The sequence below is a fragment of the Podarcis muralis genome, chromosome 13 (assembly GCF_964188315.1).
Source record: "Podarcis muralis chromosome 13, rPodMur119.hap1.1, whole genome shotgun sequence".
NCBI lineage: Eukaryota > Metazoa > Chordata > Lepidosauria > Squamata > Lacertidae > Podarcis > Podarcis muralis.
In genome coordinates this window covers 24,861,394-24,927,055 of record NC_135667.1, presented here as the reverse complement: position 1 = coordinate 24,927,055, position 65,662 = coordinate 24,861,394, and the positions used below count along the sequence as shown (strand labels likewise).

The 65,662-nt window shown below is 42.1% G+C and overlaps 7 protein-coding genes and 1 pseudogene across 7 annotated transcripts; all 8 read left to right on the top strand.

Moving 5' to 3' along the window:
* Window positions 1-6,556: 6,556 nt before the first annotated feature.
* On the top strand, window positions 6,557-7,594 carry LOC114583032 (olfactory receptor 14A16-like). The gene has a single exon (XM_028704378.2). The coding sequence runs from the start codon at window positions 6,608-6,610 to the stop codon at window positions 7,592-7,594; it is 987 nt and encodes a 328-aa protein (XP_028560211.2). The 5' UTR covers window positions 6,557-6,607.
* An 8,263-nt stretch (window positions 7,595-15,857) lies between these two features.
* LOC114583033 (olfactory receptor 14A16-like) lies at window positions 15,858-16,835 on the top strand (annotated as a pseudogene).
* Window positions 16,836-25,646: 8,811 nt separating this feature from the next.
* LOC114583030 (olfactory receptor 14A16-like) lies at window positions 25,647-26,633 on the top strand. Its single transcript, XM_028704376.2, has one exon. It carries the CDS (start codon window positions 25,647-25,649, stop codon window positions 26,631-26,633), a length of 987 nt encoding a protein of 328 aa, XP_028560209.2.
* A 2,779-nt stretch (window positions 26,634-29,412) lies between these two features.
* On the top strand, window positions 29,413-38,916 carry LOC144325331 (olfactory receptor 14A16-like). Its single transcript, XM_077918223.1, has 4 exons — window positions 29,413-29,752; window positions 32,320-33,253; window positions 35,934-36,006; window positions 38,845-38,916. The coding sequence occupies exons 1-4, from the start codon at window positions 29,413-29,415 to the stop codon at window positions 38,914-38,916; spliced, it is 1,419 nt and encodes a 472-aa protein (XP_077774349.1).
* A 178-nt stretch (window positions 38,917-39,094) lies between these two features.
* Window positions 39,095-40,072, top strand: LOC144325330 (olfactory receptor 14A16-like). The gene has a single exon (XM_077918222.1). It carries the CDS (start codon window positions 39,095-39,097, stop codon window positions 40,070-40,072), a length of 978 nt encoding a protein of 325 aa, XP_077774348.1.
* Window positions 40,073-42,846: 2,774 nt separating this feature from the next.
* Window positions 42,847-46,728, top strand: LOC114583029 (olfactory receptor 14A16-like). Its single transcript, XM_077918221.1, has 2 exons — window positions 42,847-43,171; window positions 45,731-46,728. Exons 1-2 carry the CDS (start codon window positions 42,847-42,849, stop codon window positions 46,726-46,728), a joined length of 1,323 nt encoding a protein of 440 aa, XP_077774347.1.
* Window positions 46,729-57,968: 11,240 nt separating this feature from the next.
* LOC114583034 (olfactory receptor 14A16-like) lies at window positions 57,969-58,955 on the top strand. Its single transcript, XM_028704381.2, has one exon. It carries the CDS (start codon window positions 57,969-57,971, stop codon window positions 58,953-58,955), a length of 987 nt encoding a protein of 328 aa, XP_028560214.2.
* Window positions 58,956-63,947: 4,992 nt separating this feature from the next.
* On the top strand, window positions 63,948-64,949 carry LOC114583035 (olfactory receptor 14A16-like). The gene has a single exon (XM_028704382.2). It carries the CDS (start codon window positions 63,978-63,980, stop codon window positions 64,947-64,949), a length of 972 nt encoding a protein of 323 aa, XP_028560215.2. The 5' UTR covers window positions 63,948-63,977.
* The last annotated feature ends 713 nt before the right edge of the window (window positions 64,950-65,662 follow it).

Here is a 65,662-nt window from a genome sequence, read left to right as displayed (position 1 = left end):
CCCCACATCATGCAAAGAGCCATTTTAACAGAGTATTCAGGTTTTCAAAGGAGTGACAGCACCTAGATGAAATGACAACACTGGTCTTGAAAGACCAACATTGCCTCCCAGTACGTTTCTGAGCACAGTTCATAGTGTTGGCCCACCTGCTGCAGATCGGACGTGCTGAAAACTATCAGATTTCAGTCCACTGCAATTTCTGTTATAATAAAGCTTTCTTTTCCAGAGACCTTTGTGAAAAGTTTGTCATGCACAGGGCCTTGGAAGGTGGGAATAGGCTCCAACATCACAGGACAGCGGGCAGGAAACCGGTCAATTTTGACCTTCTATGCAGTATCCGCAACAAGTTAAGACTTGTCTCTGGTTAAAGATCGAGGCGAGACTTCTTTCAGTATTCCATTGCAGTTTTGGTGTACTGAGAGTTGGGGAAATTGTGTTGGAGCCAGCACGGGGTGGAGAGTCTGGAGGCTTATTGCTTCAGGACTTTTCATTATCTGCTTTGGAGCTTGTTGTTGGAGTCAGGAGCTCTAAGACAGACCTAGTGGGCAGGGGTGCCACCATCAGGCTTCCGGTCACTGGTGAGGCAGGCCCTTGCCTAGGGCTCTTCACCTCCCTGGGGGCTGGCCCACTCCTAGAGCACTAAAACGGGTCCCTGTTAGCCAGGCATCAATTTGCTCATGTCGTGTGCCAGTTATTGCAGCCTGTGACTTGCCTACTGCCTAATTCCTTCCCAATAGGTGCTGCTACAAAGGCTGCACACTGGGGCCTGTCAGTGGACAGGATTATGAATAAGGCTTGTTGGAAGTCTGACGCTGACAAGGGTTACATCAGGAAGCGTCGCCAATGATGCCATTTGGATTGTTGTCCACAGCATCATGCACTGGGCTGGCAAGCGCGCTGACGAGTCTGGACTGGGGTGCCATCATGGCCTTCCTGCCCATGTGAACGTATCCTGGATGTCCAGATAGGGAATGCTTTGGGAGGAGTTCCTCCCTTTGGTGAGGTCAAGTGTGACCTGTGAAGGTCTTCCCCCAGTGTTGGTGGTGCAGCTGCGCAAAAAGGTTTGCCGTCTTCCCTCAGCATAAGTTTGCGTTCCAGCGTGCAAGAGGACTTGGATGAGTTGATGGCAGCTCTCCCTGAACTCAAAATATTTTGGTTGCAATTGCTTCAGCGACATGTGTGACACGGCAGCCACTGCCCAGCTGCCACCGAGAAGGCAAGAAAGTGCATGGATGGTGCAGCGGCCAAGAAGGTCCTAGCCTTGGGAGGTGCGGTTATCCACCATGCAGGCATTTCCTTCAAAGATGGGGTTTTGTACAGGTCAGATGGAGTACATCTTTCTGATTCTGGAAATGACCACTCACCTCATTAAATGGGAGGCACCCTTTGCGTGGTCGTGCACAACCCCCTGGACCCTATGCGGCACCATTAGCACAGGCTTGGCTTCGCCTTTTCCAGGTGGGATACCTGGAGGTCTCCACCTACCTCAGCCAGTTGCCCAATCCTGCCTGGGGAGGCGTTGCCAAGGTGATCAGACCAGGTAGGGAGAGGGACTACCTGCCCACACAATAGGGGGAGGATCTTACCTGGGAATCGTCAGTTGGCTCCAGAGCTTCTCCCACCCTACCCATCCTCAGTTAAGACTTCTTCTGCAGGTTAACCTTTTCTCCACAGGTACGCGGGCACTGCAACGTCAAGGTTGCTGTTGAGGGCTGGAAAGAATTCTCCTGCATTGGCATGTTTGCCTTTCCTGTAGCAAAACATCACAACCTTGGCGGTATCAGGCCTTGGGCGGAATCCTTTAATCTATCTTCCCTAAATGGGGGGGTGCAGCGGTGACCCACGCCCCCTCCTCTTTGCGGCGGCGATCCCAGGGTTCCCCGTTAAAGTGGTTGTTTGGGGGGAGGCTTTGGCCGTATGCCTAGAGGTTGCCATTGCTCTCCCCTGCGATGGCAGCTTAACAGGGGCGGGCTCTCTCTGATTGAACCTATGTTCTCCAGAGCCAGCCCATCTCTCCCCCCCCCCCAACCCTGATGTTTCCCATATCCCCGGCAGGGGACTGGGAGGGATAAATGCCCAATGCCTAAGCCAAGGTCTACCCATAACTGAAACATAATTAAGTTGTGGCCAATTTTAATCCCATAGCACGTTGTCTTGAGTCGTTATTCCACAAGGGGGCCACCCAGGGTTTGGGGGACTCCGCCTGTCCATGCAATGATGTTTGGCTGACTAAAGTGTCAGCGGGGTTAAAGGTTTGGTTGCAGGTGTGAGTAATTTTTGGCGGTGAGCGCAGGTGCTTTTGTGGCGGTTAGGCATTGGTTCAAGGTGGTCTGGAGGGGAGGTCAGATAACCTGGCCCCTCCAATGCGCAACAGGTATTCCGTTAAAGGAATCCATGGACTCCTAATGCTTTTGTCGACACCTTTGGGGGGGGGTAGGACCACGCAAGAGTCCCTGGGAGCATTTTGGGGAACTTGAGTCACATGACCATAACAATGCTCCCCCATGGTGTTTACCTGTACTGACGATATGGTGGGGCCAAGTCGTCAGTCTTGTCCTGCTGAGGTCAGGTGCAGCTAGTCAGGAACCAACGCCTAAACAAACCACTCACTATCTGTAATCAATAAAATTGTGGCCAAAAATTTGCCAATAACCTAAAGCTAAATTCCTTGTCAATTGTGTCTTTATTATTGGGAAGCTCCTGGGGATCTTAACATGCAACCAAAAGATTGCATGTTCCTTTTTGCAAGAAAATGAAGCTCTTTTCTTTTCGAGTCACTTTTTGAGATCACATTTACTTCTTTAATTTTTGTACTGCCAATGGATAGAGACTTGCTTGCTGTAAGGTTTGAAATTCTATGAGTAAATATCTTCACATATTTTCCAAGCTAAGTGTCTATGATTTGTTCTAGCTGAAGTATTTTTACAGGGAATCCAGTTAAGTTTTAATGTGCTTGGAGAAATAACCATTGTGCTAACTCAATCAAAAGAATCCTGAAATAGTCACACTTGAGAGCTATTTCTCCCCCAGGCATGGGCCGTAATTTTGCATCACAGGTACTTAAGAAATTTTTTCATGTTACTTCTAGTCTCAAAAAGTCCCACTCTAGTGGACAGGCAGAAAGTGAAGTAAAGATTATACAGTATTGGGGGGGGGGGGCAGACGGATGGACAGACCTTGGACTCAAAACAGATCCTTATTTGGCATCACAAAATTAATGTTTGGTTGGCCGATATTATCAAAGGCATAAGAGATGGGCTGCAGTTGTGAGGGTATTGGTGGTGAGCTTTGGGCTCGTGTGGTGCTTAGGCACTGGAATAGTATTGTGTGGGGGAGTGAAGGTGCAGCCATCACCTGCCCCTCCATGCTTAAGGGTATTCCGTTAAAGGAATTTGGGGATATGCATCTCATCCAAAGCCTGTGGAGGGGCTAGGGCCATGCCAAGATCCCTTCAGGAATCCAGGGGATGCTCAAGTTGATCCGCATCAGCAGGGCTCCCCCTGCTGGTGGTTTACTCTTACAGACTTCCTGCAAGGCAGGCAGGAGTGTAGTCTGTTCTTGCCAATGCCTAAGCCAATACCGCTCACATTCTGTAACAAATAAAGTTGTGGCCTAAACTAACATTAACCTAAAATGCTGTGTCCTTGTGTCTTTATTTCTCTTGGGGATGCCTTAGGGGCCTTGACACACAATTACAGGGCCACATCCTTAGAGCAGGGAAGCTCCCTTGATGAGCTCTTGTTTCATAGAAAACTCAGGACCAGAATACCATGTGTGTTAACACCTTAACTGTGATTTAACACAAGGTGTCCAGTCCCAGATACATAAGATACTGAGACAAAGGTGATATTATGAAACAGGGTTATGAGCACAGACTCCTCTGCAACCAAAGGTGAGAGTTGAATGTGTGATGGTATCTCAGGGACACATAGGGATGTTGCTAATGAAGAAGTAGCTCTCAGACAGTATAAAATACAGACCTCAGATGAACATATAGTAAAATGCAATAAACAGCATCTCCTTCAGATATCCTAAATGGGAGAACACAATGGGTAAGGGGAAATTATTGTACATGGGGAACACTGAGTTAGTTAGACCTCTCACAACTATCAGAAATGAGTCTGAGAAGGTCCAGTTGAAACAAGAAGGTTCCAGAAAGACTTATATGGCATTAACATCATCACTATTATTAGTATTAAATAATATGGTGGTTTTTTTTAGAAACAGGAACATAAATAAATCTAAGTGTCTGTGGTTTATTCTTGCTTTAAAATTTTCATGAGCAATGTTTAAGATGGAAGTTTATATACTCTGATGGATTTGTGTTGGACTCCTGGGACCAAGGCTTAACAAACACTGCTGCTGCTTTTTGTGGGGCTCCTGAGTCCAACCAACAAGGAACACAATTGCTGATTTGATTGAGGCTCTTGAGACCAAACTCCTAGGAACATAACTGTAACAATAGTAATAAATTCCCATGGTAAACTCTTCATTCTGCAAGAGTATAGAAACATTTTCACTGCCTCAGAAAAAAAGGAGGAAGAGATTAAAAGAAGAAGAAAAATCCATGGGTGGCTAGAAGAATACAAAACATCTTAAAGTGATAAAGAAATTTCATCTGGAAAATTTATTTAAAGGAAAAGAGTGAGATGTTTCTATTTTCATAACTTTAGTGGTACCTGTGTAGTTTTTGGAGGGTTAAACCAACTATTGTGTATTGCGTAGAATGTGAAATCCTGCTTGTTATGTGGTCTCTCCTGAAACCTATATAGACTGCACATAGAAAACCCAGTGACCTGGTTTCCATGATAACCTAAGCCAAATCTTAACTTAGTGAGACTTCACAAATGTGCAATGTCCTGGAAAGAAGATTACAGGAGCTTTGCTCCTCCGTGCTCCTTTTTGCTGTCATCTTAGGCTACTCCATATTTTGACTTGCACACCATCCAAAGCAGGACTAGTGGTTAGCCTCTCTCCTCACCAACCATGAGCTGCAACCAAGAACAAACCTTCACTGCAGCTCCTAGTGAGTTAGGAGAGAGTTTTAGCACTTTGCTTGTCTTGTCTTGTCTTGTCATTTTGTGGCAACAAAAAGATCTGGGGAGCAGCAAAGCAGCTGGAAGCTTCTCTCCAAGAGTCTATACATTTGTACATTTATAAGACTGTGGTCTGTCCACAGTGCACATCAAGATTAAAAACATACAACAAACATTACAACACTTGAAACCTCTGTGGTCTCAACTAGGAAGGAGTTGCAAAGCATTGAGCCCAGAATACTGAATACATGCCTCCTGGGAAGTATGTGCTCTGTGTCTGAGCCATGTGGAACCACTACCAGTGATTCAGTCAAAGACCTCACTGATCAAACAGGGATGTTAGGAAACAAGCTGTTAAGGTATTGTACACTCAAGTTGTGATGGGCATTGCACTGGAAATTAACACAAAACCCACAAATTTTAGTCTCCATTATATGGGCACCTAATCATCCTCCTATATTTAAGTATTACTGTAATTCTAAGTAATTATCAAAATGTGTGTTGTAAATATGGAGATGATGGCAAGAGGCATCTCCCCTCTCCACGTTGTTTCTGCAGACTTCCACATAGACAGAAAATATGCCAAAGATGGACATAGAACTACAGAAGTGGCAGCATCCACCCCACTCAATCGCAATTGGCCAAAAGAGGCCTGGGGTGATCGTGATGCCACTCTGGCGTAAAGGGCATCACTCCCCCCATACCAGGGGTGGGGGAACTGTGTTGTGGGACTCCCTGCAACCAGGACCATCCTTTAAGATGATCCAGTTTGTGAGCAGCACCATCTACTAGTTTTGAAACAGCTCCAGTTTATTTATTTTTATTTATGGTTGTCAGTTATATACATTTCAATAGTTTTACAATTATTTTATCATTTCAAAACTCGACACATTCCGTGGTTCCTTATTTTTTATTTTTATTTTCATTTCCAGCATATTCTAAATTATCTTAATGGATTCTTTCATTCATCTACTTTAATTATATACTCTTATGAAACTGCAGCTTAGTACAACAATTTGTTCATAAATATTCAATAATGACCGCTCCCCACATTAAATGGGGGGCGCCCTTTGCGTAGTCATGTGCAGCCCCCTGGACCCTATGTGGCACCATTACCACAGGCTTGGCTTCGCCTCCCCCCAGGTGGGATACCTGGAGGTCTCCGCCTACCTCAGTCCATTCTTTAAGAAAATGTTTGTTAGCTTGATTTCTTGTTTTTCCAGTACATTTTGCCACTTCTGTATAGTGCATAAGTTTTTGTATCCATTCTTCTTTTTTCGATTCTTCTTTTTCTTTCAATTTTTGGGCAAATAACTTTCTTGCCGTTTTAGTAGCATACATAAAGACTACTTAGGAGTAATTTATTTTAACATATATGGAGTTGAAAGCTAACATCTCCTTTAGATGAAGATTTATTATTACACTATTTTGTTCACTACTTTTTAAAAAATCTATATCCCACAAAAATCATATCTGAAGCAATATTGGATAACAAATATTGATTATTAGAAGAGGACTTAAACCTGTGCTTATCTTCCTGATTTCTTCTAGAAGAACCAGTCACTTTAGTAATGAATGCAAAGATAGGCAATGAATCCTCTATCTCTGAATTTCTACTCCTGGAGTTTTCAGCTGTACGGGAACTGCAGATTCTACACTTCTCTCTGTTCCTGGTATTGTACATGGTAATTGTATCTGGGAATCTTCTCATCATCTCTGCCATAGCTTTTGACCACCATCTTCACACTCCCATGTACTTCTTTCTGGTGAACTTGGCCATACAGGACCTAGGGGCTGTTTCTGTCACTATCCCTAAATCGATGGCCAATTCTCTCATGAATACCAGACACATTTCTTACACTGGATGCATTGCTCAAGTTCTTTTCTTTGTTTTCTTTGTAACATCTGATGTTTCCCTTCTTACAGTCATGGCATACGATCGCTATGTTGCCATTTGCCATCCATTACAATATGAAATGGTGATGAACAGGGCAGCCTGCAAACAAATGGTTGCTGGTGTGTGGGTCTCTGGCTTTCTCAATGCAGCCATGCACACTAGTGCAACTTTTGTGACTCCTTTCTGCTCAAACATTGTCAATCAGTTCTTCTGTGAGGTCCCAGAGTTACTTACACTTGCCTGCTCTAACATATACCTAATGGAAATTGGAGCTACAGTAGTGAGTGTAATACTTACGTCTGGATGTTTTGTCTTCATTGTTGTCACTTATGTACACATATTTACTGTGGTTCTGAAAGTTCCTTCTGTTGAGGGAAGGAAAAAGGCCTTCTCCACTTGCATACCACACCTGGTTGTCTTCTCCTTATTTTGTTTCACAGGATGTTTTGCTTACCTTAGGCCTCCCTCAAAAATTCCATCTAATGGCGACTTTGCAATAACTGTGATGTATACCATTGTACCACCCATGTTCAATCCAATAATTTACAGCATGAGAAATAAGGAGATTAAAAATGTTGTATCAAAGCTCTTGGGTGTGAAGCACTCTTCTATTAATATCTTTTCCAGACTTATACTGAAACGGTTACACTTCTCTCTGTAGGTATAAGCATTGGGATCTGTGGAGATATCATGACCAGTTACAGCCTCTAGAAACATGTTGATATGCAGACTCAAAATCTGCCAGGTGTCACAAGGACATCTTGTGTTCCTCCAGCATAGATGTACCATTAACAATGTTGCATCTCTGTTCACATAGCCTGTTAATCGTACATTTAGAGAGGGAATGTCTGTCATATAGTGCATGTGTACTCTTTCTGACCCAGTGCATTCATCTGGCAATCAGATTTTCTGTGGATTGTCATTTCTTTTTATTTAAAGCTAAAGTGGGTTTTCCTACAGAAAGGAGAAAAAATACCCCACTCACATCCTTGGTTTCTAGCCATGGGAAAAGGAAAAATGCGGATAAACCCTTGTTTAGGAACTTCAGATGAGAAGGACCTGTTCTGAATGGATTTTGGGATTAGTTTTAGAGGGCTACCCAATTTGCTTCCTTGAGGCTAAGGAAAAAACCCTAGAAGGGTCTGTGAGATTCTTGGTAGGCAGTGACACAAATATCCATTTTAGTTGGGAAAAGTCTATCCTGAGACTAGTTTTAAACTAGTGTTTTGACTGGGGTTTAAAAGTTCTGTGTAAAGAGTTTTTGCCTGAAACTTGCGCCCCCTCAAGTAACATTTCTAAAATGAAGTGTTGTGCCTTAAGAGAGTGCCTATTAAGTTTGAATCCTCAATGAATGTAAATCTATAAAATTCTATCTTTGTTCCAGAAGTGCCTCCTCATTACTTTGCACCTTTGGTGGCAGATAAGTGGACACAGGGAATCCTTCCCGTAAGAAGAACACCTGGATTTTTTTTTTACCGACAAAGAGTTAAAATGTCTCCAGTGTTGTTACTAGGGAGAGTTGTATCTTTTAGAAACCCAGGAAATTGGTCATGCTTCCCACCTCCCATCTTTAGTGAGGGAATCTGACACAGTGGCCACTGACACAATTTCTCAAAATCTTAAAAAACAAAACCACATCCTTTTGGAAAATGTAAGAGATGAGATCCACACAGGGAAAGTAATTCTACACAGGAAATTGGGCGTCAGCTTCACAGAACAGATAGTGTTCATCCTATTTGTGATAGTGCATGGGAATACAGAACCATTGCTTGGAGAAAAAACTAGTCATGCTCTGGGATTCACTGAAAGATGACACACAATTTGCCAAACAAAAGACATTCACATTGAACAGAGGTACCCTTATATTTTTTGAGGAATGGGCAAAGTGAACGATGTATATAAAATCTAAATACTATAGCCAAAAAGACAAGTGACACATGTTCCTTGCAAAGTTCCTTTGGACCTCACAAGGCTGGAAGTACTCAAATGTGTGGAATCTTTATGAATAAATGAAAAGAACTTCATGTTCTGCAGATATGGCATTCTAACATAGTCTAAAGATTTGAACACAATATTCTGATTATGAATTGTCCATAGTTACCTCCAGAGTAGGCATAGGAACTGCTTTTATAATGGATTTTTTTAAAAAAAACCAACAACAACCAAATGTTAACTTGTTAATTTATGTATTCGTATGTCAGTCACTATATTTTGCCCAGGGCAACCAAAATCAACAGTGATACACATTAAATCTCACATAGATATGGAAACTCTGGAGACAAGTAGTATGTGCTACACGCCCTCTCATCAACCCCAAAAAGCAACCACACAGAAATAGAATTAGAGGTGCTGGCCCTTGTATTTGAATGTAAAAAATCCACAAATTTATATTTGGAGACCAATATTAGCAGAAGCAGATGAGAAACCCCATGTCTGCATTGCAAATGGTAGTTTCAAGGATACCCTTCCAACTATCCCCCCCCCCCGGTGAAATATATAGTATTTCCTTAGAGTTATTATTATTATTTTACTACTTACTAGATTTTAAAACCAACCTTCATCACAAGCTCTCATGGCAGTTCACAAGATAAACACCTGGGTGAAATTTAGAGCATTGACCAAAACACGGGGGGGGGGGGGAGGGGAGAGAGAAGGTGCGGGGAACACTGAGCCAGTCATACGTCATACAACTCAGTACCATGAAAATAAATAAAAACATTTTTTAAATAAAAACATTTTTTTAAAAGAAAGAAAGAAATGAGTCTGAGAAAGTCCAGGTGAAACCAGAAGCTTCCAGACAGACTTATGTAGCAGTATTATTATTTTAAATATTAGAAAGTGTGCTGTCTAGAAACTGGAAGTTTTTAGAATAGAATCATAGAATCATAGAATCATAGAATCATAGAGTTGGAAGAGACCACAAGGGCCATCGAGTCCAACCCCCTGCCAAGCAGGAAACACCATCAGAGCACTCCTGACATATGGTTGTCAAGCCTCTGCTTAAAGACCTCCAAAGAAGGAGACTCCACCACACTCCTTGGCAGCAAATTCCACTGTCGAACAGCTCTTACTGTCAGGAAGTTCTTCCTAATGTTTAGGTGGAATCTTCTTTCTTGTAGTTTGGATCCATTGCTCCGTGTCCGCTTCTCTGGAGCAGCAGAAAACAGCCTTTCTCCCTCCTCTATGTGACATCCTTTTATATATTTGAACATGGCTATCATATCACCCCTTAACCTCCTCTTCTCCAGGCTAAACATGCCCAGCTCCCTTAGCCGTTCCTCATAAGGCATCATTTCCAGGCCTTTGACCATTTTGGTTGCCCTCCTCTGGACACGTTCCAGTTTGTCAGTGTCCTTCTTGAACTGTGGTGCCCAGAACTGGACACAGTACTCCAGGTGAGGTCTGACCAGAGCAGAATACAGTGGCACTATTACTTCCCTTGATCTAGATGCTATACTCCTATTGATGAGGCCCAGAATTGCATTGGCTTTTTTAGCTGCCGCGTCACACTGTTGGCTCATGTCAAGTTTGTGGTCAACCAAGACTCCTAGATCCTTTTCACATGTACTGCTCTCAAGCCAGGTGTCACCCATCTTGTATTTGTGCCTCTCATTTTTTTTGCCCAAGTGCAATACTTTACATTTCTCCCTGTTAAAATTCATCTTGTTTGTTTTGGCCCAGTTCTCTAATCTGTCAAGGTCGTTTTGAAGTGTGATCCTGTCCTCTGTGGTGTTAGCCACCCCTCCCAGTTTGGTGTCATCTGCAAATTTGATCAGGATGCCCTTAAGTCCATCATCCAAGTCGTTGATAAAGATGTTGAATAAGACCGGGCCCAAGACAGAACCCTGTGGCACCCCACTAGTCACTCTTCTCCAGGATGAAGAGGAACCATTGATGAGCACCCTTTGGGTTCGCTCAGTCAGCCAGTTACAAATCCACTGAGTGGTAGCATAGTCAAGACCACATTTTACCAGCTTCTTTACAAGAATATCATGGGGCACCTTGTCAAATGCCTTGCTGAAATCAAGGTAGACTACATCCACTGCGTTCCCTTCATCTACCAGGCTTGTAATTCTGTCAAAAAACGAGATCAGGTTAGTCTGACATGACTTATTTTTCAGAAATCCATGCTGACTATTGGTGATCACAGCATTCCTTTCTAGGTGCTCACAGACTGTTTGCTTAATGATCTGCTCCAGAATCTTCCCTGGTATTGATGTCAGACTGACTGGGCGGTAATTATTTGGGTCCTCTCTTTTCCCCTTTTTGAAAATAGGGACAACATTTGCCCTCCTCCAGTCTGCCGGGACTTCACCTGTTCTCCAGGAATTCTCAAAGATGACTGCCAGTGGTTCTGAAATCACATCTGCCAGTTCTTTTAATACTCTTGGATGCAGTTCATCTGGCCCTGGAGACTTGAATACATCTAGACTAGCCAAGTATTCTTGTACTATCTCCTTAGTTATTCTGGGCTGTGTTTCCTCTGCTGAATCATTTGCTCCAAATTCTTCAGGTCGGGCATTGTTTTCTTTATCGGAGAAGACTGAGGCAAAGAAGGCATTGAGGAGTTCAGCCCTTTCTGTGTCCCCTGTTTGCATTTCACCATCTTCTCTGAGTGACCCCACGGTTTCTTTGTTCTTCCTTTTGCTACGAACATACCCATAAAAGCCTTTTTTGTTGCTTTTAACCTCTCTAGCAAGCCTGAGTTCATTTTGTGCTTTAGCTTTTCTGACTTTGTGTCTACACGTGCTGGCTATTTGTTTGAATTCCTCTTTGGTGGTTTCCCCCCTTTTCCATTTTTTGTACACATCCTTTTTTAATCTTAACTCAGTTAAAAGTTCTTTAGATAGCCACCCTGGCTTCTTTAGGCACCTTCCATGTTTCCGTCTCATTGGTATTGCCTGAAGTTGTGCTTTTACTATCTCCCTCTTAACAAACTCCCAGCCATCATGAACTCCCTTTCCTTTTAGTATTACTGTCCATGGGATCTCACCCAGCACTTCCCTAAGCTTTATGAAGTCGGCTTTCTTAAAGTCAAGAAATTGAGTCCTAGTATGCTTGGCTGCTCCTTTCCGCTGTATAGTAAACTTCAGAAGAGCATGATCACTCGCGCCTAATGATCCTTCCACTTCTACCCCACTAACCAGGTCATCAACATTGGTTAGGACCAGATCTAAAATGGCTGTTCCTCTTGTTGCTTCTCCCACTTTCTGGACAATGAAGTTGTCTGCAAGGGCAGTGAGGAATCTGTTTGACCTTATGCTCTTGGCTGAGTTTGACATCCAACAAATATCCGGGTAATTGAAGTCCCCCATTACTACTATCTCCCTTCCTTTTGCATGCTTGGCCATCTGTTCCAGGAAGGCATCATCTATGTCCTCCGTTTGGCTTGGGGATCTATAGTAAACTCCCACAATGAGGTCTCTGTTATTCTTCTCTCCCTTAATTTTGACCCAAATGCTTTCACTTTGAGGTTCTAAATCTTGGATCTCTTCACAGGTATACACATCCCTGACATATAACGCCACTCCTCCTCCTTTCTTGTCTGGTCTGTTTCTTTGAAATAGATTGCATCCCTCCATTATTACATTCCAATCGTGGGATTTATCCCACCAGGTTTCAGTGATTCCTATTATGTCATATTTAGTTTGCTGTACCAGGAGCTCAAGCTCATCTTGTTTATTTCCCATGCTTTGCGCATTAGTGTACAGACATTGAAGTCCATTAATCATTCCCCCGTGTCTCTTATTTAAGGATTTTCTCCTCCCACCACTAGGTCTGCATGCTCTTTGCTCCATTCGGTCTATGACATTTGGATGATCATCTTCATCAATTGATAGACTCCTACCTTCAGGAGCACTGTCTCCCTCCCCCACATTAGTCAGTTTAAAGCCCTCCTGATGAGGTTTCTGAGATTTTTTGCAAAAACATTCCTCCCAACCGTTGTGAGGTGCAGCCCATCGCTTGCCAGAAGTCCATCTTCAAGAAACTGCAGTCCGTGATCTAAGAATCCAAACCGTTCCTGTTTGCACCATTTGCGAAGCCAGTTGTTCACTTCCACTATTTTTCCCTCTCTCCCTGGGCCACGTCGTTCAACTGGGAGGACAGATGAGATGACAATTTGTGCATTTAATTGCTTCAATTTCCTGCCCAGAGCCTTGTAATCTCTTTTGATCTTCTGGAGGCTATTGCTTGCAGTGTCATTGGTTCCCACATGAACCAAGAGGAAGGGGTATTTGTCAGTGGGTTTTATGATTCCTTGCAGTCATCCAGTTACATCTTGGATCTTAGCCCCGGGGAGACAGCACACTTCCCAAGACATCTTGTCAGGCCCACAGATCACTGCTTCTGTTCCCCTCAGTAGGGAATCCCCTATCACCACTACACGCCTCCTCTTAGGTCTGGTCGGGGTTCTTCTGTGAGCTGTCGGTTCCAAGGTCGCCTGGACATTCCCAGAGGACTGCCTTTGCTCCTTGTCTTCATATACCTGATCGACTGTAATGAGGGAGAGATCCTCAAATGGAGTCTGCTCTTCGTCTTCCATGCTAGGGGAAAGGACCTCAAAGCGATTGTGTATTTCTAAACAATCAGAGCGAACCCTGGGCCTCCTACTTCTTTGAGTCACGTTTCTCCATATATCTGGCTCCTGTGTTGGTGAACTAGCCACCTTCTCAGGGGAGTCCCCTGTCTCTTCCTTGGTGGAGACGGTGTGCTCTGTTGCTTCCAAGAAGAGTTCCAGCTCTCTAATTCTTTGGAGCGTAGCTACACGTTCCTCCAGTTGCTGGACTTTGTCTTTTAAGAGGGCAATCAACATGCAATTGCTGCAGGTAAAGCTGCCTGCAACCTTTGGCAAGATGGCAAACATTGCGCAGGAACCACAGGCGACTGCAGCTGTTCCCTCACCCTCCATCTTGGGAACGTGTCGTTGGGGGTGACTACAGTGGTCCTCTATCATAAAAAGTGTGGAGACAGGACAAATAAATCCCTCCCAAAAAACCTAGGTCTCCCCCAACAAATGTTTGAGACTAGCTCCCCTAAATCTAAAATATGGATCAAACTGTGCGCGCCGCTAGGCGCGCGCCGCTGCCCTAAAGCTCTGATAAGCTCCTCCCACAGCTAATCACCTACCTCAACAGAAGCCCTGCCCCCTCTGACCTTTGCCCAGAGAGAGCAGCTAAACAGCTTTTTTAAAACAGTTTTTAAAACAGTTTTTAAAACAGTTTAAAAACTTTTTTAAAACAGTTTTAAAACTTTTTTAAAACAGTTTTTACATACATTGATTATTTGTGTTAGACTCCTGGGGCTAAGTCTTTAGAAACACTGCTTTTATTCTGGTGGAACTCCTGAGTCCAAGTTTCCAGAGACACAATAGCTACAATAGCTAATTTGTTTTGGGCTCTTGAGACCAAACTCTGAGGAGTGCATTATATATATGTGTGTGTGTGTTTGTGTGTGTGTGTGTGTGTATACACATACACACAGTCACACACACACACACAGAGAGAGAGAGAGAGGTAGGTTATAATTTTCCACTCCATGTTAAAAGCTTCATTCTGCAAGAGTATAATATGTTCAATGTTAGAGAACAAAAGGATGGGGTGATTTTCTAAAATACAGATGAAAATGAAGTGATGAAGAACTTGCATCTGGAAATCTACTTTCTATTAAGGAAAAGAGTAAGATATTTACCAGTATATGTTTATAACTTTTGTGACACCTGGGTAGTTTTCAGAGGACTAAAGCAGACAATACTTCTATACTGTATTGTGTAGAATGGGAAAACGTGCTTGTTGTGGTTCCTGGAACTTGTTTAGACTCACGTAGAATACCCAATGATCTGACTTCCATGACATGCTAAACCAAATCTTATCTTAGGAAGACTTCACTGAATCTCATGGAGAGAAGAGTACAGTAGCTTTGCTCCTCCATGATGCTTTTTACGGTCAGCTCAAGCTACACCAAGTTTTGTTTTAGCCTATCATCCAAGCCAAGACTAGTGGTTAGACTCTCTCCTCACCAACCATGAATATTAACCAAGAAAAAAACTTCATTACCGCTCCAAGTGAGCGAGGAGGGAGCTGAAGAACCTTGTCTTGGCTTAGCATAATGTGGCAGCCAAAATATCTGGGAAATGCAAAGCAGCTGTGAGCCTAGACATTTTACATGCAAAACAATGTGGTTTGTGTGCAGCATGCATTAAGGTTGAAAGCATATAACAAAGATAAAAAATAGTTGAAACCTGTGTGATCTTAACTAAGAAGGAGTACTAAACATTAGGCCTAGAATACAAAATACAGGTGAGTATGAGCCAAGTGTGTGAGTCTTATGGAACTATTATCCGTTACTCTTGCAAAAGACTCACTGAGTGAATGGGGATATCAGGAATCAAGCTTTTAACATGTCCATGACCCAAATCTTATGGACATTGGAATTTAATAGAAGAAACTTGACTTTGAATTTGCATTATATAGGCAGCAAGTTATTGCCCTATATTTAAGAGTTACATCAGTTTTGACCATGAATTACAATATCAAAATATGTTTTGTAAACATGGGGATTCTCTCAAGGTGCATCTGCCCTCAGCATATTTCCACATACAAAGCAAGTAAAGAAATGATGGCAGTAGGACTCCTGTGTTCCTCCTCTAGAATTCAATCAACTTCAAGAACTTGTGAACACCACAATCTACGAGTTTTGAAACAGTAGTAGGTTTTTTTAAAAAAAATAATGATATCTATATGGAATTGAAAGCTAAATTCTCATTTGGATAAAAAATAATTGTTTCTCCTTTTTTGTTCACTTCTTTCTTTTACCTTCAACATCCAAAAATCCTCTTCCAAAGTAGTAAATATTTGTTATCACAAGAGGACTTAAACCAATGTTTATCTTTCTGTTTTCTTCCAGTGACAGGAAGATTTTTATTAATGAAGGAGAAAATAAGTAATGAATCCTCTGTCTCTGAATTTCTGCTCCTGGAGTTCTCAGCAATACGAGAACTGCAGATTCTACACTTATCTCTGTTCCTGGCATTGTATCTGGCAACTGTATTTGGGAATCTTCTCATCATCTCTGCTGTAGCTTTTGACCACCACCTTCACACTCCCATGTACTTCTTTCTGATGAACTTGGCCATCCAGGACCTAGGGGCTGTTTCAGTCACCATCCCCAAATCCATCGTGAATTCTCTCATGAATACCAGACACATTTCTTACACTGGATGCATTGCTCAAGTTCTTTTCTTTGTTTTCTTTGTAACATCTGATTTTTCCCTTCTTACAGTCATGGCATACGATCGCTATGTTGCCATTTGCAATCCATTACAATATGAAATGTTGATGAACAAGGCAGCCTGCAAACAAATGGTTGCTGGCGTGTGGGTTGCTGGCCTTCTGTATGCAGTCATGCACACGAGTGCAACTTTTGCAACTCCTTTCTGCTCAAACATTGTCAATCAGTTCTTTTGTGAGATCCCACAGATACTTACACTTGCCTGCTCAAACTTCTACCTAATGGAAATTGGAGCTATAGTGGTGAGTGTAATATTTCTGTCTGGATGTTTTGTCTTCATTGTTGTCACTTATGTGCACATCTTTACTGCAGTTCTAAAAATCCCTTCTGTTGAGGGAAGGAAAAAGGCCTTCTCCACTTGCATACCTCACCTTGTTGTCTTCTCCGTATTTTGTTTCACTTCATGTTTTGCTTACCTTAGGCCTCCTTCTAAGACTCCATCTGATGGGGACTTTGTATGAACTGTGATGTATAGTCTTGTTCCACCCATGTTCAATCCAATAATCTACAGCATGAGGAATAAGGAGATAAAAAATGCATTATCAAAACTGTTGGGTTTGAGGAAATCTCCTCTGGATATATTTTCCAGGCTTGTTCTGAAAAGGTGTAATTAAAGGGAGTTCCTGGAATATAGCATCATTTTAAGTTAAATCTTCCTGATAAATTTATATATGCAGACTCTACATCTGCCCTGTGTCACATGGTCATCTTGCATTATTTCACTTGTCAGATTACATGGCATGTTGATAATCCATTTATGTATGTATGTTGAAGTTTATACCCCATTGTTCACTTGCATAGTTTTCAAAGTGGCCTACAACAGGCTGAACACATCTCAGTAGCGCTTAATCCTCTGGTTTATAGATAGTAACAGGTCATGTTTCCTGTCTACTCTGTCACCCCACATCATGCAAAGAGCCATTTTAACAGACAATTCAGGTTTTCAAAGGAGTGACAGCACCTAGATGAAATGATTTTTGGCGTTGCCTGGATTTCATAGATTTACTGGAATGTCACATGCGCACATATCTGAATTAACATCTCAGCAAAAAGTACATGCATGTTGGAGGCAGTCAGAAATACAAAAACTGCCCTGTGATAGGGAAGTGTCAGTATGCATGGGAAATAATACAACCTCTTTGCAAAAATATGTTGCCATCTAAAGGAAGCTCAGGAGAAAACACAAAAGAGTCACACCTCCTCACCCGCCAGTCTAGATTTTTATATCACTCCTGAAACAAGAACAGAACAGGGACCAGAGGAATTCACCATTCCCTTAGAAAGAAATGGAAGTGTGATGGAATAGCAGCATAGATAAATATGACTGCAATGGACAGATCTTGAGTCAGCAGCAGTCAGAGTTTGTTAGAACACCAACCAGTCTGGAAGAACTGGTGAGTAAAAAATACAGAACTTTGCTGTCAAACAGATTGGGATTGTATGTCAGTTTGATAGGCACTGTTTGTCATTTAGACAGCAACCTGGAGAGAGTAGGACCTATTCTGATTGGGATTAGGAACTACTGTAGCTAAACATGGATAACCAATTTGATTCCTTGAAGGGGAATTAAAAGTCTTAGAAGGGGTTGTAATATAGTTTCTAGGGCAGTGAAACAAATGCCCTTTGTAAGTGGAAATAGTCTATCCTGAGAAGAAGTTTGAAGAAAAGTGCTGACTGGGGTTTTAAAGTTCAGTGTAAAGAGTGTCTGCCTGAAACGACATGCTGTGCCTTACATGAATATGCATGTATTAAATGAAGTGTTGTGCCTTTGAAGAATAACCATAAAGCTGGAACCTACATTAAGTGTAAGGAAACCAAAGTCTCCAGTGTTGTTAATAAGGAGAGTTGTCTCTTTTAAACAGAAAATTGGTCATGCTATCCAGTTCCCATTTTCAGTTTAGAGAGTCTGACACCATGATCACTGACACAAAGTATCAGAATCTTAAACAACAAAACAAAACAAAAACCTAGTCCTTTTAGAAACAAAATATTAGACCATCATTTTACACTGGAGAAGTAATTCCACACAGAGAATGTTGGCATAATTCCGTTCCACCTTAAGAACAGACGTGTGGAATTGTTGTATGTCACATGCCTGTTTACACTTCAGCACAGCTTGCTGGGAACTTTCGTTTTGTGTATAGCTATTGCTTATGCTGCTTGCTTTGGACATGAAGGGGATCAGACATGTTTTCCTTTTGTCCTGATGTATGCTGAATAAACTGCTTGTAAATATGCTCACACATACTTCTGTTGCGTAGCGTTATCTCTGCTGATTAGAGCATGCCCTAGCTTTTGAAGTTTGGGCCGCTGATTCATGTGGCACCAAGGACTGGAGTTTGTCCGGTACACCAGCTGGTGGGATGGAGCCAGCTGGGGGCCTCCCAATTGCCCCCGCTTCCTTGGTTGTATGCCAACAGAGAATTGAGGGTCAGCTTCCAAGATCAGATGGAGGCTATCCCATTTACAATATTATGTGAATACAGAACTTTTGCCAGGACTAAAACCTTTTCATGCTCTGGGACTTATTGAAAGATGACACACAATAAGCCACACAAAAGACTTCATATTGAACAGAGGTATCCTTATTTCTTTTCCAAGTTTTATTGCGGCAAAAGCCAGTGACACTAAACACCACAAGATCAAACAAAAAGAAATCAACAACAACATCAGAAGAAGAAAAAAAAGGACTACACAAGGGAACTTCAGAGTGTGCCATTCAACAGAGGAGATTTACACTTCCTGATTACTAAAGTGCAGAATTTGGCCACCTCATATGATATTGAGCTTGAGGAATCTTCCAGAAGGTATTTTCGTAGAATTTCGGGGGAGGATTCCAAATAATGTTGTAGGGGTATAAAATAGAAGGATGTGTGTGACAGATTCTACCTTATTAGACATACAGGGGCAAAGACGCGCATGCATTGGTACCCGCGTGAATTTGCCGTACAGCACTGCTGAGGGCATTGTCTCAAAGCGGGCTCTAGAGAAAGCCCATCTATAAGCTTCGTTAGTGATGTTAGTTAAATAAGGGGCAGCTGCAAAATTAGGCCAAGCTTTTAAACATCTATACGTCTCCGGGAGTAGGGCGTCTTCTTCTTGTTGTAATTCGACATTGTAAAGTCTCTGAGTGATAATTGCTTTTGCCTTGTTCAGAGTTCCAATAAAAAGATTTTCTGGGTTTAGGCCAATTTGTTTGATCTTATTAGTTATTTCAATAAGCCAAGGAGGATAGGGAACTGCGGCCAGGAAGCAAGGTAACAGTCCCTTAGGATTGTAATGGATTTTCAGCCAGAGGGATATTGCTTGCTCCCAGACTTTTAATTCCACTCTGGGCAGTCCTGCCTCTTGCCTTAGGACTGCATTAGGTGTACACTTTGGGGTAGCAAATAATGACCAAGCAATTTTTCAAGAAATTGGAGGGGATTTCTTTGTCATTGAATAAACTTTCACGGGCCCTTCTGGCTCATTTACCTTCTTCAACTGAGCTATCTAATTTGCATCAATCTCCTGTGCAGCTTGTAAGTGCCTTAAAGAGACAACTTGACCAGATATCTCACCCTAAGGGCTCAAGATGCAGGTTGCCACTGCCCCAAAGGAATAAGCAATCCTTGATTTTTCAACCTAATAAAATATGTCTATCCATTTTTTCCTGTGACGCCCCCAGACTTAGGTGGAATAACCTGAGGATGGCTAAAGGGTACCTACGTGATTTGCTAAATATTCCTTTTTTCCAGATAGATCTTATATCTGTAGTACCCCTAAATGCCACGCCCTGGCCAAGGAAATTTATGCTCTCCTTCCAGTCTGCAAGGATCCCACTTCTTCTTGCAAGACAAAAAGATCGGCTGGCACCCTGGGAGATTGTAACAACAAGCGTCTTTAAGGACACAAATGTTAAACCTCTTTTTGCCAACATCTTAACCGGCAATGAACGCTCGTTTCCTCCTTCTGTTCCCATAATAAAGGGAAAAACACCTAGCCGGGTACCCCCTGTTCCACCTGCGATCCCAAGTGCCCATCTAGTTACGCAGAGGAATGATCCAATTGCAAGCGGAGATTGGACCAAGCAAACCAAAATCAGTGAATTCTTTTATGGAAAAACAAAGGATACTTTTAATATTCCGACCTCGAATAGCTTCTCTCCATTAGCAGAGATAATAGATAAGGAAACTACACCAAAGGAACTATCCACTAAACAACCCACTAACCCCTTAAACAACACCACCACAAAACCAAAAGGTCCCAAAAAAGTTCCAACTATGCCCCTTCAGGCGGAAGACTGCATCAGAGAACAAGAAAACCATCTTTCTGAATTACTACTTGAACACTCTACCACGTTAGACCTAGTGGCTAAAACCGTGGACTATATCTTTAAATACATAAGAGACATCAAAGGCTCCCTAGAGAAGATTATATCCTTTGTATCCCCAAAAGTCAATGTCAGCCCCGTAGATGCTTCACCGGAGGATAGGGCCAAACCAACACCTAGAGTACCTGTCCTACTGCGCTCAACTTCGCAGACTGGCTGCAAATTTGAAAATGAACAAACTATGGAAGATCTACACACCATATCTTCCTACAATCTTTCACTACAAGCCACTAGACTTTGTTTAATTATCCTCCCCTTCAAAGGTCAGGTTGTTAACTGGTCGTCTATACATGTCGCAAGAAGGCATCTAGCTGAGCTTTTGGGCGTAAATCCCCTTTCCATCGATCTGAAATCCACTGTCCACATTTACAGCAAGCCACCCATGCAGAGGATACTGCTCACCTTCGAATCTAAAAAGTTTCCAACTTATATGATGTCCCTACGAAGCTACTTGACCAATTATGGAATTTTTATTACAAGAGTTTTTATCAACACTAAGATTTGCCCTCTTATACCCTACTCTCCAGCTAAAAGGAAAGCAATTAAAAATGAGGGCACCCTACCTACTACGAGCTCTACCTCTCCACCCTCAGACTTAATTAGTTGGACAGAGACCCCCATGCCCCTCCTATCAAAGGCTACTCATCTAGAGAATTCGATGGAGCAGGAGTTACTTGTTTCCTTCTCCCATCTGCCAAAAGCCGAACAAACAGAGATAACGGACAGACTAGATGAGTTATTACTCTATCTCCGCAACTCTGAAGACCTAGCGCCCACAAAAGAGGCAAATACTCCACCTAACTTGGAGCGAAAAATGGGATATGAATCTCCTCAGGTCATGTCAGAACACACACCCCTACTCTGCCCAACTGAAATCCACGCCGAAATCTCTGTGGCGCCCCTAGTCACATTATCGGAGACTTCACCATCCAATGGATGCATCTTCCACGACCCCGGGAAAGCCCTGGATGCTATTGAAGAGACAAAATGACTCTCACCTCTACTACTATCCTGGAACGTTGCTGGATGGCAATCGAAAACAATGGACAAAGACGTTCTAACCTACGTATCACAATTCAAGATCATCCTGCTCCAAGAAACCTGGATGCAAAATCCTTTTGAACCTTATTTCTTTTAAGGAATAGGCAAGGTGAACATTGTATTTAAATGGAAAATACCAATACGCATAAAGAGTTTGTGTTTAGGCACATTTGTTGTTTAGTCGTTTAGTCGTGTCCAACTCTTCGTGACTCCATGGACCAGAGCAGGCCAGGCACTCCTGTCTTCCACTGCCTCCCGCAGTTTGGTCAGACTCATGTTTGTAGCTTCGAAAACACTGTCCAACCATCTCGTCCTCTGTCGTCCCCTTCTCCTTGTGCCCTCAATCTTTTCCAACATCAGGGTCTTTTCCAGGGAGACTTCTCTTCTCATGAGGTGGCCAAAGTATTGGAGCCTCAGCTTCACGATCTGTCCTTCCAATGAGCACTCAGGGCTAATTTCCTTAAGAATGGATGCGTTTGATCTTCTTGCAGTCCATGGGACTCTCAAGAGTCTCCTCCAGCACCATAATTCAAAAGCATCAATTCTTCGGCGATCAGCCTTCTTTATGGTCCAGCTTTCACTTCCATACATCACTACTGGGAAAACCATGGCTTTCACTATACGGACCTTTGTTGGCAAGGTGATGTCTCTACTTTTTAAGATGCTGTCTAGGTTTGCCATCGCCTTTCTCCCAAGGAGCAGGCGTCTTTTAATTTCGTGGCTGCTGTCACCATCTGCAGTGATCATGGAGCCCAAGAAGGTAAAATCTCTCACTGCCTCCATTTCTTCCCCTTCTATTTGCCAGGAGGTGATGGGCCCAGTGGCCATGATCTTCGTTTTTTTGATGTTGAGCTTCAGACCATATTTTGCGCTCTCCTCTTTCACCCTCATTAAAAGGTTCTTTAATTCCTCCTCACTTTTTGCCATCATGGTTGTGTCATCTGCATATCTGAGGTTGTTGATATTTCTTCCTGAAGGAATGGGTTTCCAAAACCCAAAAACTGACTGTGCAGGCAGTTTTTAAACTGCACCAAAATCCCTATTTTTCCTTAGCTTAAATGCATAAACTCAAGCCGTTGAGTAAATCCATAACAAGAACAGAGCCCTCTCCTTTATCAGTTGTGACGGCAACTATGGCCTTCACTGTACCAGTAGGAGAACAGAACAGAGAGAAGACACGTCAGAACTTTATCTTATGTGCTGACCACAAAGACGCGCAGACCCAATCTGGGAACAGCGCCAGAGCATGTTCCTGCAGATGATGACCTATTCTCCCAGATAAGAGTAGGAAGAGGAAGATGCTTTTATGGTCAGGAGTGCAGGAAGGAAGATCCTTTTATGGTTGAGAGTACCAGAGCCGGAACATATTTGATGTCAACCTGTGTACGTAGGCCAACGTGGTTGGGCTCCTAGGGGAGGAGTGAGAGGGTGCCTGGAGGATATATAAACTGCATGAAACCTGTCATTTCTTTGGACTTGCTGTGGACTTGATCACGCAAGTGCCTTCTGCTATCCGGACAGCAGAATAAACTATTTCTTTGAATCAACCTCAGGTGTCGTTTGACTTCCTTCCTCCTGTCCCGGAGCAACGCTGACCCAATTGGTGAATTCCAATAAGGCTACATTCCGGAGATTCCGGTGTACAGTTCTTCTGTACATTGAAGTAAAGATATATATGTATAGAGATCTGCTAACACTATCACCATGCTAGCTAATACTGCTTTGTAAAACCTACAACCTCTTCCCCTTTCTCTCACAGATTCAGGCCCTGACACGCAAGCAGGACAGCAACAGGAAGTGCACAACAAAACCATAATGAATGCAAAGCCCTGGAGATTATTATACCTTTGGCTATGTGTAGACATAATTCCTGAAGCAATGGCTCAGTAAGTCATATACTCAACCTCGTTGGTGTTGCCATGGTAACAAAGTGCACCTGACAACCTTATCTCAGAACATTCAGACATGGTGGATATGCACCTTAAGACGACATGAGCCCAAGCACTCTGTAATTTAACCTATTGTTCATATTACACCAACAAGACAATGTATCACATTTTTAAAGGAATTGATAGCAGTAAGATATACATGAAATCCTTGCTTGTGGTAGTATTATCACAGAACCTGATGAATGACTACAGCAAGTTTTTGAATATGTTCAGGACACAAATAGAAAAAAGAGGTGCTGAATGTAAAACAATTCACACCTTTCTATGTGGGAGACCAATATAAGCAGGACAAACCACAAACTGTTAGTCACCTTTGCAAGCAAGGGCCTCAAGAACACTCCAAGTATTATTTTTCTCCAGGTGAAATCTATGGTATTTCCTTTGAGTTTACACCTGGTTGAAATTTAGTGGTGGTTCTTGCATTACCCAGAGCTTTTATCACAGTGAGATAAGCAGTGAGACTGACTGTGAGGTGGTATGTGTGAACCGATAGTTTAAAAATTGCCAGTCCCTACAAGTGCATGCACTGAACTGAGATAGGGCAAAATAATACTCTTCAGATGGTTATATATGCTCCTTGCAAGCTAGTGCCTCTAGCCCCAACTGTTCCTCCATGAGAAATTTCACTGCATGCCACTGAACTAGTGGGGTGGCAGAAAGCAAAGTAAAAATTATAAAGCATTTATGGAAAAACCCTTAGACTCAAAACAGATCTTTATTTCGCATTACAAAATGACTGGGCCACATAACTAGATAAACGAAGATCCCCTGCTGAGCTCTAGTTTAATAGAAAACTCAGGTCCAGACTACAACATGCAGAACACATTAACTCTGACTTAACACAAGGTGTTCAGTCTCAGATACAAAAGAGACAGAGACAAAAATGTATGATGGCACAGGGTTATGAACATACATCCCACTACAACCAAAGGTGACGGTCAAAAGGTATGATGGTATCATATAGACATGTAGGGCTCTTAACAGAAAGTAACTCCCAGATCATATCAAATACAGACCTCGGATTGTCAAATATTCAAATGCAACAGAAAGTATCTAGTTCAGATATCATAAAAGGGAGGAAAGAATAGTAGAAGTAGGAAGAACACAGCGGCGAGGGGGGGGGATACTGAGCTGGTCATATCTCACACAAGTATTTTAAATATTATATAGTAAGTTGTTTTGAAACAGGATGGTTTAGTTGCATATCTTCAGTATTTGTGTTAGACCCATGGGGCAAAGTCTTAAAAAAACACCATGGTTGTTTCGTGTGGGACTCTTGAGTCCAAGCATCCAGGAAAACAATTGCTATTTTGTTTGGGGCTCTTGAGACCAAGCTCCCAAGAACATAAATATAATAATGGTATTAATTTTTCACCCCATGGTAAAATCATCGTTCTGCAAGTATATACAAACATTTTCACTGTCTCAGAAGAAAAGGACGGAGAGATTTTTAAAAAAGAAAAAAAGATCCACGAGCGGCTAGAAGAATACAGAACATCTTAAAGTGATGAAGAAATTGCATCTGGAAATCTATTTTTTATAAAGAAAAATAGTAAGATGTTTAACTTTATAACATTAGTTATACCTGGATAGCTTTCGGAGAACAAAATGCAGACAATGCTACTATAGTCTATTGTGTAGAATGGGAAATAGTGCTCATTTTATATTTTTCCTGAAACCTGACATAGACTGCACATAGAAAAACCAGTGACCTGGTTTCATGACAAGCTAAGCCAAATTTCTTGCTGCTGTAGTCACATGCATGAATAAATTTCTATACTGTTTGGGTAGTTCTGCCCCTATAATTCCCAGAAGAAAAAGCACTACTTAGCAGTAGTTTATCTTAGGATGATGGTGCAGTATCAATATGGAGCAGAAAGCTAAGTTCTCCTTCAGATGAAGATTTATTATTACACTATTTTGTTCACTTCTTTCTTTTAAATCTATTTCCCACAAAAACCACATCCAAAGCAGTATTGGTTACCAAATATAAGTTATCAGAAGAGGACTTAAACCTATACTTATCTTCCTGTTTTCTTCTAGAAGCACCAGTCATTTTAGTAATGAATGCAAAGATAGCCAATGAATCCTCTGTCTCTGAATTTCTACTCCTGGAGTTTTCAGCTGTACGGGAACTGCAGATTCTACACTTCTCTCTGTTCCTGGTATTGTACATGGTAATTGTATTTGGGAATCTTCTCATCATCTCTGCTATAGCTTTTGACCACCACCTTCACACTCCCATGTACTTCTTTCTGATGAACTTAGCCATCCAGGACCTAGGGGCTGTTTCTGTCACCATCCCTAAATCGATGACCAATTCCCTCATGAATATCAGACACATATCTTACACTGGATGTATTGCTCAAGTTCTTTCATTTTTCTTTTTCTCATCATCTGATGTTTCCCTTCTTACAGTCATGGCATACGATCGCTATGTTGCCATTTGCCATCCATTACAATATGAAATGGTGATGAACAGGTCAGCCTGCAAACAAATGGTTGCTGGTGTGTGGGTCTCTGGCTTTCTCAATGCAGCCATGCACACTAGTGCAACTTTTGTGACTCCTTTCTGCTCAAACATTGTCAATCAGTTCTTTTGTGAGATTCCACAGTTACTTACACTTGCCTGCTCTAACATATACCTAATGGAAATTGGAGCTATAGTAGTGAGTGTAATACTTATGTCTGGATGTTTTGTCTTCATTGTTGTCACTTATGTACACATCTTTACTGTGGTTCTGAAAGTTCCTTCTGTTGAGGGAAGGAAAAAGGCCTTCTCCACTTGCATACCTCACCTTGTTGTCTTCTCCGTATTTTGTTTCACAGCAGCATTTGCTTATCTTAGGCCTCCCTCAAAAATTCCATCTAATGGGGACTTTGCAATAACTGTGATGTATACCATTGTACCACCCATGTTCAATCCAATGATTTACAGCATGAGAAATAAGGAGATTAAAAATGCTGTATCAAAGCTCTTGGGTGTGAAGCACTCTTCTATTAATATTTTTTCCAGACTTATACTGAAACGATTACACTTCTCTCTGTAGGTATAAGCATTGGGATCTGTGGAGATATGACCAGTTACAGCTTCTAGAAACATTTTGATATGCAGACTCAAAATCTGCCAGGTGTCACAATGACATCTTGTGTTCCTCCATCTTAGATGTACCATTAACAATGTTGCATCTCTGTTCACATAGCCTGTTAATCATACATTTAAAGAGGGAATGTCTGTCATATAGTGCATGTGTACCCTTTCTTACCCAGTGCATTCATCTGGCAATCAGCTTTTCTGGGATTGTCATTTCTTTTTATATAAAGCTAAAGTGGGTTTTCCCACAGAAAGGAGAGGAAAAAACCTACTCACATCCTTGGTTTCTAGCCATGGGAAAAGGAAAAATGTGGATGAGCCCTTGTTTAGGAACTTCAGATGAGAAGGACCTGTTCTGAATGGATTTTGGGATTAGTTTTAGAGGGCTACCCAATTTGCTTCCTTGAGGCTAAGGAAAAAACCCTAGAAGGGGCTGTGAGATTCTTGGTAGGCAGTGACACAAATATCCATTTTAGTTGGGAAAAGTCTATCCTGAGACTAGTTTTAAACTAGTGTTTTGACTGGGGTTTAAAAGTTCTGTGTAAAGAGTTTTTGCCTGAAACTTGCGCCCCCTCAAGTAGCATTTCTAAAATGAAGTGTTGTGCCTTAAGAGAGTGACTATTAAGTTTGAATCCTCAATGAATGTAAATCTATAAAATTTTATCTTTGTTCCAGAAGTGCCTCCTCATTACTTTGCACCTTTGGTGGCAGATAAGTGGACACAGGGCATCCTTCCCATAAGAACACCTGGCTGTTTTTTACCGACAAAGAGTTAAAATGTCTCCAGTGTTGTTACTAGGGAGAGTTGTATCTTTTAGAAACCAGGGAATTGGTCATGCTTCCCACCTCCCATCTTTAGTGAGGGAATCTGACACAGTGGCTACTGACACAATTTCTCAAAATCTTAAAAAACAAAACCACATCCTTTTGGAAAATGTAAGAGATGAGATCCACACAGGGAAAGTAATTCTACACAGGAAATTGGGCATCAGCTTCCCAGAACAGATAGTGTTCATCCTATTTGTGATAGTGTATGGGAATACAGAACCATTGCTTGGAGAAAAAACTAGTCATGCTCTGGGATTCACTGAAAGATGACACACAATTTGCCAAACAAAAGACATTCACATTGAACAGAGGTACCCTTATATTTTTGGAGGAATGGGCAAAGTGAACGATGTATATAAAATCTAAATACTATAGCCAAAAAGACAAGTGACACATGTTCCTTGCAAAGTTCCTTTGGACCTCACAAGGCTGGAAGTACTCAAATGTGTGGAATCTTTATGCATAAATGAAAAGAACTTCATGTTCTGCAGATATGGCATTCTAACATAGTCTAAAGATTTGAACACAATATTCTGATTATGAATTGTCCATAGTTACCTCCAGAGTAGGCATAGGAACTGCTTTTATAATGGATTTTTTTAAAAAAAAACAAAACAACAACCAAATGTTAACTTGTTAATTTATGTATTCGTATGTCAGTCACTATATTTTGCCCAGGGCAACCAAAATCAACAGTGATACACATTAAATCTCACATAGATATGGAAACTCTGGAGACAAGTAGTATGTGCTACACGCCCTCTCATCAACCCCAAAAAGCAACCACACAGAAATAGAATTAGAGGTGTTGGCCCTTGTATTTGAATGTAAAAAAAATCCACAAATTTATCTTTGGAGACCAATATTAGCAGAAGCAGATGAAAAACCCCATGTCTGCATTGCAAATGGTAGTTTCAAGGATACCCTTCCAACTATTTTCCCCCCTAGTGGAATACTATAGTATTTCCTTAAAGTTATTATTATTATTTTACTACTTATTAGATTTAAAAACCAACCTTCATCACAAGCTCTCATGGCAGTTCACAAGATAAACACCTGGGTGAAATTTTGAGCATTGACCAAAACACAGTGGGGGGGGGGGAGAGAAGGTGTGGGGAACACTGAGCCAGTCATACATCATATAACTCTCAGTAGCATGAAAATAAATAAAAACATTATTTAAAAAGAAAGAATGAAATGAGTCTGAGAACGTCCAGTTGAAACCAGAAGGTTCCTGTGGACAATTGGATTTAAAACAAGTACCCGTGAGTAGAAACGGAAAATTGGATCAAGAAATATCTTAATTTGGCATCGAAGCAGGAAGGTTCAAAACAGGAAGTCCGCCTTCCGCTTTTTGTATATAGACTAAAGCAAAAACCGCGTAAGCTAAAGCCAGGAAAGTCATTTAAAAAGTCTTAATTTCCTTCATTTATAATTACCGAAACCCCCTTGGAAGCAAGAGAAAGGGGGGGGGGACTTTGTTTAACCCCTGCAGGAGAGGGAGTGAAGAAGTTTCCACCGTCTCTAACCTGGGAACGGGGTGTCAGAGACAGAAATAGTCGGAGAGGTTCATTGACTGTGAATGGAATACTTTGACAGATAACTAAAGAAGAGAAATAAACTGATTCCAATGTTGCCTTTTGCATTCTAATGAAACAAAATATCTGAAAAATGAAAGTAATTTTCCTTTGCTGGACTTGCCTTAAAGAAATGGATACAAATAGAAATTGTCTCCTCTAGAGGGAGCCTGTTAAATTGTTGCTACAGTCTACTTGAGGACTCAACAGCTGTCAGATTAAGATCGTGGGACCAGACGTGTTTGACCTTGACTAAGTATGAGCTGGAAGGAAGTTTGGGTGCTTGCTTTATGCAAGACAAGTGCCTTGCTGGAACAGATGCACGAAAAGATGGATTTGATGAATGAGAAAAAGGACTTGATGACTGTTGTGGTTAATAACTGTGGACAAACAGGGAATATTGAGACAGAAACCATTCAAGGACCGACCTATGAACCTGTATCGACTGGGCAAGTGCAGAAGATAATGGAGGAGGATGCGGTCGCACCTCAAACAATACAAATGGAGAGACCCGAGGCCCTACAGGAGCATAAGCCGCTGTCATTGAAGATTGAAGTTGGAGTGGGCCAGGGGGAGTCAGGAGCTGAGGAGGTTCTTAACTTTGGAGAGACTTTGAAATATGCTTTTAATTACCTTTTGGATTACACCGATGACTGTGGGGAGTGGGACTGTGGGGAATGGGCAGCTTTGATGAAGGGAGATGGAGACAATTTTGGATTGGAATTCCCCAGAAATCTGCTCCCCAACGAGAAAGGGAAGAAATTAAGAAAGAGACCAACAAAAGACAAGGAAAAGGGCAAGTATAAACAAAAAGAAGAAGATTTGCAGAAGGGGCATGGAAGAGACTTAAGGGCCTCGGACATAAGACTTCCAGGTTGATGGACTAGATGGAATGGACAGTAAGGACTGACACAACCCGAGACCAGGAAGAAGAGACGCTGGATGAAGATTGGAAGAAAATTTATAAAGAATTTTTTTTATTTGGGGAATTAGCCTAAAATGAATGAATATTAGGGAAAATGTTGGAATGAAACTATATGACTCTAGCAGAAATGATATCAGGAGTTATGGATAACTGAGTATTAAGTCTTAAGCCTTAGGGCATTTTATGGTAAGACAAGGTTAAATAAATTAAGGTAATTTGAATAACAGAATATGGGGAAAGATGGAAAGGACCTGTTGAGTCAATTAATAGGTTAAATTGATGAGATAAATTATTTAACAAAAATTGAGAAAGATGGAAAGAATTTGCTGAAATAACTAACTAAACTAGAATACAAAAAGGGAGGTGTGAGGAGGTCAACGAAACAAGCAAATGGAAGTTGGAGATATGTAATTCAGGATTTGTGTTTTTTTTATTTCCTTTTTTGTCATATTGTTGTATTGGTTTTTATGTTTTTGCATTTTTTTATTTTTTTATTTTTATGTATTGCAGTTGTTCTTTATCCTTTTTTTCCCTGTAATTCTGAAATTATTAATAAATATTATTTAAAAAAGAAAAAAGAAACCAGAAGGTTCCAGACAGACTTATGTAGCAATATTATTATTTTAAATATTGGAAAGTGTGCTGTTTAGAAACTGGAAGTTTTGTTTTGTTTTTTACATACCTTGATTATTTGTGTTAGACTCCTGTGGCTAAGTCTTTAGAAACACTGCTTTTATTTTAGTGGAACTCCTGAGTCCAAGTTTCCAGAGACACAATGGCTAATTTGTGTTGGGCTCTTGAGACCAAACTCTGAGGAGTGCATTAAATATATATATATATATATATATATATATATAGAGAGAGAGAGAGAGAGAGAGAGAGAGAGAGAGAGAGAGAGAGAGAGAGAGAGGTGTTATAATTTTCCACTCCATGTTAAAAGCTTCATTCTGCAAGAGTATACCCATATGTTCAATGTTACAGAACAAAAGGATGGGGTGATTTTCTAAAATACAGATGAAAATAAAGTGATGAAGAAATTGCATCTGGAAATCTACTTTCTATTAAGGAAAAGAGTAAGATATTTACCGGTATATGTTTATAACTTTTGTGACACCTGGGTAGTTTTCAGAGGACTAAAGCAGACAATACTTCTATACTGTATTGTGTAGAATGGGAAAACGTGCTTGTTGTGGTTCCTGAAACTTATTTAGACTCATGTAGAATACCCAATGATCTGGCTTCCGTGACATGCTAAACCAAATTTTATCTTAGGAAGACTGCACAAATGTTGAACCTCATGGAGAGAAGAGTATAGTAGCATTGCTCCTCCATAATGCTATTTACAGTCAACTCAAGCTACAGCAAGTTTTGTTTTAGCCTATGATCCAAGCCAAGACTAGTGGTTAGGCTCTCTACTCACCAACCATGAATATTAACCAAGAAAAAAACTTCATTACCGCTCCAAGTGAGTGAGGAGGCAGCTGAAGAACCTTGTCTTGGCTTAGCATAATGTGGCAGCCAAAATATCTGGGTAAGCGCAAAGCAGTTGTAAGCCTATACATTTTACATGCAAAACAATGTGGTTTGTGTGCAGCATGCATTAAGGTTGAAAACATATAACAAAGATAAAAATAGTTGAAACTTGTGTGATCTTAACTAAGAAGGAGTACTAAACATTAGGCCTAGAATACAGAATACAGGTGAGTATGAGCCAAGTGTGTGAGTCTTATGGAACTATTATCCGTTACTCTTGCAAAAGACTCACTGAGTGAATGGGGATATCAGGAATCAAGCTTTTAACATGTTCATGACCCAGATTGTTATGGACATTGGAATTTAATAGAAGAAACTTGATTTTGAAGTTGCATCATATAGGCAGCAAGTTATCCCCCTATATTTAAGAGTTACATCAGTTTTGACCATGGATTAAAATATCAAAATATGTTTTGTAAATATGGAGATTCTCTCAAGGTGCATCTCCCCTCAGCATATTTCCACATACAAAGCAAGTAAGGAAATGATGGCAGTAGGACTCCTGTCTTCCTCCTCTAGAATTCAATCAACTTCAAGAACTTGTGAACACCACAATTTACTCGTTTTGAAACAGTAGTAGTTTTTTTAAAAAAATAATAATAATGATATCTATATGGAATTGATAGCTAAATTCTCATTTGAATAAAAAATAATTGTTTCTCCTTTTTTGTTCACTTCTTTCTTTTACCTTCAACATCTAAAAACCCTCTTCCAAAGTAGTAAATATTTGTTATCACTAGAGGACTTAAACCAATGTTTATCTTCCTGTTTTCTTCCAGTGACAGGAGGATTTATATTAATGAAGGAGAAAATAAGTAATGAATCCTCTGTCTCTGAATTTCTGCTCCTGGAGTTCTCAGCAATACGAGAACTGCAGATTCTACACTTCTCTCTGTTCCTGGCATTGTATCTGGCAACTGTATTTGGGAATCTTCTCATCATCTCTGCTATAGCTTTTGACCACCACCTTCACACTCCTATGTACTTCTTTCTGATGCATTTAGCCATCCAGGACCTAGGGGCTGTTTCAGTCACCATCCCCAAATCCATTGTGAATTCTCTCATGAATACCAGACACATTTCTTACACTGGATGCATTGCTCAAGTTCTTTTCTTTGTTTTCTTTGTAACATCTGATTTTTCCCTTCTTACAGTCATGGCATACGATCGCTATGTTGCCATTTGCAATCCATTACAATATGAAATGTTGATGAACAGGGCAGCCTGCAAACAAATGGTTGCTGGTGTGTGGGTCGCTGGGCTTCTGTATGCAGTCATGCACACTAGTGCAACTTTTGCAACTCCTTTCTGCTCCAACATTGTCAATCAGTTCTTTTGTGAGATCCCACAGATACTTACACTTGCCTGCTCAAACTTCTACCTAATGGAAATTGGAGCTATAGTGGTGAGTGTAATACTTCTGTCTGGATGTTTTGTCTTCATTGTTGTCACTTATGTGCACATCTTTACTGCAGTTCTAAAAATCCCTTCTGTTGAGGGAAGGAAAAAGGCCTTCTCCACTTGCATACCTCACCTTGTTGTCTTCTCCGTATTTTGTTTCACTTCATGTTTTGCTTACCTTAGGCCTCCCTCTAAGACTCCATCTGATGGGGACTTTGCATTAACTGTGATGTATAGTCTTGTTCCACCCATGTTCAATCCAATAATCTACAGCATGAGAAATAAGGAGATAAAAAATGCATTATCAAAACTGTTGGGTTTGAGGAAATCTCCTCTGGATATATTTTCCAGGCATGTTCTGAAAAGGTGTAATTAAAGGGAGTTCCTGGAATATAGCATCATTTCAAGTTAAATCTTCCTTGTTCACTTGCATGGTTTTCAAAGTGGCCTACAACAGGCTGAACACATCTCAGTAGCACTTAATCCTCTGGTTTATGGATAGTAACAGGTCATGTTTCCTGTCTACTCTGTCACCCCACATCATGCAAAGAGCCATTTTAACAGAGTATTCAGGTTTTCAAAGGAGTGACAGCAGCTAGATGAAATGATTTTTGGCGTTGCCTAGATTTCATAGATTTACTGGAATGCCACACGCACACATATCTGAATTAACATCTCAGCAAAAAGTACATGCATGTTGGAGGCAGTCAGAAATACAAAAACTGCCCTGTGATAGGGAAGTGTCAGTATGCATGGGAAATAATACAACCTCTTTGCAAAAATATGTTGCCATCTAAAGGAAGCTCAGGAGAAAACACAAAAGAGACACACCTCATCACCCGCCAGTGCAGATTTTTATATCACTCCTGAAACAAGAACAGAACAGGGACCAGAGGAATTCACCATTCCCTTAGAAAGAAATGGAAGTGTGATGGAATAGCAGCATAGATAAATGTGACTGCAATGGACAGATCTTGAGTCAGCAGCAGTCAGAGTTTGTTAGAACGCCAACCAATCTGGAAGAACTGGTGAGTAAAAAATACAGAACTTTGCTGTCAAACAGATTGGGATTGTATGCCAGTTTGATAGGCACTGTTTGTCATTTAGACAGCAACCTGAAGAGAGAAGGACCTTTTCTGATTTGGATTAGGAACTACTGTAACTAAACATGGATAACCAATTTGATTCCTTGAAGGGGAATTAAAAATCTTAGAAGGGGTTGTAATATAGTTGCTAGGGCAGTTAAACAAATGCCCATTGTAAGTGGAAATAGTCTATCCTGAGAAGAAGTTTGAAGAAAAGTGCTGACTGGGGTTTTAAAGTTCAATGTAAAGAGTGTCTGCCTGAAACTACATGCTGTGCCTTACATAAATATGCATGTATAAAATGAAGTGTTGTGCCTTTGAAGAGTAGCCATAAAGCTGGAACCCACATTAAGTGTAAGGAAACTGAAGTCTCCAGTGTTGTTAATAAGGAGAGTTGTATCTTTTAAACAGAAAATTGCTCACGCTATCCAGTTCCTATTTTCAGTGAGAGAGTCTGACACCGTGATCACTGACACAAAGTATCAGAATCTTAAACAACAAAACAAAACAAAAACCTAGTCCTTTTAGAAACAAAATATTAGACTGTAGTTTTACACTGGAGAAGTAATTCCACACAGAGAATGTTGGCATAATTCCGTTCCACCTTAAGAACAGACGTGTGGAATTGTTGTATGTCACATGCCTGTTTACACTTTAGCGCAGCTTGCTGGGAACTTTCGTTTTGTGTATAGATATTGCTTATGCTGCTTGCTTTGGGCATGAAGGGGATCAGACATGTTTTCCTTTTGTCCTGATGTATGCTGAATAAACTGCTTGTAAATATACTCACACATACTTCTGTTGTGCAGCGTTATCTCTGCTGATTAGAGCATGCCCTAGCTTTTGAAGTTTGGGCCGCTGATTCATGTGGCACCAAGGACTGGAGTTTGTCCGGTACACCAGCTGGTGGGATGGAGCCAGCTGGGGGCCTCCCAATTGCCCCCGCTTCCTTGGTTGTATGCCAGCAGAGAATTGAGGGTCAGCTTCCAAGATCAGATGGAGGCTATCCCATTTACAATATTATGTGAATACAGAACTTTTGCTAGGACTAAAAACTTTTCATGCTCTGGGACTTATTGAAAGACGACACACAATAAGCCACACAAAAGACTTCATATTGAACAGAGGTATCCTTATTTCTTTTAAGGAATAGGCAAGGTGAACATTGTATTTAAATGGAAAATACCAATACACATAAAGAGTTTGTGTTTATGCACATTTGTTGTTTAGTTGTTTAGTCATGTCCAACTCTTCGTGACTCCATGGACCAGAGCAGGCCAGGCACTCCTGTCTTCCACTGCCTCCCGCAGTTTGGTCAGACTCATGTTTGTAGCTTCGAAAACACTGTCCAACCATCTCGTCCTCTGTCGTCCCCTTCTCCTTGTGCCCTCCATCTTTCCCAAAATCAGGGTCTTTTCCAGGGAGTCTTCTCTTCTCATGAGGTGGCCAAAGTATTGGAGCCTCAGGTTCACGATCTGTCCTTCCAATGAGCACTCAGGGCTAATTTCCTTAAGAATGGATGTGTTTGATCTTCTTGCAGTCCATGGGACTCTCAAGAGTCTCCTCCAGCACCATAATTCAAAAGCATCAATTCTTCGGCGATCAGCCTTCTTTATGGTCCAGCTTTCACTTCCATACATCACTACTGGGAAAACCATGGCTTTCACTATACGGTCCTTGGTTGGCAAGGTGATGTCTCTGCTTTTTAAGATGCTGTCTAGGTTTGCCATCGCCTTTCTCCCAAGGAGCAGGCATCTTTTAATTTCGTGGCTGCTGTCACCATCTGCAGTGATCAAGGAACCCAAGAAGGTAAAATCTCTCACTGCCTCCATTTCTTCCCCTTCCATTTGCCAGGAGGTGATGGGCCCAGTGGCCATGATTTTCGTTTTTTTGATGTTGAGCTTCAGACCATATTTTGCGCTCTCCTCTTTCACCCTCATTAAAAGGTTCTTTAATTCCTCCTCACTTTTTGCCATCCTGGTTGTGTCATCTGCATATCTGAGGTTGTTGATATTTCTTCCTGAAGGAATGGGTTTCCAAAACCCAAAAACTGACTGTGCAGGCAGTTTTTAAACTGCACCAAAATCCCTATTTTTCCTTAGCTAAAATGCATAAACTCAAGCCATTGAGTAAATCCATAACAAGAACAGAGCCCTCTCCTTTATCACTTGTGATGGCAACTATGGCCTTCACTGTACCAGTAGTAGAACAGAACAGAGAGAAGACACGTCAGAACTTTATATTATGTGCTGACCACAAAGACGAGCAGACCCAATCTGGGAACAGCGCCAGAGCATGTACACACAGATGATGACCTATTCTCCCAGATAAGAGTAGGAAGAGGAAGATCCTTTTATGGTCAGGAGTGCAGGAAGGAAGATCCTTTTATGGTTGAGAGTACCAGAGCAGGAACATATTTGATGTCAACCTGTGTACGTAGGCCGACGTGGTTGGACTCCTAGGGGAGGAGTGAGAGGGTGCCTGGAGGATATATAAACTGCATGAAACCTGTCAGTTCTTTGGACTTGCTGTGGACTTGATCACGCAAGTGCCTTCTGCTATCCGGACAGCAGAATAAACTCTTTCTTTGAATCAACCTCAGGTGTCGTTTGACTTCCTTCCTCCTGTCCTGGAGCAACGCTGACCCAATTGGTAAATTCCAATAAGGCTACATTCCGGAGATTCCGGTGTACAGTTCTTCTGGACATTGAAGTAAAGATATATATGTATAGAGATCTGCTAACACTATCACCATGCTAGCTAATACTGCTTTGTAAAACCTACAACCTCTTCCCCTTTCTCTCACACATTCAGGCCCTGACACGCAAGCAGGACAGCAACAGGAAGTGCACAACAAAACCATAATGAATGCAAAGCCCTGGAGATTATTATACCTTTGTCTATGTGTAGACATAATTCCTGAAGCAATGGCTCAGTAAGTCATATACTCAACCTCGTTGCTGTTGCCATGGTAACAAAGTGCACCTGGCAACCTTATCTCAGAACATTCAGACATGGTGGATGTGCGCCTTAAGACATGAGCCCAAGCACTCTGTAATTTAACCTATTGTTCATATTACACCAACAAGACAATGTATCACATTTTTAAAGGAATTGATAGCAGTAAGATATACATGAAATCCTTGCTTGTGGTAGTATTATCACAGAACCTGATGAATGACTACAGCAAGTTTTTGAATATGTTCAGGACACAAATAGAAAAAAGAGGTGCTGAATGTAAAACAATTCACACCTTTCTATGTGGGAGACCAATATAAGCAGGACAAACCACAAACTGTTAGTCACCTTTGCAAGCAAGGGCCTCAAGAACACTCCAAGTATTATTTTTCTCCAGGTGAAATCCATGGTATTTCCTTAGAGTTTACACCTGGTTGAAATTTAGTGGTGGCTCTTGCATTACCCAGAGCTTTTAGCACAGTGAGATAAGCAGTGAGACTGACTGTGAGGTGGTATGTGTGAACCGATAGTTTAAAAATTGCCAGTCCCTACAAGTGCATGCACTGAACTGAGATAGGGCAAAATAATACTCTTCAGATGGTTATATATGCTCCTTGCAAGCTAGTGCCTCTAGCCCCAACTGTTCCTCCATGAGAAATTTCACTGCATGCCACTGAACTAGTGGGGTGGCAGAAAGCAATGTAAAAATTATAAAGCATTTATGGAAAAACCCTTAGACTCAAAACAGATCTTTATTTCACATTACAAAATGACTGGGCCACATAACTAGATAAACGAAGATCCCCTCCTGAGCTCTAGTTTAATAGAAAACTCAGGTCCAGACTACAACATGCAGAACACATTAACTCTGAGTTAACACAAGGTGTTCAGTCTCAGATACAAAAGAGACAGAGGCAAAAATGTATGATGGCACAGGGTTATGAACATACATCCCACTACAACCAAAGGTGACGGTCAAAAGGTATGATGGTATCATATAGACATGTAGGGCTCTTAACAGAAAGTAACTCCCAGATCATATCAAATACAGACCTCGGATTGTCAAATATTCAAATGCAACAGAAAGTACCGTATCTAGTTCAGATATCATAAAAGGGAGGAAAGAATAGCAGAAGTAGGAAGAACACAGCGGCGGGGGTGGGGGTGGGGATACTGAGCTGGTCATATCTCACACAAGTATTTTAAATATTATATAGTAAGTTGTTTTGAAACAGGATGGTTTAGTTGCATATCTTCAGTATTTGTGTTAGACCCATGGGGCAAAGTCTTAAAAAAACACCATGGTTGTTTCGTGTGGGACTCTTGAGTCCAAGCATCCAGGAAAACAATTGCTATTTTGTTTGGGGCTCTTGAGACCAAGCTCCCAAGAACATAAATATAATAATGGTATTAATTTTTCACCCCATGGTAAAATCATCGTTCTGCAAATATATACAAACATTTTCACTGTCTCAGAAGAAAAGGACGGAGAGATTTTTAAAAAAGAAAAAAAGATCCACGAGCGGCTAGAAGAATACAGAACATCTTAAAGTGATGAAGAAATTGCATCTGGAAATCTATTTTTTATAAAGAAAAATAGTAAGATGTTTAACTTTATAACATTAGTTATACCTGGATAGCTTTCGGAGAACAAAATGCAAACAATGCTACTATAGTCTATTGTGTAGAATGGGAAATAGTGCTTGTTTTAGGTTTTTCCTGAAACCTGACATAGACTGCACATAGAAAAACCAGTGACCTGGTTTCCATGACAAGCTAAGCCAAATTTCTTGCTGCTGTAGTCACATGCATGAATAAATTTCTATACTGTTTGGGTAGTTCTGCCCCTATAATTCCCAGAAGAAAAAGCACTACTTAGCAGTAGTTTATCTTAGGACGATGGTGCAGTATCAATATGGAGCTGAAAGCTAAGTTCTCCTTCTGATGAAGATTTATTATTACACTATTTTGTTCACTTATTTCTTTTAAATCTATTTCCCACAAAACCACATCCAAAGCAGTATTGGTTACCAAATATAAGTTATCAGAAGAGGACTTAAACCTATACCTATCTTCCTGTTTTCTTCTAGAAGCACCGATCATTTTAGTAATGAATGCCAATGAATCCACTGTCTCTGAATTTCTACTCCTGGAGTTTTCAGCTGTACGGGAACTGCAGATTCTACACTTCTCTCTGTTCCTGGTATTGTACATGGTAATTGTACTTGGGAATCTTCTCATCATCTCTGCCATAGCTTTTGACCACCACCTTCACACTCCCATGTACTTCTTTCTGATGAATTTGGCCATCCAGGACCTAGGGGCTGTTTCTGTCACCATCCCTAAATCGATGGCCAATTCCCTCATGAATATCAGACACATATCTTACACTGGATGTATTGCTCAAGTTCTTTCATTTTTCTTTTTCTCATCATCTGATGTTTCCCTTCTTACAGTCATGGCATACGATCGCTATGTTGCCATTTGCCATCCATTACAATATGAAATGGTGATGAACAGGGCAGCCTGCAAACAAATGGTTGCTGGTGTGTGGGTCTCTGGCTTTCTCAATGCGGCCATGCACACTAGTGCAACTTTTGTGACTCCTTTCTGCTCAAACATTGTCAATCAGTTCTTTTGTGAGATTCCACAGTTACTTACACTTGCCTGCTCTAACATATACCTAATGGAAATTGGAGCTATAGTAGTGAGTGTAATACTTATGTCTGGATGTTTTGTCTTCATTGTTGTCACTTATGTGCACATCTTTACTGTGGTTCTGAAAGTTCCTTCTGTTGAGGGAAGGAAAAAGGCCTTCTCCACTTGCATACCTCACCTTGTTGTCTTCTCCGTATTTTGTTTCACAGCAGCATTTGCTTATCTTAGGCCTCCTTCAAAAATTCCATCTAATGGGGACTTTGCAATAACTGTGATGTATACCATTGTACCACCCATGTTCAATCCAATGATTTACAGCATGAGAAATAAGGAGATTAAAAATGCTGTATCAAAGCTCTTGGGTGTGAAGCAGTCTTCTATTAATATTTTTTCCAGACTTATACTGAAACGATTACACTTCTCTCTGTAGGTATAAGCATTGGGATCTGTGGAGATATGACCAGTTACAGCTTCTAGAAACATTTTGATATGCAGACTCAAAATCTGCCAGGTGTCACAATGACATCTTGTGTTCCTCCAGCTTAGATGTACCATTAACAATGTTGCATCTCTGTTCACATAGCCTGTTAATCATACATTTAAAGAGGGAATGTCTGTCATATAGTGCATGTGTACCCTTTCTGACCCAGTGCATTCATCTGGCAATCAGCTTTTCTGGGATTGTCATTTCTTTTTATATAAAGCTAAAGTGGGTTTTCCTACAGAAAGGAGAGGAAAAAACCTACTCACATCCTTGGTTTCTAGCCATGGGAAAAGGAAAAATGTGGATGAGCCCTTGTTTAGGAACTTCAGATGAGAAGGACCTTTTCTGAATGGATTTTGGGATTAGTTTTAGAGGGCTACCCAATTTGCTTCCTTGAGGCTAAGGAAAAAACCCTAGAAGGGGCTGTGAGATTCTTGCTAGGCAGTGACACAAATATCCATTTTAGTTGGGAAAAGTCTATCCTGAGACTAGTTTTAAACTAGTGTTTTGACTGGGGTTTAAAATTTCTGTGTAAAGAGTTTTTGCCTGAAACTTGCGCCCCCCCAAGTAACATTTCTAAAATGAAGTGTTGTGCCTTAAGAGAGTGACTATTAAGTTTGAATCCTCAATGAATGTAAATCTATAAAATTCCATCTTTGTTCCAGAAGTGCCTCCTCATTACTTTGCACCTTTGGTGGAGATAAGTGGACACAGGGCATCCTTCCCATAAGAACACCTGGCTGTTTTTTACCGACAAAGAGTTAAAATGTCTCCAGTGTTGTTACTAGGGAGAGTTGTATCTTTTAGAAACCCAGGAAATTGGTCATGCTTCCCACCTCCCATCTTTAGTGAGGGAATCTGACACAGTGGCCACTGACACAATTTCTCAAAATCTTAAAAAACAAAACCACATCCTTTTGGAAAATGTAAGAGATGAGATCCACACAGGGAAAGTAATTCTACACAGGAAATTGGGCGTCAGCTTCCCAGAACAGATAGTGTTCATCCTATTTGTGATAGTGTATGGGAATACAGAACCATTGCTTGGAGAAAAAACTAGTCATGCTCTGGGATTCACTGAAAGATGACACACAATTTGCCAAACAAAAGACATTCACATTGAACAGAGGTACCCTTATATTTTTGGAGGAATGGGCAAAGTGAATGATGTATATAAAATCTAAATACTATAGCCAAAAAGACAAGTGACACATGTTCCTTGCAAAGTTCCTTTGGACCTCACAAGGCTGGAAGTACTCAAATGCGTGGAATCTTTATGAATAAATGAAAAGAACTTCATGTTCTGTAGACATGGCATGCTAACATAGTCTAAAGATTTGAACACAATATTCTGATTATGAATTGCCCATAGTTGCCTCCAGAATAGGCATAGGAACTGCTTTTATAATGGATTTTTTTAAAAACAACAACCAAATGTTAAGTTGTTAATTTATGTATTCGTATGTCAGTCACTATATTTTGCCCAGGGCAACCAAAGTCAACATTGATATACATTAAATCTCACATAGATATGGAAACTCTGGAGACAAGTAGTATGTGCTACACGCCCTCTCATCAACCCCAAAAAGCAACCACACAGAAATAGAATTAGAGGTGCTGGCCCTTGTATTTGAATGTAAAAAATCCACAAATTTATATTTGGAGACCAATATTAGCAGAAGCAGATGAAAAACCCCATGTCTGCATTGCAAATGGTAGTTTCAAGGATACCCTTCCAACTATTCCCCCCCCCCCCGGTGAAATATATAGTATTTCCTTAGAGTTATTATTATTATTTTACTACTTATTAGATTTTAAAACCAACCTTCATCACAAGCTCTCATGGCAGTTCACAAGATAAACACCTGGGTGAAATTTTGAGCACTGACCAAAACACAGCGGGGGGGGGGGGGAGAGAGGAGAAGGAGTGGGGAACACTGAGCCAGTCATACGTCATATAACTCTTAGTACCATGAAAATAAATAAAAACATTATTTAAAAAGAAAGAATGAAATGAGTCTGAGAACGTCCAGTTGAAACCAGAAGGTTCCTGTGAACAATTGGATTTAAAACAAGTACCCGTGAGTAGAAACGGAAAATTGGATCAAGAAATATCTTAATTTGGCATCGAAGCGGGAAGGTTCAAAACAGGAAGTCTGCCTTCCGCTTTTTGTATATAGACTAAAGCAAAAACCGCGTAAGCTAAAGCCAGGAAAGTTGTTAAAAAAGTCTTAATTTCCTTCATTTATAATTACTGAACCCCCCTTGGAAGCAGGAGAAAAGGGGGGGACTTTGTTTAACCCCTGCAGGAGAGGGAGTGAAGAAGTTTCCACCGTCTCTAACCTGGGAACGGGGTGTCAGAGACAGAAATAGTCGGAGAGGTTCATTGACTGTGAATGGAATACTTTGACAGATAACTAAAGAAGAGAAATAAACTGATTCCAATGTTGCCTTTTGCATTCTAATGAAACAAAATATCGAAAAATGAAAGTAATTTTCCTTTGCTGGACTTGCCTTAAAGAAATGGATACAAATAGAAATTGTCTCCTCTAGAGGGAGCCTGTTAAATTGTTGCTACAGTCTACTTGAGGACTCAACAGCTGTCAGATTAAGATCGTGGGACCAGACTTGTTTGACCTTGACTAAGTATGAGCTGGAAGGAAGTTTGGGTGCTTACTTTATGCAAGACAAGTGCCTTGCTGGAACAGATGCACGAAAAGATGGATTTGATGAATGAGAAAATGGACTTGATGACTGTTGTGGTTAATAACTGTGGACAAACAGGGAATATTGAGACAGAAACCATTCAAGGACCGACCTATGAACCTGTATCGACTGGGCAAGTGCAGAAGATAATGGAGGAGGATGCGGTCGCACCTCAAACAATACAAATGGAGAGACCCGAGGCCCTACAGGAGCATAAGCCGCTGTCATTGAAGATTGAAGTTGGAGTGGGCCAGGGGGAGTCTGGAGCTGAGGAGGTTCTTAACTTTGGAGAGACTTTGAAATATGCTTTTAATTACCTTTTGGATTGCACCAATGACTGTGGGGAGTGGGACTGTGGGGAATGGGCGGCCTTGATGAAGGGAGATGGAGACAATTTTGGGTTGGAATTCCCCAGAGATCTGCTCCCCAACGAGAAAGGGAAGAAATTAAGAAAGAGACCAACAAAAGACAAGGAAAAGGGCAAGTATAAACAAAAAGAAGAAGATTTGCAGAAGGGGCATGGAAGAGACTTAAGGGCCTCGGACATAAGACTTCCAGGTTGATGGACTAGATGGAATGGACAGTAAGGACTGACACAACCCGAGACCAGGAAGAAGAGACGTTGGATGAAGATTGGAATAAAATTTATAACGAAAATTTCTTATTTGGGGAAATAGCCTAAAATGAATGAATATTAGGGGAAATGTTGGAATGAAACTATATGACTCTAGCAGAAATGATATCAGGAGTTATGGATAACTGAGTATTAAGTCTTAAGCCTTAGGGCATTTTATGGTAAGACAAGGTTAAATAAATTAAGGTAATTTGAATAACAGAATATGGGGAAAGATGGAAAGGATCTGTTGAGTCAATTAATAGGTTAAATTGATGAGATAAATTATTTAACAAAAATTGAGAAAGATGGAAAGAATTTGCTGAAATAACTAACTAAACTAGAATACAAAAAGGGAGGTGTGAGGAGGTCAACGAAACAAGCAAATGGAAGTTGGAGATATGTAATTCGGGATTTGTGTTTTTTTTATTTCCTTTTTTGTCGTATTGTTGTATTGGTTTTTATATTTTTGCATTTTTTTCTTTTTTTCTTTTTATGTATTGCAGTTGTTCTTTATCCTTTTTTCCCCTGTAATTCTGAAATTATTAATAAATATTATTTAAAAAAGAAAAAAGAAACCAGAAGGTTCCAGACAGACTTATGTAGCAATATTATTATTTTAAATATTAGAAAGTGTGCTGTTTAGAAACTGGAAGTTTTGTTTTGTTTTTTACATACCTTGATTATTTGTGTTAGACTCCTGGGGCTAAGTCTTTAGAAACACTGCTTTTATTTTAGTGGAACTCCTGAGTCCAAGTTTCCAGAGACACAATGGCTAATTTGTGTTGGGCTCTTGAGACCAAACTCTGAGGAGTGCATTAGATATATATATATATATAGAGAGAGAGAGAGAGAGAGAGAGAGAGAGAGAGAGAGAGAGAGAGGTAGGTTATAATTTTCCACTCCATGTTAAAAGCTTCATTCTGCAAGAGTATACCCATATGTTCAATGTTACAGAACAAAAGGATGGGGTGATTTTCTAAAATACAGATGAAAATAAAGTGATGAAGAAATTGCATCTGGAAATCTACTTTCTATTAAGGAAAAGAGTAAGATATTTACCGGTATATGTTTATAACTTTTGTGATACCTGGGTAGTTTTCAGAGGACTAAACGCAGACAATACTTCTGTGGTGTATTGTGTAGAATGGGGAAACATGCTTGTTGTGGTTCCTGAAACTTATTTAGACTCATGTAGAATACCCAATGATCTGGCTTCCGTGACATGCTAAACCAAATTTTATCTTAGGAAGACTGCACAAATGTTGAACCTCATGGAGAGAAGAGTACAGTAGCTTTGCTCCTCCATAATGCTATTTACATTCAACTCAAGCTACAGCAAGTTTTGTTTTAGCCTATGATCCAAGCCAAGACTAGTGGTTAGGCTCTCTCCTCACCAACCATGAATATTAACCAAGAAAAAAACTTCATTACCGCTCCAAGTGAGTGAGGAGGCAGCTGAAGAACCTTGTCTTGGCTTAGCATAATGTGGCAGCCAAAATATCTGGCTAAGCGCAAAGCAGTTGTAAGCCTATACATTTTACATGCAAAACAATGTGGTTTGTGTGCAGCATGCATTAAGGTTGAAAACATATAACAAAGATAAAAATAGTTGAAACTTGTGTGATCTTAACTAAGAAGGAGTACTAAACATTAGGCCTAGAATACAGAATACAGGTGAGTATGAGCCAAGTGTGTGAGTCTTATGGAAGTATTATCCGTTACTCTTGCAAAAGACTCACTGAGTGAATGGGGATATCAGGAATCAAGCTTTTAACATGTTCATGACCCAGATTGTTATGGACATTGGAATTTAATAGAAGAAACTTGATTTTGAATCTGCATCATATAGGCAGCAAGTTATCCCCCTATATTTAAGAGTTACTTCAGTTTTGACCAGGGATTAAAATATCAAAATATGTTTTGTAAATATGGAGATTCTGTCAAGGTGCATCTGCTCTCAGCATATTTCCACATACAAAGCAAGTAAGGAAATGATGGCAGTAGGACTCCTGTGTTCCTCCTCTAGAATTCAATCAACTTCAAGAACTTGTGAACACCACAATTCACTCGTTTTGAAACAGTAGTAGTTTTTTTAAAAAATAATAATGATATCTATATGGAATTGATAGCTAAATTCTCATTTGAATAAAAAATAATTGTTTCTCCTTTTTTGTTCACTTCTTTCTTTTACCTTCAACATCTAAAAACCCTCTTCCAAAGTAGTAAATATTTGTTATCACTAGAGGACTTAAACCAATACATATCTTCCTGTTTTCTTCCAGTGACAGGAAGATTTTTATTAATGAAGGAGAAAATAAGTAATGAATCCTCTGTCTCTGAATTTCTGCTCCTGGAGTTCTCAGCAATACGAAAACTGCAGATTCTACACTTCTCTCTGTTCCTGGCATTGTATCTGGCAACTGTATTTGGGAATCTTCTCATCATCTCTGCTATAGCTTTTGACCACCACCTTCACACTCCCATGTACTTCTTTCTGATGAACTTGGCCATCCAGGACCTAGGGGCTGTTTCAGTCACCATCCCCAAATCCATCGTGAATTCTCTCATGAATACCAGACACATTTCTTACACTGGATGCGTTGCTCAAGTTATTTTATTTGTTTTCTTTTTATCATCTGATATTTCCCTTCTTACAGTCATGGCATATGATCGCTATGTTGCCATTTGCAATCCATTACAATATGAAATGTTGATGAACAGGGCAGCCTGCAAACAAATGGTTGCTGGTGTGTGGGTCTCTGGCTTTCTCAATGCAGTCATGCACACAAGTGCAACTTTTGCAACCCCTTTCTGCTCCAACATTGTCAATCAGTTCTTTTGTGAGATCCCACAGTTACTTACACTTGCCTGCTCAAACTTCTACCTAATGGAAATTGGAGCTTTAGTGGTGACTATAATACTTGTGTCTGGATGTTTTGTCTTCATTGTTGTCACTTATGTGCACATCTTTACTGCAGTTCTAAAAATCCCTTCTGTTGAGGGAAGGAAAAAGGCGTTCTCCACTTGCATACCTCACCTTGTTGTCTTCTCTGTATTTTTTTTCATTGCATGTTTTGCTTACCTTAGGCCTCCTTCTAAGACTCCATCTGATGGGGACTTTGCATTAACTGTGATGTATAGTCTTGTTCCACCCATGTTCAATCCAATAATCTACAGCATGAGGAATAAGGAGATAAAAAATGCATTATCAAAACTGTTGGGTTTGAGGAAATCTCCTCTGGATATATTTTCCAGGCTTGTTCTGAAAAGGTGTAATTAAAGGGAGTTCCTGGAATATAGCATCCTTTCAAGTTAAATCTTCCTGATAAATTCATATATGCAGACTCAACATCTGCCCTGTGTCACATGGTCATCTTGCATTCCTTTGCTTGTCAGATTACATGGCATGTTGATAATCCATTTATGTATGTATGTTGAAGTTTATACCCCATTGTTCACTTGCATGGTTTTCAAAGTGGCCTACAACAGGCTGAACACATCTCAGTAGCACTTAATCCTCTGGTTTATGGATAGTAACAGGTCATGTTTCCTGTCTACTCTGTCACCCCACATCATGCAAAGAGCCATTTTAACAGAGTATTCAGGTTTTCAAAGGAGTGACAGCACCTAGATGAAATGATTTTTGGCGTTGCCTGGATTTCATAGACTTACTGGAATGTCACACGCACACATATCTGAATTAACATCTCAGCAAAAAGTACATGCATGTTGGAGGCAGTCAGAAACACAAACACTGCCCTGTGATAGGGAAGTGTCAGAATGCATGGAAAATAATACAACCTCTTTGCAAAAACATTTTGCCATCTAAAGGAAGCTCAGGAGAAAACACAAAAGAGAGACACCTCCTCACCCGCCAGTGTAGATTTTAACATCACTCCTGAAACAAGAACAGAACAGGGACCAGAGGAATTCCCTTAGAAACAAATGGAAGTGTGATGGAATAGCAGCATAGATAAATGTGACTGCAATGGACAGATCTTGAGTCAGCAGCAGTCAGAGTTTGTTAGAACATCAACCAATCTGGAAGAACTGGTGAGTAAAAAAATACAGAACTTTGCTGTCAAACAAATTGGGATTGTATGCCAGTTAAATAGGCACTGTTTGTCATTTAGACAGCAACCTGGAGAGAGAAGGACCTATTCTGATTCACATTATGAACTACTGTAGCTAAACATGGATAACCAATTTGATTCCTTGAAGGGGAATTAAAAGTCTTAGAAGGGGTTGTAATATAGTTGCTAGGGCAGTTAAACAAATGCCCATTGTAAGTGGAAATAGTCTATCCTGAGAAGAAGTTTGAAGAAAAGTGCTGACTGGGGTTTTAAAGTTCAGTGTAAAGAGTGTCTGCCTGAAACGACATGCTGTGCCTTACATGAATATGCATGTATTAAATGAAGTGTTGTGCCTTTGAAGAATAACCATAAAGCTGGAACCTACATTAAGTGTAAGGAAACCGAAGTCTCCAGTGTTGTTAATAAGGAGAGTTGTCTCTTTTAAACAGAAAATTGGTCATGCTATCCAGTTCCTATCTTCAGTGAGAGAGTCTGACACAGTGATCACTGACACAAAGTATCAGAATCTTAAACAAAACAAAAACCTAGTCCTTTTAGAAACAAAATATTAGACCGTAGTTTTACACTGGAGAAGTAATTCCACACAGAGAAATGTTGGCATAATTCCATTCCACCTTAAGAACAGACGTGTGGAATTGTTGTATGTCACATGCCTGTTTATACTCCAGCACAGCTTGCTGGGAACTTTCATTTTGTGTACAGCTATTGCTTATGCTGCTTGCTTTGGACATGAAGGGGATCAGACATGTTTTCCTTTTGTCCTGATTTATGCTGAATAAACTGCTTGTAAATATGCTCACACATACTTCTGTTGCGTAGCGTTATCTCTACTGATTAGAGCATGTCCTAGCTTTTGAAGTTCGGGTCGCTGATTCATGTGGCACCAAGGACTGGAGTTTGTCCAGTACACCAGCTGGTGGGATGGAGCCAGCTGGGGGCCTCCCAATTGCCCCCACTTCCTTGGTTGTATGCCAACAGAGAATTGAGGGTCAGCTTTCAAGATCAGATGGAGGCCATCCCATTTACAATATTATGTAAATACAGAATTTTTGCTAGGACTAAAAACTTTTCATGCTCTGGGACTTATTGAACGATGGCACACAATGAGCCACACAAAAGACTTCATATTGAACAGAGGTATCCTTATTTCTTTTAAGGAATAGGCAAGGTGAACATTGTATTTAAATGGAAAATACCATTACACATAAAGAGCTTGTGTTTATGCACATATTTCATATTAAATCTGCCTCCAAGGTGCACCACAAGACTTTTTGGTGCCTTGTGGCAGTCAGTTGGTAGTTCACTACTCCTCATCTAGTGGCATGTATCAGCAGAGTCTTCACAAATTTCCTGCTCCCATCAGAACAGCTTCTTCCAGAGTCTGCAGTTAATGGAAAATCTCCTTTTCCACACAGTTCAAAGTACCAAAGTGTTTATTGTCTCCAGACACAAGAGAGACTTAAACACTACTATGTGTACAGTTCTTCTGGACTTTGAAGCAAAGATATATATGTATAGAGATCTGCTAACACTATCACCATGCTAGCTAATACTGCTTTGTAAAACCTACAACCTCTTCCCCTTTCTCTCACAGATTCAGGCCCTGACACGCAAGCAGGACAGCAACAGGAAGTGCACAACAAAACCATAATGAATGCAAAGCCCTGGAGATTATTATACCTTTGTCTATGTGTAGACATAATTCCTGAAGCAATGGCTCAGTAAGTCATATACTCAACCTCGTTGGTGTTGCCATGGTAACAAAGTGCACCTGGCAACCTTATCTCAGAACATTCAGACATGGTGGATGTGCACCTTAAGACGACATGAGCCCAAGCACTCTGTAATTTAACCTATTGTTCATATTACACCAACAAGACAATGTATCACATTTTTAAAGGAATTGATAGCAGTAAGATGTATATTAAATCCTTGCTTGTGGTAGTATTATCACAGAACCAGATGAATGACTACAGCAAGTTTTTGAATACGTTCAAGTCACAAATAGAAAAAGAGGTGCTGAATGTAAAACAATTCACACCTTTCTATATGGGAGACCAATATAAGCAGGACAAACCACAAACCCTTAGTCACCATTGCAAGCAAGGGCCTCAAGAACACTCCAAGTATTTTTTTCCTCCAGGTTAAATTTATGGTATTTCCTGGTTGAAATTTAGTGGTGGTTCTTGCATTACCAAGAGCTTTTAGCACAGTGAGATAAGCAGTGAGACTGACTGTGAGGTGGTATGTGTGAACTGATAGTTTAAAAATTGCCAGTCCCTACAAGTGCATGCACTGAACTGAGATAGGGCAAAATAATACTCTTCATATGGTTATATATGCTCCTTGCAAGCTAGTGCTTCTAGCCCTAACTGTTCCTCCATGAGAAATTTCACTGCATGCCACTGAACTAGTGGGGTGGCAGAAAGCAAAGTAAAAATTATAAAGCATTTATGGAAAAACCCTTAGACTCAAAACAGATCTTTATTTCGCATTACAAAATGACTGGGCCACATAACTAGATAAACGAATAAAGGAAGATCCCCTGCTAAGCTCTAGTTTAATAGAAAACTCAGGTCCAGACTACAACATGCAGAACACATTAACTCTGACTTAACACAAGATGTTCAGTCTCAGATACAAAAGAGACAGAGACAAAAATGTATGATGGCACAGGGTTATGAACAAACATCCCACTACAACCAAAGGTGACGGTCAAAAGGTATGATGGTATCATATAGACATGTAGGACTCTTAACAGAAAGTAACTCCCAGATCATATCAAATTCAGACCTCGGACTGTCAATGTCAGAGCTGGCTCCAGGTCCCAGCTCACAGAGGACCCACGCTAGCCGGTAGTAATGTACAAAAGTCTTTATTGAAGTACAGTTTCCATTTCCAAGCCGCAGCGCCCCAGCTCTACGTCTTAGAGGCTAGACCGGCGAAGCTCCATCTGAGTCTCCACCCCCTGTACACCAGCTTAAGACTCTAACCTTACTCCACCTCTTCCGTCTCTCCTTTCTCCTCTGGGTCCTTCTGCCCCCCGGGGTCTCCTCCTTTCTGGACTCTTCTGACACTGACGCTGTCCCCCCTGACTCCTCCCCCTCCTTTCGGCGGGCTTTGGGACCTGGCTCCCTATCCGGGCTGCCAACTGCGCCGCCCTCCTGTACATTTGAACTTGGCGCGCGCGCCCAGCCTTCCACCTTCCTCTTGACCGTTTCCTCGCTCTCCGATGGAGGCGTGGCCAATCCTGACTCCTCTCCTCCCGCTGGCGGTGAGCCTCCTGGTCCCGATACCTGGGACTCCTCCCCCCTACTGCGCTCTGGTGGGGAAGCTGGTCCTGATTTCCAACTGCTGCTCTCTGAGTCCCCTCTGGCCCCTTCTTCCTGGGGTGTCCCCCTAGGCACCCCCCTTGCTCTGACCATGGGAGCCCCTTTCTGTGAATCTTCCGATTCGCTGGAAAGACTCAGAGACCTCGGACCGCTGTCATCGCTAACATTTCCTTCGGATTCCTCCCCCTCGCTCTCTATTTCCTCCCTTTCCTGTGCCTCTGCTCCTGAGCCCCTGACATCCATCCCCCCCTCGAAGCCCCCCCTTCCCCCCTCCCCTCCTTCCGGTGTGGGTACTGGGTGCTCCGTCGTTGTGGGGGTGAGTGCCGGATACAGTTCGTCCCCCGTGGCGTACATCCAGCCGGATAAGTCCGGCTCGTTCTCCGTGCTCTCGCCGACGTCGATCTCCTCTGCTTCCATCTCTTTGCCTCTGTGCTCGAACCCAACGTCCTCCCCCAACACGTCCATGTCCGTCTCTCCCCCGTTCTCCTCTGGGGATGTTGCCTGCCAAGGACCCCCCAGCCACTTCCTGCACCACTGCTCCTCTGGTCGATCGTCCCACCAATAAGAGCGGTCTGAGGCAGACCCCGAGGGTGATCCCTCCGGGGAACGTGTGTCTAGTGCCGGTTCCTCGTCCGAGGCGAACCCCTGGAATGTGCTGGCTGAAAGTGTGGGTGTGAAAAGCCAGTCGTCGAAATACTCGGCTGGCATGGGTCTGTGTGGGAAAAGGGCATGAAACTCGTCTTTGAGCAGAGGTTCCTCCAAAGCATAGTCCGGCACCCAACTGTTGGCGTTGGCCGGGGTACCTTCTCTGGCGAGGAGATATTCTACTCCCTCTTCCCCCCATCTCGAGTCTAAAATCTCTGTGACCTCGTTGATGGGTTCCCCCCTTGGCGACCCCCCCCCTTGTGGGCATCTCCCTGAGCGGGTCTGGTGCCGTGCCTGGCTCCTGAAATCTGTGAGGTGCTTTGTAGGGCGTGAGCACTGATCTATGGAAAACTGGGTGCATTCTGGATCCTTCCGGAAGTGTCAACCGGAAGGCCACTGGATTGACCTGTGCCTCGACTTGGTAAGGCCCTAGCTGCTTATGTCCGAGCTTCTTCTTCGCTAACGATCTGGCCGGCACTGCCTGGGCTGCTAACCAAACCCAGTCTCCCACCTGTATGTCTTCCCCAACCCTTCTGTGTCTGTCAGCCTGCAGTTTGTATGCGTGCTTTGCTAGTTCTAACTGCCTCCGAAGCTGTTCGTGGACCTCCTGCAACTCTGATGCTAAGGCTTCCGCTGCCTGTGGCTCCCCCTCCCCCACTCTCTCTAATCCCGGGAAGGTTCTGGGATGCCTCCCGTTGTTGGCGAAGAACGGTGTCACCCCCGTGGACACGTGCTTCGTGTTGTTGTAGGCGAACTCGGCGAGCGGCAGGTAGTCCACCCATGTTGCAGGCTGCTGATTTGCGTAGCATCTCAGGTACTGCTGCATGATGGCGTTGACCCGCTCCGCTTGTCCGTTGGTCTGCGGGTGTCTCGCCGACGCTAGGTTGATATTGACGTTCAGGAAGCCCATCAGCTTCTGCCAGAAGTTCGAGATGAACTGTCGCCCCCGGTCGGACAGGATAGACCGTGGTAGACCGTGAACCCTGAACACGTGGTCTATGAACAGTTTGGCGGTCTGTTCCGCCGTGGCCACCTTCGCGCACGGAATGAAGTGGGCCATTTTGGTGAACATGTCCACCACCACTAGCACTGCTGTCTTGCCCCTCGAGCTGGGCAGATCCGTGACAAAGTCCAGGGCCACCCTCTCCCACGGTTCGAGCGGTGTCTGCAGCGGTTCCAGCAGTCCCGCCGGCGATTTGTGCACTGACTTGGCCCTTTGGCAGGTGTCGCACCTCGAGACGTAATCCGCGACTTCCCCCCGCATCTTGGGCCACCAAAAATCTCTGGCTACTAATTATACAGTCTTCTCTTTGCCAAAGTGCCCGGCGGTGGGTGCGTCATGCAACTGCTGCAGTACTTTCGCGCGGAGGTCGTCTCCCAGTACGTAGAGGGCCCCTTTGCGGATGAGCAATCCGTCGCGTATCTGGAACTCGTCGTCCTTCGCCGTGCCCCTGTGCACCTCCTCCATCTTGGCTTGTGCGAAGGGGTCCTCCTGCAGCGCTCGACGTACAGCATCCAGGTCCACGGTTGCCGAAGCGCACGCCCACGCTTTCGGTGCTAAAATGTGCTTGGCCGCCGCTGGTGCCGCCTCCTCGAGGTATTGCGGCTTCCTGGACAGTGCATCCGCCATGACGTTGTTGTCGCCTGGGATGTACTCTATCCTGAAGTCGAAGTCCGCAAAGAACTCCGCCCATCGTATGTGCCTCTGGTTCAGGAACCTTGCCGTGCGCCAGTACTCCAGGTTCTTATGGTCTGTGCGGACCTGCACTGTGTGTTTGGCTCCGATAAGGAAGTGCCGCCACGCCTTGAATGCTGCATGAATGGCTAGCAACTCCCTGTCCCAGATGGTGTAGTTCTGCTCTGACTTGCTGAGCTTCCTGGAGTAGAAGGCGCACGGTCTCCAGTCCCCATGCGGGTCTTGCTGCAACAGGACTGCTCCCACGGCCCTGTCGGAGGCGTCCGTTTCAACCCTCATCGGTCTGCTGGGATTCACATGCAGTAGCTGCTCTTCGGACGAGAAGAGACGCTTGAGTTTCTGAAAGGACTGCTCCGCTTGCTCCATCCAGATGAACTTCTTCTTCTTGGAGCTGAGCGTGTCGGTAATGGCCGCCGTCTGCATAGCGAACCCCTTGATGAACTTGCGGTAAAAGTTGGCAAAGCCGACAAACCGCTGGACCTCCTTCCGATTGCGCGGGCTCTTCCAGTCCAACACTGAGTGAACCTTGGCGCTGTCCATGGCGAGCCCCTTGTCCGACAACTTGTAGCCCAGGAAATCTACCTCCTTCATGTCGAACTGGCACTTCTCCAGCTTGGCGTACAGTCTGTGCTCCTGCAGTCTCTGCAGAACTTCCTTGTCGTCTCTCTCGTGAGTCTCCTGCGATTCTGAAAATATCAGGATGTCGTCCAGGAAGCAGACGCACTTCTTGTAGAGGAGACCCGCTAACACGTGATGCATGAAGGCTTGAAAACAGTGGGAGCCATTTTCTAATCCAAAGGGCATAACTCTGTATTCATAGGTGCCCAGGGGCGTGAACATGGCTGTCTTCCACTCGTCGCCCTCCCGTATGCGAATCAGGTTGTACGCCCCTCGCAGATCCAACTTGGTGAAAACGCGTCCTTTCCTCACCGTCGCGAGCAGGTCGTCTATCTTGGGCATGGGAAAGGCTGTGGGCTTGGTTTTCGAGTTCAAAATTCGATAGTCCACCACCAGCCTTTTTTGGGGCGTGTCCTTTTTCTTCACAAAGAATACGGGACTGCCCCCCCACTGCCTTCGACTCCCGGATGAAACCGCGCTTCAAGTTGTGATCTATGAACTCCCTGAGTTCCTGCAGCTCGTCTTCAGACATGGAATACAGTTTCCCAGTTGGCAGCATCGCCCCCGGCAGGAGGTCAATCTTGCAGTCATAGGACCTGTGGGGAGGTAGCTTGTCTGCTTCCTTCTCGCAGAAAAACTCCAAAAAACGCTGCGTACTTGAGGGGCACTGCTTGCAGCGTGCCTAATTGTAGCTGCGGGTCATCCTCTTCCCCTTCCGGGCTAGGCAGAATGCAATGTTCCGCACAGTAGGAGGAGCCGAAGGTCAGTTGGCGCTGGTACCAAGCCAAAGCTGGGCTGTGCCTGTGCAGCCAACTCATGCCTAATACTACAGGCGTGTCCGACAGTTGGGTGACATTGAAGCTGATGACTTCTCGGTGATTCCCAATTTGCATCACCATCGGAGGCGTTTGCTGCACCACCTGCCCCCCCAGCAATTCCCTGCCATCCACCGTGACAACCTTCAGGGGCAGCGTGGCTGGCAGTAGTGCTATGTTGTGCTGTTGAATGAAATCCAGTCCTATAAAGTCTGTGTTACTACCAGAGTCAATGGTAATTGGCACTTCCATAGTGAGTCCATTGGGTAGTTGGAGCGATGCTGTGAGCTGCACCACTGGTTTGGGCGGGAGGGGGTCTGTGGGCTGCAAAATTTCTGGGGACTGCTTCACTGACTTGTCTGGCTGGGCCCCAGTGCCTCTTCCTCCAGCCAGACTCTGCCGTTTCCCTGCTGTGGTTCTCTCTGCTGAGTTGTTTCTGTTACTGTTGCGGAGGCCGCAGTGTGCTTGTGGAGCCTCTGGGGACACTCTTTCGCCATGTGCTGAGCACTGTCGCAGATGTAGCACTTCCTGTTCCCTCTAGGAGGCTTCGCTTTGACTGCTCCCGGTGTTAGGGCTCTGGTTGCTGACTGAGCCCTGGCGCCTCCAATCTCCATCGGTTCCTCTCCCCCTCCCTGCGGAGGTGTGGATTGCGCACGCACTGCATCCCTGGGAAAGAGGGGAGGTGCTCTCGCTGGCGTGCGTCCCCAACGCCCTTCATCTTTGCTCCATGGACGTTCTTCCAGACGCACCCCAATTGTCAGCGCCCGCTGGACAACTTCCTGAGTGCTCTTTGGTCTCTCCCCCCTTGCAATTTCATCTTTAACATTTGCATTCAAGCCTTCCCAAAAAAGGTCTCTGACTGGAGCAGAATCTTTCTCCCAACCCAGCGCGTTGACCAATGCAAAAAAGCGAGAATGATACTGCCTTACAGTGGCTCTTCCTTGTTTCAACCCATGTATGTCTTTTCTGGCGATATCAATGTCTATATTAGATAAAAAACACGAATCCATCGCTTTAATGAATGCATCCGCACTTCGGAGTGCCGGATCCTTATCTCTCCACAGATTGCGCAGCCACGCTTTAGCATCTCCATACAAATGGGATAAGATAAACCCCACCTTCTCTTGCTCATCTCTAAAGTCTTTATCCAGCAGTTGCAGCGCAAACAGCACGTCTGCTCGGAAGTTAGGGTACTGCTGTAAATTCCCATCGAAATGCGAGACCAGGTTGCCTCCTCTTTTCCCCAGCCCAATCCCCTCTGATTTGGGTCCTGGTTGCCCCTGCTTAGTAAGCACTTCCAACCTGGTTTGGAGATCCCTGTAGGCGGCAGCCGCTTCATCTTCCCTTTTCCTGGATGCGAGTATCTCCGCGTTGAGTTGTGTCACTGCATTTTGCAGGGCTGCTATTTGCTGTTCGGCAGTCATCTTGCCTGACTTTTGTGAGCTCGCGAAACACCAATCTTCGCCCCTCGCTGCGTCCACTCACGTTGCGAGGTTTTGGGTGCAAAAGGGAGATGGAGCTTACTGTCAGAGCTGGCTCCAGGTCCCAGCTCACAGAGGACCCACGCTAGCCGGTAGTAATGTACAAAAGTCTTTATTGAAGTACAGTTTCCATTTCCAAGCCGCAGCGCCCCAGCTCTACGTCTTAGAGGCTAGACCGGCGAAGCTCCATCTGAGTCTCCACCCCCTGTACACCAGCTTAAGACTCTAACCTTACTCCACCTCTTCCGTCTCTCCTTTCTCCTCTGGGTCCTTCTGCCCCCCGGGGTCTCCTCCTTTCTGGACTCTTCTGACGCTGACGCTGTCCCCCCTGACTCCTCCCCCTCCTTTCGGCGGGCTTTGGGACCTGGCTCCCTATCCGGGCTGCCAACTGCGCCGCCCTCCTGTACATTTGAACTTGGCGCGCGCGCCCAGCCTTCCACCTTCCTCTTGACCGTTTCCTCGCTCTCCGATGGAGGCGTGGCCAATCCTGACTCCTCTCCTCCCGCTGGCGGTGAGCCTCCTGGTCCCGATACCTGGGACTCCTCCCCCCTACTGCGCTCTGGTGGGGAAGCTGGTCCTGATTTCCAACTGCTGCTCTCTGAGTCCCCTCTGGCCCCATCTTCCTGGGGTGTCCCCCTAGGCACCCCCCCTTGCTCTGACCATGGGAGCCCCTTTCTGTGAATCTTCCGATTCGCTGGAAAGACTCAGAGACCTCGGACCGCTGTCATCGCTAACATTTCCTTCGGATTCCTCCCCCTCGCTCTCTATTTCCTCCCTTTCCTGTGCCTCTGCTCCTGAGCCCCTGACAGTCAAGTATTTAAATGCTACAGAAAGTATCTAGTTCAGATATCATAAAAGGGAGGAAAGAATAGCAGAAGTAGGAAGAATACAGGGGGGGGGGATACTGAGCTGGTCATATCTCACACAAGTATTTTAAATATATAGTAAGTTGTTTTGAAACAGGATGGTTTAGTTGCATATCTTCAGTATTTGTGTTAGACCCATGGGGCAAAGTCTTAAAAAAACACCATGGTTGTTTCGTGTGGGACTCTTGAGTCCAAGCATCCAGGAAAACAATTGCTATTTTGTTTGGGGCTCTTGAGACCAAGCTCCCAAGAACATAAATATAATAATGGTACTAATTTTTCACCCCATGGTAAAATCATCGTTCTGCAAGTATATACAAACATTTTCACTGTCTCAGAAGAAAAGGACGGAGAGATTTTTAAAAAAGAAAAAAAGATCCACGAGCGGCTAGAAGAATACAGAACATCTTAAAGTGATGAAGAAATTGCATCTGGAAATCTATTTTTTATAAAGAAAAATAGTAAGATGTTTAATTTTATAACATTAGTTATACCTGGATAGCTTTCGGAGAACAAAATGCAGACAATGCTACTATAGTCTATTGTGTAGAATGGGAAATAGTGCTCATTTTATATTTTTCCTGAAACCTGACATAGACTGCACATAGAAAAACCAGTGACCTGGTTTCCATGACAAACTAAGCCAAATTTCTTGCTGCTGTAGTCACATGCATGAATAAATTTCTATACTGTTTGGGTAGTTCTGCCCCTATAATTCCCAGAAGAAAAAGCACTACTTAGCAGTAGTTTATCTTAGGACGATGGTGCAGTATCAATATGGAGCTGAAAGCTAAGTTCTCCTTCAGATGAAGATTTATTATTACACTATTTTGTTCACTTCTTTCTTTTAAAAATATTTCCCACAAAAGCCACATCCAAAGCAGTATTGGTTGCCAAATATAAGTTATCAGAAGAGGACTTAAACCTATACTTATCTTCCTGTTTTCTTCTAGAAGCACCAGTCATTTTAGTAATGAATGCAAAGATAGCCAATGAATCCTCTGTGTCTGAATTTCTACTCCTGGAGTTTTCAGCTGTACGTGAACTGCAGATTCTACACTTCTCTCTGTTCCTAGTATTGTACATGATAATTGTATTTGGGAATCTTCTCATCATCTCTGCCATAGCTTTTGACCACCACCTTCACACTCCCATGTACTTCTTTCTGATGAACTTGGCCATCCAGGACCTAGGGGCTGTTTCTGTCACCATCCCTAAATCGATGGCCAATTCCCTCATGAATATGAGACACATTTCTTATGCTGGATGCATTTCTCAAGTGCTTTTATTCTTTTTCTTTGTATCATCTGATGTTGCCCTTCTTACACTCATGGCATATGATCGCTATGTTGCCATTTGCAATCCATTACAATATGAAATAGTGATGAACAGGGCAGTCTGCAAACAAATGGTTGCTGGTGTGTGGGTTGCTGGAATTCTTAATGCAGTCATGCACACGAGTGCAACTTTTGCAACTCCTTTCTGCTCCAACATTGTCAATCAGTTTTTCTGTGAGATTCCACAGTTACTTACACTTGCCTGCTCAAACTTCTACCTAATGGAAATTGGAGCTATAGTGGTGAGTGTAATACTTGCGTCTGGATGTTTTGTCTTCATTGTTGTCACTTATGTACACATCTTTACTGTGGTTGTGAAACTCCCTTCTATTCAGGGAAGGAAAAAAGCCTTCTCCACTTGCATACCACACCTGGTTGTCTTCTCCTTATTTTGTTTCACAGGATGTTTTGCTTACCTTAGGCCTCCCTCAAAAATTCCATCTAATGGCGACTTTGCAATAACTGTGATGTATACCATTGTACCACCCATGTTCAATCCAATAATTTACAGCATGAGAAATAAGGAGATTAAAAATGCTGTATCAAAGCTCTTGGGTGTGAAGCACTCTTCTATTAATATCTTTTCCAGACTTATCCTGAAAAGGTTACATTTCTTTCTGTAGGTCTAAGCATAAGAAACTGTGGAGATATCATGACCAGTTACAGCTTCTAGATACATTTTGATATGCAGACTCAAAATCTGCTGGGTGTCAAAAGGACCTCCAGCGTAGATATACCATTAACATTGTTGCTTCTCTGTTCACATAGCCTGTTAATTATGCATTTAGAGAGGGACTGTTTATCATTTAGTGCATGTCTAACCCTTTCTCTTCTCCAACAGCATTCATCTGATAACAAGCTTTTTCGTAGAATGCCATTTCTTTTTATTTAAAGCTAAAATGGGTTTTCCCGAGGAAATGAGTAGGGAAAGGAGAAAACAACCCTATTCACATCCTTGGTTTCTAACTATGGAAGAAGTAAAAGTGTGGATGAGCCCTCATTTAGGAACTTCAGATGAGAAGGACCTGTTCTGATTGGGTTTAGGGATTAGTTTTAGAGGGCAACCCAATTTGCTTTCCTGAGGCTGAGAAAAAAAGCCTAGAAGGGGCTGTGAGATTCTTGCTAGAATTAACAAATGTCCATTTTAGATGGAAATAATCTATCCTGAAACTAGTTTTAAATAAGAGTGCTAACTGGGGCTTAAATGTTCTCTGTAAAGAATTTTTGCCTGAAACTATTGTGCCCCACATAAGTAACATTTCTAAAATGAAGTGTTGTACCATACCATAGTGACTATTAAGCTGGAATCCTCATTGTATACTGTATATAAAATTGTTCCAGAAGTGTCTCCTCATTACTTTGAACCTTTGGTGGCACATAAGTGGACACAGGGCATCCTTCCCATAAGTGAAACACCTGGCTGGTGCTGTTGTTTTTTTACCAAGAAAGAGTTAAAACAGCTGTATCTTTTAAAAACCCAGGAAGTTGTTCATGTTTCCCACCTCCCATCTTTAGTTAGGGAAATTGACACAGTGGCCACTGACACAATTTCTCAAAATCTTAAAAAACAAAACCACATACTTTCGTAAAATATAAGACTGGAGTTTCACACAGGGAAAGTAATTCCACACAGGGAGTTGGGGGTAAGCTTCCCAGAACTGATAGAGTTCATCCTATTTGTGATAGTGTATGGGAATAAAGAACTATTGCTTGGAGAGAGAAAAACTAGTCATGCTCTGGGATTCATTGAAAGATGACACGTAATTTGCCAAACAAAATACATTCACGTTGAACAGATGTACCCTTATGTTTTTGGAGGAATGGGCAAAGTGAACGATGTATATAACATCTAAATAACATAGCCAAAAAGACAAGTGACACATGTTCCTTGCAAATTCCTTTGGACCTCACAAGGCTGGAAGTACTCAAATGTATGGAATCTGTATGAATAAATGAAAAGAACTTCATGTTCTGTAGACATGGTATGCTAACATAGTCTAAAGATTTGAACACAATATTCTGATTATGAATTGCCCATAGTTGCCTCCAGAGAAGGCATAGGAACTGCTTTAGTGAAGGGATATTTTTTAAAAAAATTGTTAAATGGTTAATTTATTTATTAGATTATCAGTCACTATATTTTGCCCTAAGCAACAGAAGTCTACATTGTTGTTGTTGTTTAGTCATTTAGTCGTATCCGACTCTTCGTGACCCCATGGACCAGAGAACGCCAGGCATTTTTGTCTTCCACTGCCTCCCGCAGTTTGGTCAAACTCATGCTGGCAGCTTCGAGAACACTATCCAACCATCTCGTCCTCTGTCGTCCCCTTCTCCTTGTGCCCTCCATCTTTCCCCAAATCAGGGTCTTTTCCAGGGAGTCTTCTCTTCTCATGAGGTGGCCAAAGTATTGGAGCCTCAGCTTCACGATCTGTCCTTCCAGTGAGCACTCAGGGCTGATTTCCTTAAGAATGGATAGGTTTGATCTTCTTGCAGTCCATGGGATCCCCTTCATGGATCACTGCCTTGCCGTGGCGAAGGGGCTTGAATAACTCAGAGAAGCTATGAACTATGCCGAGCAGGGCACCCAAGATGAACAGGTCATAGTGGAGAGTTTTGACCAAACGTGATCCACCTGGAGGAGGAACCGGCAACCCACTCCAGTATCCCTGCCAAGAAAACTCCATGGACAAGTCTACATTAATAGACCTTAAGTCCCACATACATATGGAAACTCCGGAGACAAGTGGTATGTGCTACACGGCGTCTCACCAACCGCAAAAGTAACCATGCACAAATAGAAAAAGAGCTGCTGGCCCTTGTATTTGAAAATTATAAAGTATTTGCTAAAAAAAGGCTTTGGATCCTTGTATGGCATTTCAAAGTTACAGGGACACATCCTTAGAGCAGGCAAGTTCCCCTGATGAACTCTTGTTTCATAGAAAACTCAGGACCAGGCTACAATGCATGTTAACACCTTAACTCTGATTTAACACAAGGTGTCCAGTCCCAGATACATAAGATACTGAGACAGAAGTGATATTATGGGACAGGGTTATGAGCATAGACTCCTCTGCAACCAAAGGTGAGGGTTGAATGCATGATGATATCTCAGGGACACATAGGGATGTTGTTAATGAAGAACTAGCTCTCAGACCATATAAAATACAGACCTCAGATGAATATATATTAAATGTAATAAACGGCATCTTCTCCAGATATCCTAAATGGGAGAACACAGTGGGTAAGGGGAAATTGCATGTGCAACACTGAGCTTGTTATACCTCACACAACTATCAGAAATGAGTATGTGAAGGTCCAGTTGAAACAAGAAGTTTCCAGAAAGACTTATATGGCATTGACATTATCATTTTTAATAGTATTACATAGTATACTTTTTAGAAACAGAAATGTAAACAAATCTAAGTGTTGGTGGTTTATTCTAGCTTAAGTATGTTCATACGTTTACATACTTTGTATGATTCGTTTTGGACTCCTGGGACCAAGCCTTAATGAACACCGCTGCTAATTTTTGTGGGACTCCTGAGTCCAAGGAACACAATTGCTGATTTATTTGAGGCTCTTGAGACCAAACTCCCAGGAACAAAACTATAATAATAATAATAATAAATTCCCATCCCATAGTAAAATCATCTTTCTGTAGGAGTATAGGAACATTTTAGCTTTCACAGAAGACAATGAGCAGGTGATATCTTTTTGAAAAAATACGTCCTTGAGTGGCTAGAAGAATACAGAACATCTTAAAGTAATGAAGAAATTGCTTCTGGGAATCTATTTTCTATAAAGGAAAAGAGTAAGATGTTTATATTTTTATAACTTTAGTGATACCTGGGTAGTTTTTGGAGGGTTAAGTCCAGACAATACTACTATTGTGTATTGTGTAGAACATGAAATCCTGCTTGTTATGTGGTCTCTCCTGAAACCTATATAGACTGCACATAGAATACCCAATGTCCTGGTTTCCATGACAAGCTAATTGCAAATCTTAATTTAGTGAGATTACACAAATGTGCAGCCTCCTCGATTACAGTAGGTTTGCTCCTCCATGGTCCTTTTTACTGTTAAAAAAGGTAAAGGTAAAGGACCCCTGGGAGTTAAGTCCAGTTGCAGACGACTCTGGGGTTGCAGCGCTCATCTCACTTTACAGGCTGAGGAAGCCAGCGTTCGCCCGCAGACAGTTTTTCCGGGTTATGTGGCCAGCATGACTAGGCGCAACGAAACACCAAAACCAGAGCAACGCACGGAAATGCCATTTACCTTCCCGCCAGAGCAGTAGCTATTTATCTACTTGCACTTTGATGTGCTTTTGAACTGTTAGGTTGACAGGAGCTGTGACTGAGCAACAGGAGCTCAGCCTGTTGTGCAGATTTGAACCACTGATCTTCTGATCTGCAAGCCCAAGAGGCTCAGTGGTTTAGATCACAGCGCCACCCGCATCATTTTACTGTTATCTTAAGCTATATCAGGATTTGATTTAGCACATCATCCAAAGCAGGACTAGTGGTTAGCCTCTCTCCTCATCAGCCATGAGCTACAACCAAGAATAAACCTTCACTGCAGCTACTTGTGAGTGAAGACAAGTAAAGCAGTTATAAGCTTCTCTTCAAGAGCCTATACATTTGTACATACATAAGACTGTGGTCTGTGCACAGTAAACATTAAGGTTAGAAACACACAACCAAGATTAAACAATTGAAACTTCTGTGATCTCAACTAGGAAGGAGTTGCAAAGCATTGAGCCCAGAATACTGAATGCATGTCTGCTGGTGAGTATCAGCTATGTGTCTGAGTCATATGGAACCACTACCAGTTACTCAGTCAAAGGCCTCACTGATCAAACAGTTATATTAGGAATCAAGCTGTTAAGCACCCAAGTTGTGACAGGCATAGGGAATTAATACAAAAAGCTTGAACCATCTTCCTAGAGTTAAGTGTTGCTGTAATTCAGTATCAAAACTGAAGCAACTATCAAGATCATTTTTGATACTGAATCTTGCTCTCAAGATACGTTTTGTAAACATGTACATGATAGCAAGAGGCACCTGCCCTCTGAGTATAGGGCTGCCATATGTCTGGACATTACTGGGATTTCAAAGGCGGAATTGACATCTGGAGGGGTGGGGAATTCCGAAAGGCGACACTTTGTCCTGGATCTTAGACAAGTCAATCGAAAAATCACGGTTTTTTGGCTCAACAATTTTGGTGACATTCTGGCTTTTACTTTTTGAAATAAGGCAACCCTAAGAAAGTATGGCAAGGATTGTGGTAGGACTCCTGTGTTACATCCCCAGCAGTGGCATTGTTCATTTTCCAGAGATTGAGAGCAGCACCATCATCCAGTTTTAAAATAGCAGTTTCTTATTTTAAAATAATGGTGTATGAGTGATAAAGAATTAAAAGCTAACTCCTGCTTTGATGAAGATTTGTTATTAGATTTTTTCCTCTACTTCCTTCTCTTACCTTCTATATCTCACAAAAGCTCTTCCAAAGTATTAAATATTTGTTATCAGAAGAGGATTTAAAGCAGTGTTTAAATGTTTATGCCAATAAAGCTCAAAAACAACAACTGATGTTGAACTTCCTGTTGTCGTGTTTTTGTTTTTCCAGAGGCAGCAAGCATTATAGTAATGAATGCAAGAATAGGCAATGAATCCTCTGTTTCTGAATTTCTACTCCAGGAGTTCTCAGCAATCCGAGAAATGCAGATTCTACACTTCTTCCTCTTCTTGGTATTGTACCTGGCAACTGTATTCGGGAATCTTCTCATTATCTCTGCAGTAGCCTTTGACCATCACCTTCACACTCCCATGTACTTCTTTCTGATGAACTTGGCCATACAGGACCTAATTGCTGTTTCAGTCACTATCCCCAAATCCATAGCCAATTCTCTCATGAACACCAGACACATTTCTTATACTGGATGTGTTGCTCAGGTTCTCTCATTTGTTTTCTTTTTATCATCTGATACCGCCCTGCTTACAGTCATGGCATATGATCGCTATGTTGCCATTTGCAATCCATTCCAATATGAAATGGTGATAAACAGGGCAGCCTGTATACAAATGGTTGGTGGTGTGTGGGTCACAGGATTTCTTAATGCAGTCATGCACACTAGTGCAACCTTTGCTACACCTTTCTGTTCAAACATTGTCAATCAGTTCTTCTGTGAGATCCCACATTTACTTACACTTGCCTGCTCAAACTTATACCTAACAGAAATTGGAGTTTTGGTGGTGAGTGTAATCATGGTGACTGGCTGCTTTGTCTTCATTGTTGTCACTTATGTACACATCTTCACTGTTGTCCTGAAAATTCCTTCTGTTCAGGGAAGGAAAAAGGCCTTCTCCACTTGCATACCCCACCTTGTTGTCTTCTTCGTATTTTGTTTCACAGGATGTTTTGCTTACCTTAGGCCTCCATCTAAAACTCCATCTGATCTGGACTTTGCATTAACTTTGATGTATACTTTTGTTCCACCCATGTTCAATCCAATAATCTACAGTATGAGAAATACAGAGATTAAAAATGCATTATCAAAATTACTTGGTTTCAGGCAAGCTTCTGTTAATATCTCTTTCTGGCTTATTCTGAAAAGGTGAAATCTCTCTAAGTATTGTTCTAGATCTGTGGTACCAATGCTTAGGTTCAGTAAATATTAGGATTTACAACCTGAAAACGGCCAGTTCTTAGTGTATTAGGACTAGGAAGAAGTATAGTGGACTCTCTGGTAAGCCTCCGTATTAAACACATGTAAAGCTGGTTAAGTGGACACACTTCATGGGTTATATAGTAGACTAATTTTTGTGTAAGGTGAACACCTGGAAGGCATTATTCTTTAGCAGTTCAAAGCATCAAAGGGCAAAGTGTGAATAAGTGTGAAATGCTAGACATTTTTGAGTTAATAAACTCTAGGATGCCAAAGGAGAGACCTTCTCCTGTGTTACAAAATGAGACCAGAACTTAGGTGAACTGTAAGTAAGAAGTGGGAAATGACAACATCTTGAATGTGCCTTACAAGATAGGCTGCAGAAGACATGGATTCTGGTGATGCTGCCATAGATTAAGCTTGCATGTTATGGGGTGCTGCTGCTGTGTGCCACTCCATTGAAGGCTAAAGGTTTTATATATGTATAAAATAAAATAAATATCATAAAGACATTAGAGACTCAATTGTGCCTCATTTTCTGCAAAGGAACACAGACTCTGGGTGAGTGTCTAGAACCCTCTGGAGTATTGTTACTGCTCAGCCAGAGATTGGGGGTGGCACACAACCACAGTAACACTATAATCATAGGGAACTACTGAACTACTG

Excerpts from the sequence above, each read along its gene's own strand:
- LOC114583029 (XM_077918221.1), top strand. The coding sequence starts at position 42,847 with ATGGATTTGATGAATGAGAAAATGGACTTGATGACTGTTGTGGTTAAT. Across the intron at positions 43,172-45,730 it reads TTTGGATTGCACCAATGACT|TGACAGGAAGATTTTTATTA; the intron begins GTGGGGAGTGGG and ends GTTTTCTTCCAG.
- LOC114583035 (XM_028704382.2), top strand. The coding sequence starts at position 63,978 with ATGAATGCAAGAATAGGCAATGAATCCTCTGTTTCTGAATTTCTACTC.
- LOC114583032 (XM_028704378.2), top strand. The coding sequence starts at position 6,608 with ATGAATGCAAAGATAGGCAATGAATCCTCTATCTCTGAATTTCTACTC.
- LOC144325331 (XM_077918223.1), top strand. The coding sequence starts at position 29,413 with ATGGATTTGATGAATGAGAAAAAGGACTTGATGACTGTTGTGGTTAAT. Across the intron at positions 29,753-32,319 it reads TGACTGTGGGGAGTGGGACT|TGACAGGAGGATTTATATTA; the intron begins GTGGGGAATGGG and ends GTTTTCTTCCAG. Across the intron at positions 36,007-38,844 it reads CCTCACTTTTTGCCATCCTG|AAGAAAAAGCACTACTTAGC; the intron begins GTTGTGTCATCT and ends TATAATTCCCAG.
- LOC114583030 (XM_028704376.2), top strand. The coding sequence starts at position 25,647 with ATGAATGCAAAGATAGCCAATGAATCCTCTGTCTCTGAATTTCTACTC.
- LOC144325330 (XM_077918222.1), top strand. The coding sequence starts at position 39,095 with ATGAATGCCAATGAATCCACTGTCTCTGAATTTCTACTCCTGGAGTTT.
- LOC114583034 (XM_028704381.2), top strand. The coding sequence starts at position 57,969 with ATGAATGCAAAGATAGCCAATGAATCCTCTGTGTCTGAATTTCTACTC.